The following is a 72,089-nucleotide window of genomic DNA, read 5'->3' as shown; positions in this document are numbered from 1 at the left end:
AGCAACTGGCTATAGTGTGCGGACGGAGGCGTTAAGGTGTCAACTTTAATTGGTACTGTATTTCAAGACAGTTCGTGCTCAGGCTTGTGGACGTGCGTGCCTTGAGTGATAGCGATGTATAAGGAAATCTTATATTAGTTTTCTTAATGGGTAAAATTATAAGAAAAACCGATTACGGTTACCGCTTGCAAGACTGATTAGTCATGATTAATATAATAGACTAACTGCTACAACAGATAAACTGTTAAAACGATATACTCAATTGATTGACAATAAAATTAGCAATTCCATTTTTATGTTATATTGTGTGTTGTATATTGTGTTATACAGTTTAAAAACATTATTATTTTTAATAACACATACAAATACTTATATTCTATCATTTCTTCTAAATATTATGTGTTATTTCCATATCGTAACAATAAATTTGAATAAAATCTAGAACCATTTGAAACTCTAACTTAACTAGTGATAGCGTATTAAATCGCTACAATGAACACCACACCCTTTCATTGAATTTTAAGGTGCTATAATATAGACAACCTTTAACCATTTGTTTTTTGAATTTGTTCCCGAGGAGCGTTTAATTGGACGCGTAAGGACAAAGGAGAGGAAAAACTGTTTTTAATATTTGTAGTTTAATATTGATTTTGTTAGAGATGTTATAACTGCTAAAATATTCATTATCTTGCCAAATCTCTCTTAAATTTTAGGCAAAAATTTATAGAGACTAGAAAGCGTTTCAAAGTTCTAAATACCTACTTAAAAACTGTAATTTGTACATAAGTAATCGATATAGGCCTGCTTATGTGATGTGGTTTAGGTTTTAGAATTTAGTAGAATGCATCCAAAATTGGGAACGAACTTTTCAACATCCCTTTTCCAAAATTGTTTCTAAATATGCTGCATTGACAGCATTATTTACTTTATCATGTTATCTGAGCATTAAACATAATGCTTTATCCTTCGTTCCATTATTAATCGTTGTATACATCATACAAGTAATAAATTGCACTTTCAATGATTCCATGGACGGATTAACCTTGGCATGTTTAGCCCGAGGACGCCATATAGTTCAAAGTCAAAATTTATGTTCACCCACTAGCACGATTCGCGGTTTATTTCAATTTATTATCTGTATCGTGACGCTACGGAGTATAGACAATAAATATTATCTGTCATTTTCGATAGATGTTCGAATTACGTAAATGTTTGAGAAGAAATATGTAAACTAGAGTTATAAAATAGGTATATGGATGAAAAAATTAAAAATGAGTATAATTTATAAAGAACCATACACTATATAATATCAATTATTTCATGAGTATTTCGCTTGCAAACTCAAACTAATACTAGACACTGACACAACTAAAAACTATAAAAATATCTAAATAAAATAACTGTAATAAACCTATAGTCACCAATATTTTTGGACGATAGTTTCTCAAAGCATAGAGTAAGCACAGAATAAGCTGTGTATAGCACTAATTAAACATGAAGTAATAATGTAAGAGCACCACAAATAGAAAGTTCATCTGAATCTATTTCGGAAATAGAAATAGCATCAACAGTTACAAAACACTATAATCTAAGTTACGTGAATGATTCGAAAGTGTTCTATTGTTTCTGACAAATTATAACGTAGCTTTAGTATTTGATGTGATGCAATTCTTTGCTTTTGTTTTATTGTAGTAGTGTAACATCTTAATCAAAGTGGAATTTTTGTTATACAATTTAATTCTATTGCATGTGACTATTTATTTTTATTACAGTGTTTTTAAAAGAATAGTTCAACGTCTACCCAATTATAATAATTTGTTGCTTTGCCTAAATTTAGGTATCATTTTATGCGTAATTATAAATTTGTTAAATTCTAACGTCGAAATGCGAACGTTGTTTTTGTTTATGAAATGGCGCTGTTAAATGGTTTGAATTCTTCAAGTTCTCCAAGTGTTTTCATTAAAAAAATATTAAAATGATTTAACAAATAGACGTTGTTCATTATCACGATGGCCGAACCTTACCTAGCTGTTGATTTAGCAAAAGCAATTACTTGGCGTCACTAACTCGTAGCGCCTGGGGCGTTCTGACTATTCTTCAACACGACAGACGCCACTTTAGATTAATTAATCTCATTTATTAATGGGAGGGGAATATCCGTGAATTTTAATCGCAAATAACTTATCATTATTGTACTTATGCTATGTTGTTTTAGGACTTAAAATCCCGTAACGGTGACACAAGATATGGAACATGTGATTACAGGATGAATAAGTTACGCGAGATGTAGATAGTGGTTTAATGGTTCATTGTGCAAGATTCTGAGCTGTTTCTATAAAATAATAAGTAAAATATTGTGTTGTGATAAATGTTTGATGGATCGTTTAGTCATGTTTCTCGAATTTGAATATTAACGCCCTGCTTTGCCATTGAAAAGCAGAAAGGCTTCTATTTCAAGAAAGTAGATTGTAACGTACTTATAAATTGACATTTTGATAAAAAGGTAAGTATGTTATACAGAATCATTTCAAGCTTGTTAGAAACAGTTTTCTCGTATTACATGTTTTGGACTACAAGTACATATACGAAGTTTTGTTATTTATCAAAAATCCATTCTTTAATCTATCCTCCATACATTTAGATATCACGACAATAAATTTCCCGTACAAACATTTGTAGTCCTAAACAAACCTGTCCGTATCTCATACAGATTAGAATAAACATTGAACAGTGGTCTTTATTTTAGGGAATGATGATTTAATATAAATATTATATAAAAATTCATTCCTATTGTACCAAAGCTATGTGTTATTATTTCACTGTTGTCCAGTGTCTTTGTTTTTTATAGCAACGCATATATTTAATCATGATTAACAGTAATATTAATTGTCAATTTTTCTAAATACAAATGCTACTACAAACTCAAAGGTGACTGACTGACATAGTGATCTATCAACGCACAGCCAAAACCACTGGACGGATCGGGCTGAAATTTGGCAAGCAGATAGATATAAGAACGTAGGCATCCGCTAAGAAAGGATTTTGATCAATTCTACCACCAAGGGGATAAAATAGGGGACGAAAGTTTGTACCTTGAAAATTTATCTTCTCCAAGCAGGCGAAGCTGCGGGCAAAAGCTAGTTTATCTATAATTTTTAAATGCCTCTAATGTCGAGGTATTTAAATATTTTAACTTACGCATAAGATTAAAATATGATAGTATATAGAGCTTTACATAATATCATTTAATGTTAGATATAAGATTCACTTTGAGGCCTTCGTACGAACATAATCAGTGAGAAAACAGAATATTTAACGACATACTGATGTTGTGAGTAGTATATAGAGCCTATTTTAAACATAATTTACCTAATATAACATTTATTTTGACTTAGTTTATATCATACATAAACCTTTTTTGTTAAAAATAGGCTCTTCATACTTCTATTAAAAGCAACAGGTCGCTTCTTAAAGGTCTTATCTTCGCAAATATTTTTAATTCATTTTATTACAACTAATCAACCAACATTATTCATTGCTATATAGTATATACCGCTACGATCACGTAGTTTAATCTATGCTATTAATATTATAAATCTAAAGAGTTTGTTTGTTAGTTTCAACCCGCTAATCTCAGGAACTACTGGTCCGATTTCAAAAATTTATCAAGGAAGGTTATAGGCTATATTTCATCACTCTATAAATATCAACAGGAACGAAGCAATGCGGGTAAAACCGTGGAGCTAAGCTAGTAAATTATATACGAGAAAGTGCATGAAAATAATTCAACTTTATAGTCAAATTGTCGTTTATTATGAAGTTAGAGACGTGTATAGCGTATAGATGCGACTCATATTACATTATGCGTGAAATATGCTAATGGGAGAGATGATTATCATAAGTATTTACGTGAATACAAAATGTGGTTTGTAAAGTATTGAATAAAGCTACGGGTGTTTAAGAATATTATACTAAGCTAGAGTACTGTTATGAAGTGATTTATTTAATCAATAATAATGTTTGTTTTAATTGCTTTTTAAATGAGCTTTTTTGCAATGTATGAATTAATCTGCAGTGCCGAAACATACTGAAAACAACATAAGTACTGAAAACTAAAAGTCATAAATTATCTTATTTTTACTAAACTTGTAACTTTCTTCAAAGTGATACATTGATTTTCTATCCTACTGAAAACATACAACTTCGTGATACAACTACTGAAAATATACCTAATTAAACATTAAAACCTAATACCACAAAAAATAAACAAATGAAATAAGACAGCTTCCAACCGTGTCTACTAGAAACTATTTAAGCATTGCTATACTAAAATTACAATAGTGATATAAGTACGGCCTCAATAATTCAAACGTTTTGAAAAATGGTAACGATACTTTAATGGTAAGCATATTTCAGTGGCAGCGCTCGATTCGCGAATGTCACGCCCCCTTACAAACGTGACATGTATGAATTAAGGAACGACTACTGTGTAACATGGATGTGCAAGTAAATGGAAGAGGCAGATTAAAAATTTCAATCGTTTGTGACAATTTCCAACGCGAGAAATTGTAAATAGAAAGGCTTATTATTTACGCCAAAAGTTAAGCAAACATTTTCATAAATTAAGTATGTGACGTTTACTAAGATATAACTTAAAGCAACTGAAGGAAGTAAAATTGTTTAAATTATCAAATATTGATGGATTAAAATAATGCAAATACATAGAAAATATTCTGTAAGGCAAATAGGATAATATTCTGTACATACCTCTATCCAAAATCTATTTATTAAAAAGAATATCACAACATGACGTGGTTGAACATAATAATAACCTCTCTTAATCGAAGTCGATTAGAACTTTACATAAGACTATGTTCAGGGACACTAACATCTTAATCATCATCATTAAGCTATCCTTTACCTTTGGATTGCTACGCGGTAAAACACTAAAGAGGCTTTGTGGCCCAATAATCCAACGCTTTAACTATCTTATCTAGAACTTTCTCTCTACGTATAAAATAGCAGAAGGTATATTTATCCTCATTTTGGAGTCATTACACGGAATAGTATCACCGTACGAAATCCCTAGGGGGAAGGGAGTGACTTTGAGCTTGTTTATATATAACCACGTAATATATTTTGCTTAATTAAGTTTTTGTGGTGGATTAGTATCTGCAACGTAGGGGTGTGAAATTGGCGATGTTAATGGGATCATTATATCACGGGCTTAATATTTTTCTGGAAAATATTGTTATTAGAATGTTTGTAATTTGTTTAACTGGTTTATTTTATCGTTTAATTTTAATGTTGAAAGGATTTTGTGAAAGAGGTGATAAATCGTGCCTTAGGAAAGACGGCAGCTGAACAACATAGTATGAAAGCTTTTTCCTAAAAATTGAAGACTGAAGCATTTTATAAAAAAAAAAAATCTGTACGGTGTTTATTCTTATTAAGTAGTACAATTTATTCACTTAATTATTAAGTTCACTTATGTACGTATTAAGTTTTAAAAATATATTTCAATTTACGAAATAAAAATCTCCATATTACAATAATATGTTATAACAAATACGATACAAGACACACATCATCTCATAGACTGCACCAATTTAAATCCTTATAACATAAACAAGAGCATAAAACTTGGTGATTTATTCTGAAGCTAAATTAACGGAAACATCTTACCACTCACACAATTACCAGGTTTCGGCTAACAGATTGAACATCAAAGGCTTCTTAATTAAGCCTTGGGAGGGTCATAAATAGCTTACGGAGCAAAACTGAAATATTTACTCGGTCCGCGAATGATTTAATTGAGTAATTTGGCGAAATTTCTTATGGTGGCTTTGAACATAGGATATCGGAGTAAAGCCTCGCTCTTGCTGTAAATTAGGTAATTATGCGGATCGCCTTGTGATATCGTTTTTGTATTTCATAAATGGCACTTTGTTTAGAATGGAATTTGAATTGTTCGTGCTATTATAGAGTCTTATTGAAGCATATTTTATGTGAAAATTTTATTGGAAGGTACCTACTACCTAGTTAATATTTAAAAAAAATATTTGATAAATTTTGGTATTTGCTATTGATGTTTTATGTTCATGAATGGTGACAAATGTTTAAAATGTTTGAAACATAAATTCATAAAAAAAAGTCTTCGGCAGTAGCACAACAGGCAGTATTAATTTTTAAGGTGTCTAATGTATGACTATAATATTCTTAGCCATTTTTAAATAGTAAATTAAATGCGCTTTGGATTTGTTTCAATCAGGTTGAGGAATAAGATTTTTTTCAAAAATATGACGACCTTTTAAATAATCTTAATCAAGGATTTGAACTTTTTTTATAAAAATCGCGTAAATTTTTTAATTAAAATCCAGCAAAGAGCACTTTTGACTTACAAGTATTAAAATATATAACAATGAGTAGACGAGTTTTGAAAATGAGAAATTTTAAGATGACATTTCAAGATCAGGCATTGTACCGCACATCTGTACAAAAGATCTTCAAAGCTCAATATTGGAGACGCTCAAAGAGTTCAATGAAGCGAAATATTCTCGGAACTTAGTTCATTCTCGTACTTAGACTATGTTTAATGTTACGGATAGTTTGCAGTTGGACTGGTTGTTATGTGAATACCTTGTTATGTTAGTTTCATTACATACGTTAAGCTGTAAGAGCATCAAGAGTCAAGACAGATTCGCCGAAACAATATTATATTTTTCTTCTGTACTACGATGGTTAAAGTTTAAAAATATGCATCTCTTTAAATTTTACCAGACCTTAACATTCTGCAGAATGATAAAATATGATAATGTCTCTCTTTAAATCGAATCCTTTTTATAAAATAAATGCAAGCAGTAGTTATCTCATATTAATAATTCTCATACAAATAAAACAAAGCAAAATAATATCTAGACAAGATATACTTTGCCTATCACCGAAACTCGTTCGTAACACGTCATGTAAAATAAAACTTAGCAATCCTGCCCCGGGCGTTTGCGATTTTATTAAAACTTCGACCCTCCTTAATAAGTTTAATTTCGAGGGAAACGATAGCAACCTCACAATTAATATAATTTATAAAATTCCATTCCGTTCGCGAATGCAAACTCCCGTTATTCGATTATTAATAAAATGACTTTAAATCTGTTGATCATTTGCATAATTGTTTTATGTTTCGCTTGGGGCTTGAATTTATATATTGAAGATATTTATTCCGTTTTAAATTCGTTTCATAAAAAGTAGTCATTGTGTTAGTTAATTGGTTTCAGTAGAAAAAGTGTTTGATTGATGTTTGAAGTTATTTAAATGAGCATCATTTAATATTCATTTGTTTTTTTTATAGAAATGAACTCTTAAATAGAATTAACCTGTCTATAAAAAATAAATTAGCTTAGAGGATTATAATTCAAACAGTTTTGGCTAGGATCCTAATATATCAGTTTTTTTTCAGAAAGGTTAGATTTGGTTTACAATAAAAATTTCAGCTGTTTAGTTCTTGGACTAATTTAACTATTCGGATTAGAGATACAAAAGAAAACCTTAAACATTCAAATACACAGATTACCGGACTTTCCACTTAAAAAATAATTTCGTAAAAACAAAGTCACAAAGATGCTCTATAAAAGATAGGTCAGCATTATCAAGAAACGAACTTTGTAAGTTTCCACAACGTTACATAATTTCAAGATAGATGGCGCTTTTCCTAGCGTAATTGTCACGCCTGGAATATAATATATTCGAATTTTGTGTCAGTTATTGATTTGAATTACATATTTCTGTATAGAATTCTTAATTGGCAGTCCTGCAATTTGTAATTGTGTCCATGAATACAAGAATGGGTTTCTAACTTCATACTAAGCAATCCAGGCTTCAATATTTTATGAATACATTTTAGAACAGCACACGTTATACAATTAAACATTAGCAGCAACTCTTCGTCTATCTCATCAAAGGGCATGACATAATGACGATAATTTAACACAACTAACTATAGGAATAACATGAAAATGTTCGTAGGACACGATTTATCCCACTAGTTCACAATAAGTAGTGGCTCCCAGTTTATGGATATTGACATGTTGCTAATAAATTCACGAGTAAGACCGGTTCCGTGACAGCTGCACCGGCTGTTAGGCTAAGAGCTAGCGAAGTGTTCCGGGTTTGTATTTATAAAAATATTTAATGGAATCATAATTTTGTGTATGATACTAAATGTATAAAATGTCCGCAATTATGGGTAATTCTATGTGTCGTTTGTCACTCCACGATGTCACATATCCTTATTTTCCTACGACAATGAAGTTTTGACATTTTCGGTAAAAATGATTTTAATTTTATTTGTCGTTGATCAGTATAGGATTTTCTATTTTCCTTTTGTCTATTAGTTGATTTAGCCGTACTTCTAAATCAACTAATCTAAAAACTAATCTTATTATTATCTGTCCTACTACAGATACATATTATGTGACAAACAAACAAAACTGCATTAAATATATAGGTATCTAAACTTCTTTGAAAAAACTATTCATAACATAAAATCTCATTACCCAACGATGAATAAAATCATGTTGCAAGCTCCTACGCTAGATGCAAAATAGAAAGGACAGGCCTATTTTGCAAGTGGACCACCTGAGGTTACCGAACAAGCAACTAACTGGAAAAGCGTCAGCTATCTAGAGCAAGATTGTCGCCGTAATTCCTTAGTCTAGGTTACACAATAAGAACTGTACTTTAAGGCCGGTTGACTTTGAAGGGGCTTTTTGTGATATGAATGTTGTAGTTGCAGTCTATGTTCTAACTTCGAAGGATGTATAAAGATAGTAGTAAGAGTGATTAAACCACAATATCGTTTGATTTATCTTGGTGTTTTGGTTTTTGTATTAGTAGCGGTGAGACCTTGGACTTCGAATCGATAAGTCCGGGGTTCGAGACCAGGCGAGCGCGCAGGAAATTAATTGATTTTTCAATTTATCTGCGCATGTTGTTACATCACCACTGCTCGAACGGTGAAGGAAAACATCGTGAGGAAACTGCATGTCGAAGAATTAAAAGTTCGACGACATCATCCGCCAACACGCACTTGGCCAGCGTAGTGGATTATGGCCTGTACCCTCATAGGAGACCCGTGTTCCAGCAGTGGGAACGTATATGGGCTGATGATGATGATGGTGATGAAATAAGTAAGGGATTCTGGATGTGATGAAGCGTTAAAAAATATATGGTTTCGTTTTTGTAGGATTTAGAAGTAGGTACTAAACTTACTTACGGAGAAAATATCATGCATTTCGCTTGTGTATGTTGCACACATACAAATTTTAATCTCTTTTTTACATCTAAACGAGTACTTAAACGCCTCAAAATCGGTAGCGGTTTGTCATGACAATCGATCTTGCAAATTGTTATACGCTGTCGAGCTTTTAATATCAACAGATATATTGTACACTAAACGGATATAAAAAATTAAAATGAACTTTGTTCGTAAACAAGCTTACAACAACAGTTATTCTAACAGATTCCCTAATCTATCACATTTATCACGTAACGTAAGTAATTTCAATGATTTGTTAATGCGCATTCAATTCCCAACGGTTTATCAGTGTAATTAAACAAAGAGATAGCTATTCAAAATAGTGTGAGTTTGAAATTCAATTCCATTCTTCCTAACCATTAACATACGATCTCAAAATGAAGTAACTTTTCAATAGAATTACATCACAATAGTGAGCGGTTTACACACTGCGCGTTTGGCCCAAAATTATTTTATTATTTTCGTCGATATAATAAATAAATAAAATTATAGATAAGTATGATTTTTTTTTTTTTTTTTGAGTGAGTTATAATATTATTTTCAATGTTTGTATTTTTGGGCAGAATAACCAAAATACATTGATCATTTCAAAATATGCCATTTTTTTATAGCGTTATATTTAAATTATTGTTTGTATTTTCGACCAAATTAATATACATCGATTAAAGAAATAATATAATTAAAATAAATAAGAGCAGAAGAAAACTTGTATGTTGTTTTTATAACTCTATCATAAAATTATGCACACAGACAACGAGAATAAACTTAAAGCTTATATCGAGTCTAGCAGCTACCATTAGCTGGCCATTTAGCCAGCGATACGAACACTTCAAGTAACGTCTACCGAATTATCAGCACGTAGTCAGTAAGACATTACTATCAGCAAGTCACCGCTAGTTCATTATCACTCGCACACACTTCGTTACTCGAACGCGCTAGAATTGAATCGCATTCACCTCTAATAGCCAGTAAACACCGATCCACTTCTATATTATCTGTGGGACCTTTTGGTGGTATTTATATGGAGCTGGTAATACCGGTGTGTTTTATTTTATTTATTTGTGTTAATGGGAGCAAGAGTTGCTTATTCTTTCGAAATTGTTATACATTATAGACTTGGCTAAAATGATTGTATCGATGAAAAATTATTTATGAATGTTGTTTTAAAATTATCCATTTTTTTATGTTGCCGTTTGCCTGCTTTCACTCAAAGATAATAGTATCAAAAATAAAGATGAATGAATCACGTGGAAAGCATTTGCAAGCAAACTTTTTGGTCGATCAATTTTATATTCTCATTTTGTAAAGCTTTTAATTATAGGTATTGTTCTATATTTTATTACCGAAACAAAACATACAATAAAAATGCCAAAAAATACAAGAGTAGTGTTGATTGATTGTTGAAGAATATTGTAAGGGTAAAATATAATACTTCCAAATAAAATAAGAAATATTAAGAATTATGTTAAAGGCGTATTATCAGCTCTATATAAATCTCCATCATTAAAACCGACCGGAATGTGCTGTAGGTTGTTAACCTGTCCCGCTCGCATCTGATACAAGATACGCTTGTATGAGCTACCTAACGCCGATATTATAATGAGAATATATAGATAATTAGTGTTGTGTACAGACATGATACGGTGTGATTGTGCTAACAATGGGTCACGCAATAGATCTAGCGGGGAGAGATATTTTTAACAATTCATAATTTGAATTGTGTGCTAGGAAGTAATGTGTTCATAATGCATTCTTCTCTCATATTGAATATCTTATCTTACTTCTGGATTTCTCGACTAGTTCTTTGGTATCGAAGTTGATCAAACTCCTGAAAACTTTTTGGCTTGGTGTAAGATGCAAATTGCGAAATACTTTTTACATACCAACTGAAAAAAAAAGATTGAAATACAACTAAGTGGTTCAATTAAAAGACCATAGATTTATATGAACCATAGATAATGTAACAACCATAAGTATAATCGTAGCGAATGGGTTCTAAGTCTAGTAATAACTGTAATACAACTAGGCTATGTTATAATGCATAAGTATTAGGTACTAGGATTAGTACCTTGTTGAAATTAATACTAATTTCAAGAAATTGATGACCCCATAAACTTTATTACTTTAGTGAGCTTATTATTGGCAGAATTGAACGATACAAAACATAATAAGGTTATTCATAATGTCGGTATGTCAGGGTACTTAATAAGAACTTGAACAGCTTTTCTAGAGATTTATAAACATTGAGTTAACTTTTTGGTCATAGAATGAGAGCGTAGACCTAAAAGATTCCTTTATAGGTATTTTTGATAATTTTCTTATCTGTGTTCAATGGGATTAATAAAATGTCAATACGTTTATTACGCAGAGTTCAAGTAGGTGAAATAAATAGTAAGCGTCATATTAAGACGAACATCATCACGGTTAAAATTTTTTGTTAATATCCTTTTTTTACAGTTTAAGCTATAATGAAACGAGAATAATATGTCTCACTATATCGTTGCTTTCTTTCTGACTCAGCTAAGGATGACAAATTTCTTCGTCATCTCGTCTCATTGCGAGATTAAATGATGCCTATATATTAAGCCTTTTTATTGAGGATAATTTTACGGAACTAGTCCACAATAATGTCACGGGGTTTAGTAACTAGTGACTCAATAGTTTCTCTTTGGAGCCTTGCGTGTATTTTGCATAATTTTTATATTATATTGTTAGTAATACGGCATTTCCGGTCACGATTTACGAACGTTATAGTTTATTAAAATAATATGTAACATATTGTCAAACATTAAGTCGATATATTTTACAGGATAGGTACCTACACATACAGTCCTATAATATTTTATTTCCAAAAAAATCAATAAAGTACTTACTTCACTCGCTACAATAATTAATTATTAACAATCTAAGCTTTGTTTTATATTTATAAACAGCGGATTAATACTTGCATTTTATTTTCATTTTTCATACATTTTTGATAGCAATGGTGATGCGAATTCGAAACTAGAACTAGAACTAGAATATTCTATCGTATGCTTGAAACTTATTAATAAATAAGTACTTGGTGCGATACAAGTATAGGTACAGGTATTAGGTTAATTTCCCTTGATCCACTTCAATAGGTTACCCTTTTAATCGTCGGAAGCAAATAAAGCGAGAGACGTTGAAAGTTTTAATTAAAAGGGATGGTAATTAGACACGCTCGGAGAGTATGTTAATTAATCCATGGTTTAATTCTTCAAAATACTGCGTACACCCATTGTTTGTAGCGTCATAAAAACCACGTGTATTGCGTTCTTTTGTTGCGGATAAGCGAAATAATTTGTGAATTTTTTCTGTACGTTTATGTTTGGCATTCATGAGAGAATCATTAAGTGCTTTTCACAAGGTAGTATTCGCCGAAACGGTGCTAGAATTGTCTTCTATCTGTAGGATGTTTATTCCAAAACAGTATATTATTTATTAATCAAATTTCTCTTATATATCTTTTCTATTTCTTAGTGTATATAGAGTATGCTAATTTTATTCTGATGTTATAGACATTGAATACGTACAATGAATACACAATGTATTTATTTATTTGTGGCCTACATTTCGATCACAGTTTAAACTTTAAAAATATAGAGCTATATCCACATTATCCTCTCGTAATGACCATAATGCTGAGCAAGACGCGCTCGAGAGCAATGTTATTGAATTTCGTTGTTATTTTGTTCATAAAGTGAAATATTAGCGAGCTTTATTAACCTGATTGGCTTTCTCAGACTCCATAATTAAGGCTGACATTCTATCCGAGACGTTCGAGGTAATTTTATTTGCGCACTGCCTTTTGAGTAGTGAGTCGTGTTATTTTAATGTTCCTTTAATTATGCATAATGTGTATTACGAAAGCCGTTAAGGTTTTGTCTAATATAGTTAGGGGTAATAGGAGACAACGTTGATTATAGTTTGTACGTGAAACGTGATGTTAATGAGACTAAAATGTGATATAAACCTACTCATTTACTAATAACTTAAAATTAATAACTAATACTTGCTTAAATGAATGTTGTGACTCAACCACGTCATAACTACTGAACGGATTATGATGAAACTCAGCAGTCCTGAAATGTTCTAATGTAACAAAATAACACAAAAGCTAATACAAGCTTTAGCAGGGGCCGACCTTAGTGAAATGAATAATTATTACTTTGCCTTTTATTAGAAACATTATAATAGGAATTCTAAATTTATACGTGACCTAGACTGTATTTAAATTCTTAATATACCTAGATATTAAAACGTATTAGGCAGCTATTATACCAATAGTACCTACTAATTACACGTGTGTTATTTCGCTATTCGCTATTGAGTTTGTTCAATAGGTACATTATATTGATCCTGCCTAAATTAATATTAGCATTAGAATAATGACTACAATACTGATGAATGATATTTATTTGTTCCTTTATTTGCTTGTTATTCTTTCTTTCACGTCGCATCGGAATGATTTAATTAGGTACCTACATAATTTTGTATATTTAGGACAGCTAGTAGTAGAGATAGTTAGGACAGCTGTAGAGAGAGGCATAGAGCTTCTTACCGCGTTAAAAAAACACCTTATTCCATGGGAACTTCCTCAGACAATACGGGCGAAGTCGCAGGCCTAAAACTAGTATCATATAAAATTTCCTATTGCCTAACAGTTTTTACAATTTTACAAGTATACAGTTATACAGCTAGATTAGTGGGCGTATCAGATCTAATTAATTCGACATTGATTGATACTAATGTAGTTTGGTTACACGACGTCCCAGAGTAATTGATTGTCATAACATCACGGTGTCCAGGTGTAAGAAGTACAAAGGACCGATACCAGTTCGTAATAATGTGTTTTATCAAGATTGACTATGTCCCTGTATCATGGAGTAATGAGTTTCACGTCTAGCCACTTTTTTGTACTGGAAATCATCAATTTCGCAATCAGGGTCTCGTGTCAGTTGTCAGTAAGAAGAGCATTAACAAACTTCATTATTGTGTTAGCATGCTAGGTTATCTGTGTTTACTTTAACTATATAATATTATAATCCTGCCACGAGCGTATTATATTATAATATGAACTATGCCACGCGGCTTTACCCGCATTACTCTGCTCCTATTAGTTTAAGCGTGATGATATATAGCATAACTAGGTTTCCGCCCGTGGCTTCGCCCGCGCAGTCAAAGAAAAACCCGCATAGTTCCCGTTCCCGTGGGATTTCCGGGATTGCGTCATTTTCCCGGGATAAAAATAGCCTATGTCCTCTCGGGTATCAAAATATCTTCATACCAAATTTCATGAAATTTGGTATGTTCGGTATTTAGGTTCAGTAGTTTAGGCGTGATTGAGTAACAGACAGAGTTACTTTCGCATTTTTAATTAATACTAATATATACTTATAGCATATTATAGCCTTCCTCTATACCTGAATGTACAATCAAACAGTGAAATAATTATACAATCGGAACAGTGGCTCTTGAGATCAGCGCATTCAAACAAGCAAACAAACATTCTCTTCAGCTTTTTAATATTCTTAGTATAGATTCGTATCGTATTATAAAGATAGGTAGGTGCAATTCGATTTTCTGAGGGATGTTTTGCTAGTAGCATAAAGATATTGATCTCAGAAGTTGCGGTTATTGTTTCCAAATTCAACACTTAATAGTTAAGTTCATTGAAAACCATTGTGCATTACAAGAATTTGCTACCAAACATAAATACAGTTGCTATAAACAAAAAATTGTAAATAGCATACAGCAATAAATTAATGTACCAAGAAACTATACTTTTTATCATTTATATTCAATAAAATTATAAAGCTAGTAGGTACAGCTACCTTGCAGTGTAGGGATGCGTTCTTACAATATTGTAAGCATATTGTAGTTGTAGTTAACCAAAGAAATAAGTAGTGTGTGATATTAGTTTAACTGTGATATAGGATTAAGTTGAGTGTTTTTGTGCCGTGTTTTTATTGAATTTTTACTTAATAATTTTGTCTTTATTTTATATTGTAATTTAATTTAAGCTGTTATTATTTTAATTGTACCTTATTTATATTATGTAAGTAACCAGTATGTTAATATTTCTAAAAATTGAAAAAAAAAGCAAGAAAAGTCTCTGGACTATAAATCCAGAGGTGGCGCGAACACCCTGAGATGACGGGTGCCTTTTTAAAAAAAAAAAAAAAAAAGCTACCTTGTTACAATGTAATATACGTTATTTAAATTTTTATAATTTTGTATCTAGTTTTAAATGTAATTAATTTGACATAAAAAATGTGATCTAAATCTTAAGAATATCAGCTGGTTTTTACCTAAATGTAAAATAATTTATTATAATAGACGCTAAGGTAAACAAACTCATTGAGATGTAAATTCGGAAATTGTAAGAAACATCGGCAAATTACGCACTTAATTAGTATATAATTTAGTTAATAAACTCAACTTGAGAACATAATTTCGAAGCAATTAAAATATGAAAATATTATTAGGAAGATTAGGGAGGCTCCTTGTGATTGAGGCTGATTAAATATAAGAAAAATAAATAAATTATTTTGTAACGATATTTTCAAATGTCTTGAAGTAAGACTGTTTATGAATTAGATTACTGTATTAATTTAATATTATTTAAAGCGATTTAATTATCTCTTTTTTTCATAAATTAACCCATCACGAAAATTGAAGTTAATTGTCAAGTTTTAACAACAAAAATTGCTTATAAACTTTGTATGTAGGTATAATGAGTTAAGCGCTTGTAAACGTTATTTGCATTATCATCAAGAGCAAATATCATAAAAGGTGTTAAATGCATACCGTGTTTGCTGGACAAATATAATCGATACCTGATTGTTTACACAATCTGTTTACATACTGCAGCGTGCATCAAGTGTGAAATCACCGTTATCTTATTTAACTTTAGCATGTTTCTGTGTGCAAGTACCCGATAATTTTGAGACTAATGTTTGGATATCAGTGTAAAAGGTAATTTATATCTATAGTGAATACAATGTACAAGACATTGTATTCACTATAGATATAAATTGAAGTTTAGAGCAAGTAAATCTATTGTTTTATTCCCACTGTAGCTTGAACCATACTTAATCGTACTGTTTTATGCAATTTTAACGTTATATGTTTAGTGTATTTTTTTATAATGAGAGAGGAGGCAACAGAGCAGACGCAACGCCTGATGGTAAGCGGTCAGCGTCACCCATGAGCACCCGGGGAAATTGTGTGTTGCCGGCTTTAAGATAGGAATACGCTCTCTTCTTAAAGGTCCCCAGATTGTAACCATTCGGGAACACCGCACAAGGAAGCTGGTTCCATATGGCTGTTATGCGCGGAAAGAAGCTCCGTTTAAAATATATCCTGAGGGTATATTATGTCCGTAGGTAATAAATTAATAAAATATCAAATAAAATTGAAATCAATTGCACAATATAATGATTTTCTCTAATCAGTCCACTCTACACTCACCAAGAACACATCACATAGGTAACATAAGTTTTCAATTTGCCTGAGACGCTTCAATTGTACTTCACAAACGTACACCGTTCACTTCTAATAAAAGAATTAAATGACACGATTGCGTAAACTGGAGCTCACCCTACGGGGGCCTCATTAGCTCGCCAATTACGCAGCACAAAATGCTGTCTGATTACAGTCTCTGGTGCTCGCCGGAGGCTCAACAGATGCCGCGTTCTTTGTCCAAGAGAGCGCTTTGGAAGTTTGACGGCTCACGATTTTGAATGTTGGTGACGGTAACGTTCAATTACGTTTGTTTAAAAGTATGGCGATTCATGAAATTTTAGGTGATATAGTTTAATAATTAACACAAAAGCTTAACCAATATGTTGAGATCTTGTTGAGATGGAACGCAGAACTTAAGGAAACTTAGTCAAGCCTTCAACTTCAAAGCAGACTTCATTATTGGAAGCGTATAGATAGGTACCTACTACATACTTACATAAGAGCACCTTTTGGAAAAAAAATAAAGTTACACACACAATATTTCAAAACCTTAGAAATGTTATTCGTTCTGTAATAATATTGTAAATGTAGCTAACCTTTACAGCTTTAATTTGGTTTTAGGTTAATTTGGTAACGTTTTATCCACATCAAATCAGTAGGAGTATTATTTTATTAAAATAAAGCGGTAACGAAGCAATTAATATTGTATTCTGTTTACTAAAACAACTAAGAGAAATCAACAAGCTTGTGGAAATCGTTGACCTAAAAATAAGTTCTCATCAATATAACAAACGCGGTATTGTAATTAAATTGAAATATTAATTTGATTCCGACGGATTTAATTGGTACAATCGTCTAGTGAACTATGTCAAGTGTGAACATCTGGGCTGTCCGCTGTAGTACCGAAATGCAACGAAATTCAGGAACGCTTCACAAACATGGAATTCGTACATTCTGCAATCTGTATTAGGATTATAACGAGAATAATATATTTGCTAATCTTTTTGTTGCAATTTATAGTGAACTATGTCAAGTGTGAACATCTGGGCTGTAGTACCGAAATGCAACGAAATTCGGGAACGCTTCACAAACATGGAATTCGTACATTCTGCAATCTGTATTAGGATTATAACGAGAATAATATATTTGCTAATCTTTTTGTTGCATCCTCATAGTGATCGCGTGAAAACAGGCGTGACATGTGACTTTTACCATATAAATTATTTTAACAATATAACATCGTAATATTGTCTGTACTGATTGATCACTTCCACTTTTGTGAATAACCCATTTTTAACTGACCAATGTCGTTATAATTAATTTTGCAATTCTTCGCCTATCTATTAATAATTATTGCTGTGTAATATTATGTTATATACCACATACACTTTTAAAATCTCTATCTATTGTGCGTATATCATTACTATGTAATTATAGTAAGATCGATTTCAAAGGTCATTCGTTTGGACTACTGAGTTTGAATAGAGTTATGCAAGATCTGTTCTATAATAATTGTATACTGTACGAAATAATATGCTACTTGCGAAACGTCGTGAAACTTTTTATAAGATTTAAATATTACATCACTGAGTTTCAATCATACAGCATATTTAGAGATGCGTTTATCTTAACAACATCTTGTGTATGAGCGGTTTATTTTATGTTAAATGTATTGTATAATAATATGTTGTCAACATCATAATATTACTAAGATAGAATCGTGCAATTACATTGTTTTAAATAGGTATTACGCGTTTTACTATGTTTTGTTTCAAGTACGACTAAAAGTTGAAACGAAATGAAATTCGTACTCGACGTTCAAAAATTAATTTTTAGTGTTGATTTATGAATGCGGTTATACAGGGAACTTACAAATCAACATTGATTTGGAACAATATTCTATAATTACTCCATATTATATCACCAATAAGTTCCTGTGGTTAATATTTTGCATAATAATATTATGTAGTATCCCAATTGAATATCTCCTACAATTTAAAGAGCGAAAAACTCATAACAAATACATACAATACATAAATAAAACGTTAAACTATAAAAGTTAACAAAGATATGATAATTAAAACTGAATTGCGTCGTTTACTTCTTTGAGTCGTTTATAGGTTAATTAAAACAGATATTTAAAACAAGAAGGAATTAGTCATATCCTTCGAGTTACAACTCAAGGCTATCAAGACTGTTTGCATCCTGTAATTTCCTTTGAAGTTAGCAAAAAGAATATAGAGTTGGATAAAACTGCACCGTTTATTGCGAACATTATTCAAATAAGTATACGCTTATAAAAGTAGGTATTATTATATTTTCATTTTATTGTACTATAAATTATTTACACATTCCATAAACAAATACTCATTACTATAAAAACCTCGTATCTGTTGCTTGAAGTATAAATTTAATATTATTGGAAAGCATCCGGCGATATGAAAAGCATTAGCATTCACAATAACATAATATCAAATAGCTTTATTGTTAGCAAAGACTCTCACCACAAATTAAATATATCAACGGTTATTCATAACGTTTCCTGGTAAAACGATACAGCATATTTTGTGTACCTACGCAATTTCGGTTGGAAATATTTAATGAGCTTTATGATTTTTGGGAAGTTTGGTGGCTTTTATTATGTAGAATTCCCACAATTGGTAGGAAAGTTTGATGTTGCCCGGTTAGTCTCACGGAGCGGGAACATTATGACGCTATGTCAAGGCTCGGCATTTTGGATGTAGGCTCTACCAAACGGCCGCAGCTAGTTAGGCGTGTGGTGGGAGGCATAAGCGTTGTGCGTTTATGTATGAATATGTTTTTCATAATTATTGATAAAGATGTGTTTTCTCTTGAATATAGAAAATAGGCATACAAATGTGACAAAAATTATGCTGATGTAGAGTTACGGAAATATAAATATTCTTTTTTTTTCCTGTAACGTGATACATGAAATCATCTGATATTTAATTTATTGAATATGACTGCTAAAATATGAATATGACTTCATATTATCTTTTGCTGTTTCAAATAAATTTACTTTTCATCCACCATTTACTTAACATTGTAAAATCGTTTGTACTATTATCATCAGCATGAAGCCTGAACTGAGTTCAATTCAGCAAAATGCTAATGCATAATCTTCTATCAATTTACCAATGTTTCCCTATCAAAAAACGCTCCATCCGTTCCCCTACACCGCATCCTAACAGCTAGTAATAAAGAAGTGAATTGCCCGTAGCCATTGTTGATCTCCAGAACAGGTTCGGACAGTGAGACATAAAGACCGCAGATAAGAAGCATGTGAATGTCTCTCATGTAAATACTTTGAAGAATTGTTCAAAACAAAACTAGGACCCGGATCTTAATGGGTTATCTGATTATGGCATGGTGCTTAGCTTGAATTATTGTTTATTTTCGCTTTTATGTAAGGCTATTTAACTGTGTACACGATCACGTTTATTGCTCAATTCCACATTCTTTAATTCTATTGCGTTTTTTAACTAGACTATGTTATTTGTAAACCAAGGACAGTGATATCATTTATATATTACGTCTAAATACTAAATATGCAGCTCTCAAAAGATGTCTTTTTGATAGAGTAAGTAATACATGATTATTACAAGCGGACACGTTTGGTCCACAGTAAAGACAATAAAAAAATCCTAGATTGATAAAGCACAGAATAATGATCAGATACTTGTTCCAGAAGAATATTAATAAGTAATACGTTTGTCCCATAACCTGTAGGCTATTCATAATGTGGGTTTCATAAAGAAGCAAGCATACTGAATATCATTTCATATATACATTATAATATTACAGATGTTTCTATTGATTGGCCTAAATTAGTACAAGCCGAATGATGCTAATCTTAGCAATAGTTAATTAAACCAGTTGATTAATTAGAATTATGTATAACGTTTTAAGTTTTCCGTGCTTAGGCTAATCAATCCTACTGATATTATAAATGCGAAAGTTTGTATGGATGTTTGTTACTCTTTCACGTAAAAACTACTGAACCGATTACAATGAAATTTAGCATATATATAGAGGGTAACTTGGATTAACACATAGGATAGTTTTTATCCCGGAAATCCCAAGGGAACGGGAACTATGCGGGTTTTCCTTTGCAAACGCGGGCGAAGCCGCGGGCGGAAATCTAGTGTAATATAAGGATGAAATGAATAATACGTATTAATGAAATCCTTATTTATATTATGTGTTATGAAGAAGGAGCGAGAACATAGGTACCTTTTCAAGGTAATAAACAAAAAAAAAATATTAAAAAATATACGCTGAAATAAGAAAACATTTGATTACAAATAAATCTAGATAACACAGGAATCTCTAGAATACAAAGTCTATTTAGTATCGAAAGTAGATCTAGTGACATGATAAAGTACAGGTGCAGCATAATGAAAGGAAATATCTCTCTATCAACAGACAGACCGACATACCTACCTACTATTTCTTAATAACAACTATTACTTTCATTTAGTTCTATTGCTTACGAAATTAACGCCTTAAGGAAATAATCGTTAAAGGATTTCCTTTTAATATCAAGTTACTAATTTCACACGCGAATCAACTCAACATCTATCAAAATAATCGTGTGTTTTCGGGCGATAATTTTGCAGCTATTGTACTAAAATTTTACTTCCCACTAGTCCTATCCTACTAATATTATAAATGCGAAAGTTTGTGAGGATGGATGTATGTATGTGTATATATGTTTCTTACTTTTTCACGCAAATACTACCGAACCGATTACAATGAAATTTAGCACACATATAGAGAGTAATTTGGATTAACACATAGAATAGGTTTTATCCCGGAAATCCCACGGGAACGGGAACTATGCGGGTTTTTCTATGAAAACGCGGGCGAAGCCGCGCCCGGAAAGCTCACCTTTAAATATCATAATCAATATATTTTATTCTAATTAGTACTGAATTAGGTACTTTTATAATCCCGGTTCATTTAACCATTACTAAAGTAATCACATTTTACTTTCAATAATAAATTATTTCTACTGACTCCATTTGCATAATTATAAGACGGTCTTATCTAAACACGGTTTACTTTTAGCATTTAACTTGTAGTCAGCTACGGAAAACTGAAAGTCATTAAAACTGCGCTTTAACTTCGCAATTCATAACTAAAATGGTTGACAAATTCACATAATCCCATTTAAAGTTAACCGAGTGTAAGTTGTTTGAGGAATCGATAATTTTAACGAACCTAATGTGGTCGCGCTTTGAATTGCTAATGGTCTTTGAAATAAATCTTTATGTAGTTTCAAGTTTCAACTATGCTTCTTATAATATAACACACGATCATACATACGGGAAAAGAGTCGCTTGACATATTTTTTTGTATAATTATGTTTATTCGATTTTTTCTATTCATTAGACATTTTCGAATTTTGAAGGATCAATTATTATTATTTAAACAACAGAATATATTTATATAAACATAAGAAAATATGCGATACCAATACCTACTATTAAACCACAGACTAATAATAATATACTACGTATACAAATTAAACTAAATAAAAGTTTAATGATATGTACCAATTAAGTACCTAAATTGTTATATTCTATAAAAGTGCCTAATCCATTGGTCCTTATAGAAACACTCAAAATGACACACAAAATGATATTCAAGGGTTACCAAAATATGTCACAGTGACCTACAAATGGCGACTTATCCACGCCTCCAACTATTTATGCTAATGTAAGTGGAGTAACGAAATGTCGAACACGTAACATAATACCCTACCTGTAATGTGTCTTGCATGAATGCATGAAGTGAATTGTGATTGATGTCGCAATAATGCTCTATTAAATTTGTCTCAGCACAGAATCACGTTTCGCGTAGAGATCCGTTCAAAGATAGATCTACAGTGCACCACGAGTGCTCAAACTATCCGTCACCGACACACAATATTGGTCTCTAAATCGAATAGCGATGAACCAAATTAGCATGTTCGATTAAAGCTCACCGATTGAACAGTTTTCCTCATTGTTTGACGAATACAGAATTCGATCAAAAACGATAAAACTACCAAGTCTAATTGATAAAATTCCTACTCCAACTGACAAGGATATCGACTTTAAGTCAATTTGTGCAGTACTGGTTTTATCTTCTGCATCTTTACGCAATTTGAAAGTGGTTTATATCATTTACAATAGTTTGTTCAACATGATAACCCTACTGAAATATCATACAATATTTTGGTCTCAAAAGTCATATCAAGAAGTTAATAAAATCGATTAATTACAAGTTATTTTCCAACTTTATGCATATTCGTACCCAAGGGCCAACATCATACCTCTATTTATTATAAGCACACTTCTGCAGTAGCATCATCCATTAATAATATTTTTTAATTAATCAAATTAAATAATTCTCCGCTGAGAGTACGGTAATAAATTGGCTTTTTATTTGTTCATTGCTTCAAATTTCGTAATGTATCTGTTATCAGTATTTATCCCATTTATGTACTTATTCATTGAACTGTGAATCGAGATCAATTTTGGTGCTATTGGTTTTAATTGTATGTATTATATTAAACATATTTGTAACATTTTCAATTACACAAATTAGGTTAAACTCTTATTGTCCCTAGTAGTACTTTCAATCACAGTAGACGAAATTTTGCGATTCTGTTAGGATACATGTTGCATCGTTCGTGCATTCGTCTCATTACAGACAGGTTTGACCTATTTCTTTCTTTGAGTTTCAAGATTGGAATACATCTGCAGCGTATTATTACGTGTGCGATGGTGTGTCAATCATCACCAATGAAATGTATCTATCTTTCGTAAGATATTTAATTATATTTAATTGCGTTTTTCAATAACTGAGAGTTAGTGCTATAAGTACGCATGTTTCTTGTAGATAAACAATAAATGCCCGATAAAATTTATCTCCCTAGGAAAATTATGCGTAGGATAATAAGCCAAACCAGTTTGTTTCCTTTCTGTCGATAAAATGAGCATTAGAATTAATTTAATTCCTACGTTTTAATCTCAGCAAGACAGGCCATAGTTCAAGTTTGTACAAACGCAGTACTTTCAAAATGTTTAACTGAAAATATCATAACAGAACATGAATATGCAAGTCCGCCGAAGAATTACAACGCATCAGATATTTTGAACTCGAGAATGTCTGGTACAAGTCGCAATTTATGGGATTACTAACTCCAATGAGTTTGTACGACAGTTATCGCATAGAACCTTGTTGGGTATTGTTGGGTCCTAGGATTTATGCGCCCGCTGCACGTTTGTACATTAGCGGGGACAATTATTTATGTCATGTCAAACTTGTTGAGAAAAATCTTCGGTCGTATCTTGTCTTGTTGAAGTCTTGTACGTCGCATTTATGGTTGAAAGGACAAGGGTATTGTGGTTGTACCGCAATTTCAAAGAAAATGGTAAAGACTTGTAAAGTGGAGTTTGATGAATGCTTCTTGAATATAAATTATGGCATGTTGAGCATGATGCGTAATTTCTGAATATGACTGAATGTGATACGAAATATGATCCATCTCGAAACAAAAATGTATTGCAAATAATTCTAGTTATATAGTATGTTTAATTTTATTAGTTATTACTTATAAATCAAGCTTTCTTCACATATCAAGCGACCAAGCTTTGATTAAAACTGAATCATCGCTGAAGGAGGTGGTGATACCACGACTAAAATTGGGGAAAAATAATTTATTTTGTTATTTATTTACCGTACAGTATGTTATTCCCTAATGTGCATCCAAAGTTATGGAAGGCTATTGTAGGTTGGAAACATAATATTTGCTAATGCTGAGGATACCTTCAGATGGCAAATGTCGATTAAAGTCTGGGATTAAACCAAGTATTGTTAATGTATTTTATAGTTAATAAATCCTCTGTTTATCACTTGTTTTGCATGTACATTGAATATTCATACCGTAATTGTTGTAAGTCAAGAACTAATTAAACTCATATCTCTAAATACAATTCTATTTCTGACTACTTAACTATAAGAAATAGGACATGTTTTACAAAAACAGCGCTAATTGCTTCTTTCATTGTTTTGTATTTTTTTGACATAATTGTTGTCAGTATCTCTAAACAGTTGGTTAAAAAACATAATTATACTAGGTGTGTTTGACGCGTTATTATTTCATCAGTTCAAAATTGTAGGTGTGAGGCTAATTATGTCAGGAATTCTTCATCTTATTAAGTCAAAGGTTGGAATTTAATTTGACTAGTTTGAGTGTTTGTGAGTGACATGACGTAATGAGAAGATAGCCGTATGAATAGATTTTAATAACGGTGTGCATTTGATCGTTTGTGTTTTATTATAGCGTAAGTTAAAGATAATATAATTAAAAATAAGAAATATACAGAATCAGCGTAGAGACACTTTTCACTTCTATGTGAATTGTATAATGAAATATCAAATAATTCCTTTTCAAAACTGGACTTGTAAAAGCCTTATACAGAATTATTACAATAGACAACGAAATCTCAATATCTCGTATTGCTAAGTAGCATTTAAAGCTAATTAAAATATAAATAATATTTATATCTAGAGACGTATCTTCGATTAAAATCGAATTGTTCTCGTTATTGAGTTCACTGTTACCTAATATAGCACAATGTCGTTACGAAATGCAATCTTGATAAGAAGAAACAAATAGACTGAAAGAGATACGATAAATAAAAGATTATATCTGTCACCCGTTGGATTGTAATTAGAGGGCCAAGTTTTCTTTATCAAAGATCAAAGCCGACCCTGGCTTTATTGGCTCATTAAAATTATATAGAGCGTGTTTCAAATACTGTTAGAAAGCAAGGTCGCTAAATAATAGTGCATTGCTTAGATGAAGTGGAGCTGGGGTGTGTGCCAAGTGAAAGTTTTAGAGCGGTTAACATTCCTTTTTGCTTAGATAACGTTTTTAGGAAGATATATATTTTGTACGTATTTTTACCTATTTTGTACCCTGAATCGAATCGTACATTCCGTAAATTATTATTGCAAACAAGATTTAACATCGAATTTCTTTGCTTGGATTATGCTAAGGAAAATTAATTGCACTTTAATATAATATGGCCAAACGCAAATTTAACGGTCAAATACATTTAACATTCAGTCAATGCATCTAATATGGGCCTGAAGAATGAAGATAGTCCTTATACAAATCTGATAGCAGAATCCATCATGATATTATAATAACACCGATCAACCAATTCGACTCATTCAACTGTCAATATAAATATTAAATATATTGGCAAGGAAGTTTTCTATAATAGAACCGATATCTACGTGTTTGTAAATATTTCTACAATAGAATAAAGTAAACGCTCCCTGCTACACCTCAGGCCGAATTCCCGTGGCTATGTGTGAGGCAGATAGAGTCACAAAGACGCTCAACGACAAAGCTTGAGAACTGGAGCGGTGAGCGGTACATGCACTTGTGTATAAGATGAAAATGTTTGCATTTCCTACGAGCTATCTTAATCTCTGAATAGGCAAGCAATTTTAGACTTTTGAATGCTTTCCAATGGTATTATGAGCACGGATGTTGTGGAGTGTGGATTTAAAAGGAACTTTAAAATTGGAATATGCTCGTAAATAAAAATGTGGTTTATATTTTATTTTGTACAATTTGATAGAAATTTCTTCATCAAGATTCAAATCGAAGATCTTCTTGTTCTATAGGGTTTGAGCATTTTCAGTCGTTGAGCACAGTACTATTAGATATTGTAACACAACTAGCGTAACCCTATCCCAAATAATAAGTTTTAAAGTACGAAATAATTATATAGAAATTATTTCTAAAATCTTAATTAAAGCATAATAGAATTGCCAATTTACAGACTCTTCAAAGTATAACGAGGACAAAATTTCAGGCTACACTTACGTATTTTAATTCAAAGCAAACATTCAAATGCTTTAAAAACTTCACAGACGTAAACCATGCAATATACTGCAATTAAAACTTCCCTCGCTTGTTTACGCGCACCTTTCGGCTAAAATCTCTGAAGTTGGACAGACTTGGGTTGTATTTGTCCAACTTTGGCCAACTATAACTTTATCTGGCTCTTAGCAGAACGCCTAGGGATATGCTATTGAGCATAGCATGCTCAATATGTTGCAAAGTTTGACAAATATCTGGTAATATGTCTTTAGAAAGTTTCGCGATGTGGTATCTATTCATACACTTACTGCAACTGTAGTTGCAAATGCAGTATGCGTATTATATTTCTGTTATTCGTCTAATAATTGACAGTAATAATGTATCGCCATTATAGAGAAAAAACACTTTTTAAATAGGAAATTATCGCTAGAATAGATGATATGTTTCAGATTAATCAGAACGTGACCCATTAGCTAGACATAAAGGTCATTCTGCCTTGTACAAAATGACAAATAACAATCTCTCCTTTATGTTTGGCATTTGATTTTATCGACAAAATACATATATAAATTTAAATTTATAAAATACATATAGTTAAACTTATTTTCAATACGATATTCATTCAAAAGACATGTATTTAGTCTAAAAAAAGAAAGTTAATTATAAGTAACTAGCAAACAAATGGATCAATTTAATGTCTCAATAATTGATGGCTCGACATATGGTTTATTCTGACCAAGGATGTATGAGGCCTTATAATAAATTCACCCCACAATTTATGTTCGCGTTTCTGCTACAATTACTGAAAGGTACTTATTATGAGTAAAGGGAACTGTAGTAGGAAATCCTTATTGAAGGTAATAGACTGGACTTGTTAAGACATTTGGTATAACGACACTAGTCTATTTTAATAGGATACATTATTAGCTAAAACTAATATAAATTGACAAGAAATCTAAAATGAAGAACATAGTATAAAAAAATACACACATAAATATAAATATTTATAAATAATTATTTAGAGACAATTGAAACAGGAACTTTTATGCCCTGAATAAAGACTTTGTTTTGCTTACACTTGAGATAAAAGTTTTATGAAAATTGAAACTCTCCATGGAGTTTGTTTTCAGAATAATAAGACTTAAATCTTAAGATCATGTTGAAGTTCCAATCTATTAATTAATTGGCACAGTTATAACTTTGTAGACTCGTTAAGTACAGAAGTTCATGACTTGACATTTATATTATCTTTTGATCAATAAGGAATTTGTGTTATAAAACATTTATTTTTATCTTGTTAGTAAAGTTTATAATGACTTGCTTTTCCCCCGCGCCTTTGCCCGCGTTTTCAAAGAAAAACCCGCATAAGTCCCGTTCCCGTGAAATTTCCGGCATAAAACCTATCCTATATGTTAATCCAAGTTTCCCTCTATATGTGTACTAAATATAATTGTAATCGGTTCAGTAGTGTTTGCGTGAAAGAGTAACAAACATACATACACGTATGTGTGAGGATGGATGTATATCCAATATCCATTCTCACAAACTTTCGGTTTTATAATATTAGGAAGGATAGTAGGATATGATAAGATAGGATTAATAGGGAGGATAACCTTAAAAGTAGGTACCTATATAATTGATTAGTAAAACTAATCAAAAAATGTGTTTCGATATCAGTTGATTTTAAAGATGTTATTGTTTTAATTATTATAGTTACAGTTTTCAAGTTTTATTTAGGGCGACCTTTTAAAGCGGGCTTTCGTGTCTATCTGTTATTATTTATTTAAAGTGCACCTGCTTTCTTGTTCCTTTATGTAATTCAAAAGCAAAAGTCCATTAGTTATCAAATATCTGATCACAGTCGGAGTTTCTATTTATAGACATTGTACAATATAATGTTCAGTTTTATTCAATTTTGAACTTGATTTTGACTTAGATGTTCATGCTCATTTTAATTATGATGCAGTTATATCCTATCCCTTTAATTTTTTTTTTTGTTTTTCATTACAAGTAAAAAGTTTAATGGTTAATAAAAGTGTTAACAATATTGTTTAAATCAAATGACAAAATCAATTGCATTTTCTTTAAAACATGCACTTTATAAACATAAAATAGTAAATAATAAAGCGGGAGTTAGTACATTATTTTAAAACCAGTAAAAAATTCACTTCGCTACACCATTACCTCAATAGATTTACGAATTATAATAATCAGATTTTTGCCGTTACGACGTATGATTGCAAATTATTCAAGTTGAATACAATAGATTATTCAAGCATTTTGTATAATAATAGCATTGGTGTCAAACAAGACGTGACAAATAAAATGGCGACTGCAGATTGAAATGCCTCTCACTTTTTGTGCGTAAAGATAGGCGCACACTGGAATCTGTCAAATAAAATTAAATTACAATTTAAGGTAAGCACTGTAGTTAAGAACGATTGGAATTATAAGTATGACACTGAAAATATTTTTGTAAAAGGCTAATAATTGAAACTATTTTAACATAAAACGAATTAAATTTACAATATAATCCAATAAATAGATTTGTAAAAAAATGTGCGTGGAATTCCTTTTTTTCACTCCTATCTGACAAAGTATGATCAAGACTTATATTTAAGTTAACCAAATCAACGTATGGCAAGAAGCGGCACTTTAAGGAGCCAAAGGTACTAATTTTCAGGGTAAACTTCTATATTGATTTTCGTATACTTCGTAGAGTCGTCAGCCACTGTGGTCCACGTCCAGCTGTGAAAAAATAAATACCTTATCTGTTCCTCTTCATAATAATTGAGTTGGCGTGATATTTCTAACGTTCACAATTTATTATAGATATATAAAATTTCATATTATATCACAGTATTGAGTACAAATTATTATAAAATAACGTAAACCAATAGTCATAATATTGAACACTAATAATTGAAGTTTTATTGTACGCCGCCCTGATAATTTAGATCTTACCATATAAAATCGTGTTAGGGCACGTTCCAAGAAATTGTGTAATGATAGTAAACGATTTTGATAGTAATTGAATTGTAATTGATGTTATAATTTAGGCTTATCAAGAGAAACTTTGTTACTGCGTTTTAGAAATAGCAATAGCAGATAATTTTTGCGTAACTTTTGATAATGATACTCATTGAATTTGCTGCAACGATATTTGTGCTAATTAAAATACCTGAGAAAATATAGTTTGATTTAGAATAATGAATACATGAAGCTAATGGTGACTGCATTATTGTAATGTAATTTAAATAATAGGTAGAGTTTATTTTTATTTTTTTATTTACGAATGATGCGTTTATTTTTTTAACGTAACCTTTTATTTCGTTCACAATTATTAAGCTGTTAAAACTTCATTTAAAATAGTGTTAAAGTGATATGTTTTCGATTCACTATTTCCAATAAGACAAAACATAGCAATTGTTTATTATGCCACTGTGTGTTATACCAAATTTATACGACAAGTTTAATATTATTCCACCAATTATGAAATAAATATTTTAGGTGGCAGGTGCAGGAACTCATAGGGTGTACCAACATTTCACTAGTCACCACATTCAGAGCATAATTCACGAAATGCATAAATGCATTTACGAGCGTGTCTGGTCGACCGCTGGCTCTAGCTATGGTCCCTACTATTTGAACTCACTTATTACTCATTTTTTTATTGATAATTCACATTTTCAACGAAAAATAAAGTCAGCATCTATTTACAAATAGTTCGTATATAATATTTATAACATGGTTAATACAGGTTTGAATTTGGAATGCATCATGCTTTGCATTATTGTTACTAAAGGTAAAATAATTTCTAATATAATATAGTATTTGAGACGATTTACAATAAAGATCAATTATTATCTTACTTATTTTTATGTAATGAAAGCTGTGGTTTTTGGTGGTGTTTTCTTCGAGTTTGTACTATTGAAAATGTGTCATCGAATTTGTAAAATTGCAAACACATATAAGTAACACGATTGCGATCCAAATAAAAAAAAACTAGATTTACTATACAAGGATACGATTTGGATTGCTTGAATAAACTATATGGCATTGCTGACATAATAATTGTATGCAAACTTTAAATATCTAATTATTTCAATAACCATAAAGTGTGACAAAGATAAAATCATTGCACTCTGCAGTCTGCATGCCTGAGACGTACAAAATAAATTATCTATCAAAACCATTATTGCAACCTTATTAAATCTAAAGTAGTAGCAGACAAATTGTGACACTATAAATACCTACTCTATCGTAATACTTAGTCTCAATCATGAGTTATGCTTCGAGCGCGATACGTTATATCAAGCGAAAATGCGTAAGAATTTAGTGGCGTGAAATCAAAGTGACTTAATGGAGCGATAAGCGAACGAGTTACGGTGATATAAATAGTAGGGTCTGCACAAAATTTATCGGAAAAGATTTGTGGGCTACGCCGATGCTGCAATTTGACTATCGGAATATATATTTTATGACGTCCATGGCACTTTGTTGGGCTTAATGGAGGTTTACGTTTTTCAGTTTTGCGTTGACTGTAGTGCTAATTTATTGCTACTATACATTCGCGATATATGGCTTAAGTGTTTTGTTAAGGTTTATTGTTTTATTATTATACGAAAACGTTTAATATAAAATATTACTTTTGAGATCATGTAGCAATCATTTGTTTATTCTTATATTGGTATGTGGGTATATCGTATTTTATAAAGTTCCCATTTTAGATTAGAAAATATTAATGGCCATAATATTATCAGACTATAAAAAATAAAGGACAAAAATACACAAGAACAACAGCGAAAATATAAATATTTTTTTTTTCATAAAAGTATACAAACATGTATGCATTATTATCTCATTATCAGCTGTTCTTCAAATTCACGACTCAAATAGAAAAGCCGATATTCTTTCCACCAGGCATCATTTATATTACTTAGTATGTGGCCTTGGTTGGTTGACTTCACATACTAAATGGAAGGTTGGAAGGTGACACTGTTTACTTGACATAAATCGCGACGCTTTTCTTTAGACTTCATTATTCAATTTTGTATTTGAATAAATAGTCAAATGTACTGACTCTACATGGATATTTTTTTAATTTAGCATAATAAATGTATCTGAATCTTGTAGAAGTTGTAGGTACTAAAGAACATTTAAAAAAAATGCTCCAAGTGCGCTTAATAATCGTAGACAAGCTAACACCAAAGATCAAAAACCTATAATATGATATCATTTAATATCGATTTTACAGCTCGTAACAAAATAATGTATTGTTTTGCACTTACGAATTGGTTCACGTATTAGATAAAGTTTAATTTAATGTTTTGCTAAAACATCTCACATTCCAAACTAATGAGCAGAAATCTTGCTTCGATCAGCACCTGCCGATGATTAAAGAGACAACAGACAATGAAAACTATTAAAACACTTACTTAGTTTTTCTTAATGGTCAATTTGATGCATTTATACGATACGATCAGTGATACGTGACCGATATTGTTTGGCATGCCAGCGGCGCTTTTGTTTGCTTCGAAACAATCGATTGAATGCTACATATCAATGTTATATTGACAAGTAGCAAATTAAGAAATAAGCATGCGCCTCGAATTTTACTTGGAATACAATGTAATTATAATAGTTGCAAAAAGCGGACTAGGTATTTAAATGAATGTATAGATGACAAACTGCTTTGTTTTTATCGTCAAATAATCAAAAGTGAAAGTGTCAGAAGATTGATTGAATTGATCGATATTATCGATTAATAATAAGAAGAGGCTTATCTGTAGGTGGGATTAAAAACATTCATACAATTGTAATATTTTACGGGTAAACATTCGAACCCTTTTCATTCTTCTTCAACGATAATCTTTAAATTAAAATATCGTATCGTATCGTATAAGTAATCCTTTTCAATGTCATTTGCGCAAGTAATAAGGCAATCTTCGTAGTAGACAAACAAGTATCACAAGTACAGGTGATAACAAAAATAGATTATAAATATAGAAGGTAATTATTGACGAGCGAGCTTTAGTTTTTTATCGATTCTCAGTGTGTCATTACCTTTTTTAATGTGCGTTTTAATACGTCGGTAGCATAAAGGGTTTGTTATTTGCTAATTAAGCTTCCGTTGGAAAGGAAATTGAAGTCTCTTTGGATTATTGCTTTATTTTATTCATTTCAAGTATTAATGATGTTGGTTGCCAACTTTGTAAGAAGAAATTACATATTACTAACTTCAACAATATGCTATTACTGCGAATATTATAAAGTCACACATCCCAAAATGCTACTTGAAAATAAATTGAGAATATTATATTATAAATGTTTATCACGCGCAAAGTTGCTGCAGAATCTGCTGTGCTGATTACTTACAGATTTTGAACAGTTTTTACTAAAAAATACCTGATAATAAAGCAACTTTTCACAATATCTTCTGTTTGTAAGGAATTAAAATATTTAACAAAAATTGCAACATACAACAAATAAACCTTTAACTCCTCAGTATGCTAGAACAAACATAATTTCTTAACCAATCGAGCTATTACACGAGACTACATCAAACCACGGAAGTTAAATATTTTATTCAATCGAATAAACAACGACATTTCCGTAGAGCGCTTGTGGTAGCACAATCCGATATTTAGGTTACAGCCAAACCGAGTCTATTGTGCAAAGTGAAACGCTTTAGCTTGGCTCTCGGCGTAAATGATAAGCTGAAGCGGAAGATGTTAAGGGTGCTATATTAATAGCGGTTACTTTTTTATGTCACCGTCGGCAAAGAGCTAGTGGTAAAGGTTATATACGTTTTTAGAGACGCTAGATCGTTTGCCGAACATACGCTTCTACAAATGGATTGCTGATGCTAAAGGCGAAGGCGATAAAGAAAGGATTGAAGAAATGAATAAAGAAATTAACTACAATGAAACAACAGACAAGACGTAGTTAATATTTATTGTGATGTCAACAGAACACAGATATTAAGATGTAACCTCAATTCGCGATCCTTTTTTTAATGCTGTTAATTTAAAGAATAGAATTTGCTCATAAATATTTAAGTACACATTTTTTTATCCATGATATTTTACTATTTTCTAAACTATTTAAGAAACGCTAAAACATGTAGCGGGTACCGCAAAATTGACGATGTTTTATTCAAACGCTCAACTCGTTAGTGCGGCGCATTGTGGTCGCTAAACAAACCGTCACAACGGTCACATTCGTATGTAAGTCGGATTTTTCACAAATCATCTATTTTTATAATGTTCCAATTTTATGTCCTCGAAAGAAATAAGTTGCCGCTATTTTGGACCGGTCAATGCTGTATGTTAAGTCTAGATTGACTTATTCATGTTTGGACATTATATTGTTAGAACACAAATTTGTGAATATAATTATATTGTAGAGCTTTATTTCAATTAGGTACTCTACATAAAATTAAAAATGAATGGAAGTATAAATAACATGAAAGTTGTGACCTACATTTAAATAAAAGTACCGAAATTAAAAAAAAAAATACTACACATATCTACATATTGAATTGATTAATTTAATTGTGACAGCGTTGTAATTGTTAAGTGTTCATAATTTATAAGTAAATAAATAAATAATGAATAAATCAATATTAAACCGAATCAGACGCAGTCTGTTACCATAATGTGAAAAGTAAAAGACTCTATATTCGATACAAGAAATAATTATTCGAAATTGCATACATTTATTTATTTAACATTCGACAAATTACTTCTAATTTCCCTTATTTTCTAGTTCGTAATTACGATTCCTTAAAGAAACAAGCAATTTGCGATGACATTACGAACATAGTTGTCATGTGAGGAAAAAAGTTCACAGACTATAAAATCATTATGTGTCTAACTTTTGCACACACTTGGCTGCTTCGAGAAATGCCCAGATAATTCTAGACTTAACTCTACATAATTCATATTTTCCGGTTCTCAATGAGGGTCAAATTGACATGGCAATAGTTGTTATTATATGCATTTTGTATGATTGCTCTGTTGTCAATACATTTACGCAGTAAGAAGGTTTAATAACTTGTGAAAAAACAAACGATTTTGTTGTAAATCTAGTTAAAGTTGTTTTACAAATACAAAAACATCAGTTGTTTTACAAACTTCAATCTGGGTATTTTAGATGTAATTAAGAATTTTAATCTTTTATTAGTAATAGATTATTCTTTTACTATAATACGGATATAATTATGTATTATTTCAGTGAAGTGAAGTAAGTTATATCAACCCGTACTTGGCCAGCGTGGTGGATTATGGCCTGAACCCTTATAGGAGCCCTGTAACCCAGCAGTGGGAACTTATTATATGGGCTGATGAAGATATAGACGTATATTCCACTATTTAAAACAGCCAACGAGGGATATCTAGAAATATTACCAGCAGACCAACAGTAAACATATAAAGCTTTATAACAGGCTTAGAACAAACGTATCGTTTCAATAAAAATAAATTCAAAATGTAAGTAATTCATTCATGAATTTTTAAATTAGATCAGACTCGTAACAAAGGACTCTTCGCATTTCCTGTCCTATGCTAATGTTTTGCATAATAAAGATATAAAACATCCTCACAGAACAGAACTATCTGGTAAAGCTTTGAATACATTGTATACTCGAAACTGCTTAAATTTGCCCTATAACGTTGTAATAATTGTACATGCAAAGCTGTTTTCCTTTATATATAATTTCTAACCTAATTTTTAAGGAATTGTTTGTGATATTTTTGTAATTATGTGAAAAGAAAGTAAACATATAACGCTATTAATTATTGACGTTATAAGTAAAGTTTGTATGGGAGACTTAACAAATAACTATTGAAATTTTGATAGGAAACAGCTAGTCTGTGCTGATGTTAACAATTACTATAAATCCGTGACTATGTGATGAAATAATGACTAGTATAAGGCTAATGTTTAATTATTACACTAAACATTTTTTAATCACAATATTAGTTCTAATTTTTATATCCTGTGTAATAAACGAAGACATTAATTTAGAGAAACCAGAAACGTTTTAAAATGTTACTCTTTTAACAGCTGTAGTATTTAAATCTAATCAAGGTATTACTAATTCAATTTGACATCAAAATAAGTTCACAGCATCATTAAGTAATAATTGTTCAGAACAGTAGTATTATATCTCTATAGAAGTTATACCATCGGCCTTGTCAAACGGTAGTGGCTTACAATACGCTAATCATGATGCAATAAGCCTGATCGGATATGAGACTCACAGTTTCGGAGGATTAGACTGATATTTAAATAGAAAATTCTTAAAATGTTTTATTTGTTGGTGTTATTAGTCCTAGGACAGGTTATGTTCATGAAACTTGCACTTAAATGCAGGCTGATGAAAAATAACGTGTTGATAAAATATATGATTTGTATGAAATAGGTAGGTACTGAATCAAATTTTATGAAAAATATCTATTAGAAAAATTGAAATGGATGTGTGGTACATTAATTTTCAGAATTAATTAATATCTATTTATTTAAATAAATTAGAAATAGGGTGCAATATTCGACTTTTGCGTGAAATCACATACTGTATAGTATTCTTAAAAAATTCTTCTTATATATTGAAATTTCAAGCATATTGTCAGAAATAGGTTTGAAACAACCGTATGTAGCGTAATAGAAAGATATAATAATTGAATAATATTCATACCATTCACGTGATATTTGCAATAAGGTCAAATAAACAATAGATCTAATTACATATAACGTCAAAATGTTAGCTCCTTTATATTGCGAATTATACGGGCTATTAATGTAGATTCTCTTTTATATGTAGGTACCTAGTTTCTTCATTCAGTGTTATGTATGGAATCTCTATAAATGCGGGTAAGGATGTCGATATGCTTTCTTGGATTTTTTAATCTTATTTGCTATGCAGTTAGTGTTTTTTTAGATGTGTATGTGGTATCTGTCATGTAGTGCTAATGATGTGATTAGTGATAACGATGTAAGATAATTAAGAGTATTTCCTAAGAAAGCTAAGCTAACTGTGTCAAGCTGTGCTTGTACTAAGTATATGTAGAAGCGTAGAACATACACATTATTTTATGAAATTCGGATTAACTAATAAACTCTAACCTTAAAGTATGTCATAAACATTCATTGTCGTTATACGTAAGCGTTTTTGTACGAAATTCGCATAAAAACCTCCATTCGGTCAGTAAAGTTTCATAAATGGGAAATGGCCATAAAAGTAGAACTACTGCAATGAATAAATTGTCTTCAAGTGGGTACGCAACAAAAATTCCCGCTTTAATAAACATGATGCGATATTTTGCGCGGGAAGATTAAATAGATACTGTGTATGAGACCTCTGGGAGGCGTATAAGTAACTTAGCCGTTCAAAGATTATGTAACATGGCAGATGTGACACATCAGTTAGGGACTTTTTTTATAAGTTAATTTTTTATTAAATTATGACGTCACTAATTACCTCTGCGCATGCCTGCTGACCTAGTAACGTGTCTTTCATACAAAAATTGTCCATTTTATTATGAAGTTTGTCGTAGGGGCAGAAAATTGCGATAATATTTTTTTAATTTAGTAATGGAAACGTCAATTAGAACACCTACGAGAAGTCGACGTCATAAAAAAAGTATAAACATATCAAAATAATGTTATAGTTCCAATCCAACAGCAGGAGGTTTTTATTCCTATACAACATCTATTTCCTTTAATCTTTGTTACTTCAAGCGAGTCTCAGGATTAAATCTTGTTGTTGTTTAGCGTAGAAAATATATAGTGTTCACAAAAACAAGAGCCTCGACGCAAGGGCGATGTTATTCAACGAACACCTTGTAAATAAAGAATGTCACCTTTCCTACTTTATTTTAAATGAAAATCGCAAATATTCGTGTTCGAGATATATGTTGTACTTAAAACTTGGTTGTTCTCGATGTGTTTTGCATGTTGTGGAATGTATGTCGCAAAATTTAGTTGAAAACGAGACGGTAAATACATTGGCTTCACAAACCAAAGCAAGATATTCACGATTCACTCAAAGACAGAACTTCAATTTCAATTGAACGTTATTTTCTACAAGGGTTATAAATTTAGTAATTCCATAAATTGTGGCGAAACTAAATCAGAGAAAAGCGTAAAACCGATGTTTCATACATTCACTTTAAAATTACATTGATATATTGTATCCAATTCAGGTTTTAATTTAAATCTAATGAGGTAATTCATGTATTTGGAGAACAAATAAAGCTACGCACAATACACGCGTTAGTAATAATAAAATCCTAAAATTATTTCGCTCCGATTTGGTCCGTAATTTTCAACGTCATTTTACAAGTCAATTTCCAAACGCCACCGAAAGCATATTTCGCTTAGTTTTATTATAGAAAATAGTAGAGTAAACTGTTTGCTCTACTGTTTCAATTTTCTAATATCGTTCAATTTTCTTTTAGATAAAAACAGCAGCATTTTCAACATGTTAGTTCCGTACATAGCATTTTATTGTTGGACGGAGGGCCAGCGTAACTTGGTCTCTGTGTTCCCTCTTTGGCTTATTGATTTGGGTATTTGCGGGGGTTTCGTGTGATTGTGCATGGATCTTGTTAACTGGTCGTGTCGTACGTGAGAGCATGCTTCATTTGGTCCTGGCCTGCGGCGGTAGCCAACCATTGTTTATGAGAACGGCCAATTATGTCTTTACAATACACCTCTTTTTACTTTACGGTATTTTTAATAATACTCAGACGTAATGATGTAATGTAAATGTTATGTCTGTATCCCAACTTAAATTTTTTTGCTGTGTGATTATGTAATTGAGTTTTATTAGACGTAGATGATAATTTCATTTTTTCGATAACATGTCTTAGGTATGTACTGGATGAATAATGACAATAATAAAAATATAAATGTGTTGTTGTTCGTAGATTTTTTACTTTACATGTAACGTAGATTTTTTAATGAAGTGGGGAAAAAATTTAAATTAACTTTCATTAAAATTCCCTTATGTAAGATATACATTTGACCATTTATGTTAACGGCTTACATCATTTTTATTTAAAATACAGGGTTAAAATGAAAGGATGTATGGAGCAAGTAGCACCTGTCGCGATTTATTCCGCAGGGCTTTAATAAAATCCAGTATTCAAAACCTGTACACAATGATACGAATTCAATAATATTTATCATAAAAGTCTTCCCTCCAAATATTGAATCATATGCGGGATTTTGAAGCAGTGACTTTAAAAAGGGCATTCAGGTCTGTAAGCGATCGCTTTAATAATAAATGGTACAAGTATTGAATTGCATATTCAAAACATAAGACAAAAACTAATCTTAGTTATTGGATATCAAATGAATTAGCTTATAGTACCTATATTAATAATCAGAATTTAAGTTTAAAAGATTACAATAATTATTTTAATGATTTCAGTCACAATGCCTTGCGCTTTAAAAAATATACTGCTTTTTCTATACATAGGTCTTTTATGTAAAAAATAGATTGTTAGCAAATGGTATCCTAGAATTCCCACTTTACATATTTTTTCTTTTAAGTATGATAGAGTTTGATTCGTACTATACTAATCATTAAGTATTTATATTTTAAACTAGCTTAACGCCCGCGGCTTCGCCCGCTTTCTCTAAAACGATTTGAAATTTAAACTATCCTATCTCTCAAGTTGGATTGAACTGCACATGGTGTGCGAATTTTATTATAATCGGTTAAGTGGTTTAGGAGTCCATTGAGGACAAACATTGTGACACGAGATTTATTGTATATTAAGATTATATCGAAATATACATTTTACATCTCGTTACTCTTTACAAGATCTGGTTCCTACACCAAAAATGGATTAATTTACATTTACAGTTGGCACTAAATTCTTATGACACAAATTCCATCATGTATTTTGGAAACATAAAACATCGAGAGCATACCGGTCTTTAATTTAGCATTTAACAACAGACGATAATGATCTTTATTACAATGGGAGAGATGATGATTTTACTTTGTATTGTTTGAATTATCTGCTGCAGTAGTTGTGCCGTACCCACCCTTAGGCGACAATTTACGCCGTCCGTTCAAATGATCACTAACTATGGTACGGAGATTATAAGTTATCTGCATAATCGGTGCACGATACTGAACTTTATTGCAGATTGCAGGTGAATGACTTATTTTTATGATAAAAACAAGAATTGGTATTCACATTGATAAAGAGAAAAAGTTTTTACGCGTGGCATATCAAAGTATACGAGATTATTTATTTACGGGGCCATACTTGCGATATTTTCTATTAGATCATAAACATTTTGAAATGTTGAGTTTATCCGTTATAGGATAATTGTCTGTTTTTTTACGTATTATAAATTTATTTTTTACATATTTAAATCTATGACAGTAAAGCCTCTAGAAAAATAAAATTCAGACGTTTCAACACTTGGTTAATTAGTTATATTCGAAACGATCTCCATTCAATATCTTAAAAATGTTTATCTACCTTACCAGTTTTTTTTAAACAACGAGTAACCAAATACTTTAACAGGGGGAATACCGAGAAATCACTAATCCGACCAAACTGTGAACTCTATACGTCATGTGAATAACTGGAGTTAACTGTAGGAATCTTAATACGATCAGTTAAGCTTCTGCTAAGGATCAAATCGTTGTGAGCGTCGCCTCTTTATAAATGTTTCCTTTAGGATATTTAATCTAGATAACATATGCACTGCGGCAGTACAAACTAATATAATATGAATAAGATAATCTATATTTACCAATGGAATCTGCATGTGAGATATCTGAGCATTTCAATTATAGGTACTTTTTCCACTATAAATAAGATATTTTAATTGAGATATAGGTTACCTATAATAAATAAGATTCAAGATAATAAAATAACAATTTACGCACAAATGTTAATAAAGAAGACGTAAAATGTTTAATTTGAACCTCTACCTACCTACCTACCTCTACCACGGAATATTAAAACACACGAAAAGTTTTTATTGGTCTGAACTTTCCAAAAATAAAAATACAGCAATATTTTAAAAGTACATACATTTAAAAATCACGTCACGTAGCCACTATAAAGCAACATAACCTATAAATTACTGCCCGTCATGTGTAGGGAGCTGACAAATGACATGTGCTTGGCCTATTTTATTTTTAGAACCCGCGGAACAGTAATCAGAAACATGGAGTTTTAATAAATTATTGTTGTATATTGTACTTCGAATGGTGAGATTTTTTTTTCGATTATTTTGCGTATTAAATCTACTGATACCTGAATTTAATTTTGGTCATAATGGATATAGAGATAATTTGATGAAAAAACTTACTAATTTGCATTTTTGTATGTATTTCATACATTTAATTTATTTGTTTATCAAAATAAATCAACACACCTGAGTAACGCAATAGACCTACATTATACATTCGGATACATAAAAGTAAAATAGAATTTCCTAGTATTGATTCTAGTCTTTTTTGTGCATACGACTTTCTGCACACAAGTAAAACTAATAAATTATCATTCACCATTTAACAATAATAAAAAAAATATATTATAACTAGACAGTTAATACACAACGGCATTAAAAATATATGTCGACATATTTCAACTTCAAAAATGTGATAATAATTATGCTATAGTCGTATGTTTATATGTATTTACCTAATCGTATATTTAAGCTATAAAAGGATTATAATGGCTTTAATAAAGACATGTTTTATTTACCACGCAATAGTATGTGATGCAAGAACATTACCAACATAACATGACCTCCAATGCTAGTAAAATGCTATACAAATGTGTCTCCTGCATTTTGGTCGTTCAGAACTTAATTGACCCTGTAGGCTATATCCCATAATTGTAAGAGAAAATTACGAATTATATGTACGGACCAAATGGGCACCAATTTTTGAGCATGACATACGTTACTTAAACTAAAGTTTAAACGTAATAATACCTTACATTCTTGTACGAAATTTTTTCTCTACCCACTTTTTTAGGTTAAAGTAGCATGGTAAATTCTTTTGATTCATAGTTGTGTAACGAAGAAAAAATTAAAATGCTCAAGGCACATCCAGACAAAATTTTGTTTATAATTATTGTTAAAAAAAAACATCAGCTATTCTACGCGGATACTTAAAACTGTTTTGAAAGCACACTATCAACTTCAATAATTTATTATTCACCAACATTTTTACATAATTAGTTAAATAATTTCAATATTTATCAACCGATTACGTAAAAAACCTTTATTAATACATACCTAGTATAAAAAATAATTAAACAGCACTTCATTGGTGGTTTATTGTAAAGAGGAGCTGTGATACGGCGCGCATCATCGGTCAATTACAAAAAGGTAATCTCGATGAGGCATTTAATGAATCATTATGGTTGCCATCATCTACTCGACGGGTGATGAGCCGTATGTATAGTGTGGTACACGATTTGTACATTTATTAATTTAAAATCAGATGATAGTGTTTTAAAAATGAACCTATGTATTATTTATCTTTCGCACTTTGTATACTATTTAACAAAATGCAAACTCGAATATATTTCTCATTCATATAATATTACACTTAAGTACTAAAATCTTCCCCGTGAACCACGTTCCATTAGCAAAAACATAATAATAGTCCTCCGTAGTGTTTGAGTTTATTGACTCAAGCCAGTGGAAAAATATTTATTTAAATAAGTGTAGTAATTTTTTAGCACGGCGCACATAAAGTAACGTAACGTAACTATAATAATTATATAATCATGAACCATGATAATTAAAACAATGAGCTTATAACGGTATGGCATGGTTACTTCTTTAAATAAACGAATTGGAAATACTCCCAATAGTTAATCCAAAACCTACACATTCCATCCAAAATAAAACATCAAACTGCAACAAAAATAGATCACCTATAAACAGCAATAAATAAACCAGTCCCAAACTATAAATACGGCTTATATCGGCTAGATGGACGTCTGAACGGCTAGAAGTCAAAGGCGACGCGTGTCAGCATCAGTCATGTAGCCGGTGACCTTGGCTTGACCGCTAGAGGTGTGAGTACACGTGCATCGTAAACTGTTAATTACGGTTTACAGGCTCATTTTTATAAGCTTTTTTAAGTCAAATAGAAAACATTGATTTGAAAATATATTATGTCGTGTAAAAAAACAGGACAATCATATTATATATTTATAAGCATAAGCTTGAAACAAAAGTAATATCGTGATATTTTCTCTGTCAATCTTATTTGAGATAAAAAAATAAGAATTACTGTATATCAATTTTATTTAATATAATCAGACATTACTTTTTTAGATAAATAAAACAATCTATTACTAACGTTACAAAAACTAATAATGTTTCTATTTATTTATCAATATAATATTTCATAATGTTTACATTGTCTCAACATCGAAACTAAAACAGCTATACACAGATCGATCCATCATTTACAGTTTCCGTTCATTGACCACGACGCATGGCCGTGACACTGAGAACTTAATCTTTACTAAATAATAAGCTTAGGAAATATTTTGTTTGTTCGTTTAGATTCGCTAATCTCAAGAACCATTGTCCCGATTTGAAAAATTATTTCACTGACAGATAGGCCATTTACCGAGGAAGGCTAAGCTTTATTTCATCACGCTACCACTAATAACAGCGGAGCAATGTAGGTAAAACCGCGGGTCACAGCTACCACAGATAATATAATACTATACAGCTACTATTATATAACATTCAAACATTGTCCAATAACCAAAGTTTTTATTCGTCCAATTTGTAAAAAGTGCACAAAATCATTTTACCAGCGTTTAATGAATCGAAATATTTTGACAGCAACGCAAAAAGTCTTGTATTAAAACGTTAGTTGGCATCACAGGTTGGCATAATGGTTTTGCCAGTCATCTGTATGATACTGATTAGGGTATTGGAGTATTGACTTCATTGTGTGAAGAGCTAATAATATTATCGATGTGTTGAAAATACCCGGTATTAGAGGATAAAAAATTGATTGTTGTAATATAATTGTTTTGAACCTGTTTACACTGTGCGGGGAAACAATTTTTGACGTGTATGTAATTAAATGTGTAGTAGTGTAATGAATAAAGTATGTTTTATTTAGTAGTTAAGCTTTTGTAATATTTTTATTGTAATTAAATTTAGGTAAAAAAGTGAAGAAGTCCCATGTCCCCTAATGGGGTAAGGGGTAGATGCATTATACCTACATCTGTTTCACTGATCGATTTTCTTTAGGGACAAGTAGGTGATCCGCCTTCTGTGTCCTGCCAGACCGAGACATTATTTTTTTTTCTAGATAGGTTATTATAATATAATATTACCTAACTGTCATATAATATTACCTAACTGTCTGTTTCACTGATCGATTTTCTTTAGGGACAAGTAGGTGATCCGCCTTCTGTGTCCTGCCAGACCGAGACATTATTTTTTTTTTCTTGATAGGTTATTATAATATAATATTACCTAACTGTCATATAATATTACCTAACTGTCTACATTACTTGAGATAAAAGATTCTGAAACAATTTCATAATTATCTCAAGCTTAGTAACAAAGTTTTTGGGTCATAAATTTAATATCATTTACTCTAAACTCAAGCAATATATTTTAGATTTCCGCCCGCGCAGTCAAAGAAAAACCCGAATAATTCCCGTTCCCGTGGGATTTTCGGGATTTTGTCATTTTCCCGGGATAAAAAGTAGCCTATGTCCTTTCTCGAGTATCAAAATATTTCCATACCAAATTTCATGAAAATAGGTTCAGTAGTTAAGGCGTGATTGAGTAACAGACAGACAGACAGAGTTACTTTCGCATTTATAATATTAATAATTATATAGTATGGAATAAACTGTTCCGATATTCATCAAATGTGTTTATTTGTTTCGAACAGTCGCTTTTTTCATATTTGTTGTTTTGTACATATTATTTATATAAAATTATTGAATCCTATAGCCGTTGAACAATTCAATTACCTTCATAATACATAAGAAAAAGAAATCTTAGTTCCTAAAGTAGCATAGTCATTGGGCGGACATAAGCTTATTATAATAAATACTTAACAAGTTAAATTATGTAAAAGTCATAAAGCTTTTTCATCGATTTTCTGTCCAAGTAGCAAATAAAATAACGCCGAATTGCATGTTATCTGTATTTGGGCAAACCACCCGTAATACTTGTTCCTGTAAAAAATATTAACTACTTAAGGCTCGAGTCCCATCAATTCCGTATTTTTGTACTTAATTTCTTAATTAAAATTCTCGAGACGTAGATTTACGGAGAAACGATACCTATTTCAAGGGATACGCAATTTCTATACAATTTATTTTTTTGGCGTTTAATGAAATAAGTATTTTTTTTATATTAGAGTGGGCAAACGGGCGTGTGGAGCGCCTGATCGTAGGCGAGTCCACCGCCCATATTCATCTACAGGGATTTGTGCAGATGCGTTGCCGACTTTTTGAGATTGAGGTACACTCTCTTCTTTAAGACACTACGAAGTAAACAAAATATTAGAATGAAAGTTAAACAAACCGTTTGTTTTAAGTATTGCCAAAGTATTACGAAACACAAAATATACATGAAAAATAAATAAACTTTATAATCTTCATAATCCAACTATACAATTTCACACATATGAAAATCAAACAGTTCCATTAGGTAGCAAAGGTTGCTTTTGTACAATAAATTGAAAGCTCAAATACGTTTAAAAAAACATGATTATGCTTTCAATCGCGTTTGGTGGTAATGTGATAATGTTTTAAAACAAATATTGTTACTAGATAACCATAAATATCATTCATTCAACGCATGCAGCGTTGAGCAATCGAAAGGAATTATAGTTGATTTCACGATATTATATTATTAACTCATGACTCGGAGATGAAATTCTTTACATATTATTATACTAGCTGTGCCCCACGGTTTTACCCGCAGTGCTCTGCTCCTGTGCATAGCGTGATGCTATAATATAGCCTATAGCTTTCCTCAATAAATGGGCTATCTAACACCGAAAGAATTTTTCAAATCCGATCAGTAGTTCCTGAGATTAGCGCGTTCAAACAAACTCATCAGCTTTATAATATTTAAGTATCAGCATAGATTTAAAAATCATTGATTTGAACTATCTTTTATAAATATGCTGACATCTAGAAAAATAATTGCTCTTCTTCTTCTTCTTAAAGTGCCTTCTCCTTTGGGAGGTTGGCGATCATTAGGGCTATTTCAATTTTGGAAACCGCTGTTCTGAACAATGATTTAGTGCTCGTCCCAAACCACTGCTCCACCAAATTGCTCACAATTGTTAATTAGTATAAATTTATCATAATATAATTTTTTTTATTGACGCGATGAAATAAATTGAAAATAACATCTATGTTTTAGTACATGGTTTAACCTTTCCTCTTCAACATTTCATAAATTAATATTGAATATGTAATAATTGTACAATAAAGTTTTTCAACCAAGATAGTGTACTCAAATCCAAGCACGTACAAAACTTTATGTAATTAATGCAGCGTTAAAGTGCTGAAATCTCATAAACCGGCACTTTGTACTAAGTGTTAAAATTCGTATATTAATATTCTTATTTAGCAAAATAATTGGGCAAAATTGCTTTTTTAAATCGTGTGAAATGAGCCTTATCTCTTAATTTGTCCACAAACTGTTTCTGGATAAATGTTAAATAACGAACCAAAAAATTATACCCTAATTAAAACAGTACGAGCGGGAAAATTAAGAAACTTGTTCGCCGATAAGCAATTTATGGGGGTTTTTACTGAAGTAGCCGTTTAAAATATCTGCACGATCGTTGTGATTAAATTTTTGGGGCTGATGCAAATATCTTATGTTAATGTATGGCTTCATTAAATGCAAAGCAGTCTTATGCAGCTTATTAGTGCTTTATTTACAAAACCTACTTAAAGTTTTAATCGGAGCATCATTATAATTTTGGATCCTTTGAAACGCTGGTATGGAATTTAATTAATGTAAAATACAACTACGTTATAGTTGTAAATTATATTATGGTATACTAGCTTTCTGGCCGCGGCTTCGCCCGCGATTTCAAAGAAAAACCCGCATAGTTCCCGTTCCCATCGGATTTCCAAGATAAATCCTATCCTATGCGTTACAAGTTCCAAGTTACCCTCTAAGTATATGTGTACTAAATTTCATTGTAAACGATTCAGTAGTATTTGCGTGAAAGAGTATAACAAACATACATACATACACATACATCCTCACAAACTTTTGCATAATTATCTATACATATAATAAATCTGTATAAAGGTCAATTCTGTACATTCAAAATATTAAAAAAATAAATAGCACTGTTACTGGATCGATACCAAACCCAAATATGTGATTAAAAAAATTTTTGTCTGTCTGTCTGTCTGTCTGTCTGTCTGTCTGTATGTGAAGACATCACGTGAAAACTACCGGTTTGAAACTTGGTATAATTATACCTTATTATCCTGGGCGTAAAATAGGATACTTTTTATCCTGGAAAAATACGTAGAAAAAAAAATAATCTTAATTTTTCAGTTTTATCCATAGACGTTGTTCCGTAGAACCGCGAACACACGTTGCGTATTATTATAGGCCTAGCCGTATTTGGGTCCAATAGATATTTATAAGATATCATTTTCAGAATTACTCAAAATGGAGAAAATATAAACCATCCACGCGAAGACCGACATCCGCGCGGACGGAGTCGCGGGCGGAAGCTAGTTTTTAATAAGGGTAATAATAGTAGGAGTAGGATAGGATGTTTTTGATACAACACACGATGTTAAGGCAGGATAGTTACCTACAATAAAATTGAGTACGAGATTTACTGAATAAAACTTAACTAAAATGATATTTTAAACAGGTATGCAATTTTCTTTTTGAAATTTAATATAATTTTCGTTTACAATGTGTTTAAATTGTCTCCACCTCTGAACATTGTAATATTTATTGTGAGCACCAGATGGCATCTGAGTGGTGTCTAGACAGATGATTTAAGAATTTAATATAATTTTTTGAAATAAAATTATGCGTCATATGCAAAGGATATGAAAATCTGTTGTGTAGAAATAATTAGAAAACTTACGTACTGTCTGTTCATGAAAGCATTTTGAACCCACTTAAATATGTTTATTAAATGAAATAAAGGCGATGTTTTCAGATTTCTCATTTTTATTAGATACTGTGTTATAAATTGACTTTGAGTTATTAAACATATTTTAAAAAACATTTCACAGTTAATAACTAACTACTCATATGCTCCGCCAGAACAGTCATCTTTTTATAAGTTTAAAAATCATTTTATCCATGTTTCAGTTATATTATAGGTAACGTAATAAAAACTTTTTTCTTTTTAATATTGTATAGATTTAGTTTATTAAAAACCTCCATATAAAAAGCAATTTTCATAAAAAAAAAACAATACTAAGAAATTAATATTCTTAAAAAATATCTCATTTAAGTATAAAGATTTTGAATGATATAACACTAAAAATATCAAAAGACAAAAACAACATTAAAATATTTTATTTGAATATCTCCAATTCACACCTAAGGTGCATTTAACCATACAGTTCTCGTATTGAGCTCGACGAATCAAAATGTTGCGCCGACAGAGCCCAGTAATTAGACGCACTAAATTCCTAAAGTCTTTCCGCTGTGGTATTATTCATTTGACACGCGTGCGTTATTTTTTGTTTAGTATCGTGTTTGTTTTGTTTATTTACACTTTCTAATTTTTACCAAATATTACTGGAAAGTTCTCTCTAGTTATAGAGACTAAATTAATGTTAACTTTGGATTAGTTTTGGATTTGTGAAGTTTATTGGAACTCGAAAAATTTTGCTAGTTCCAAATTTTGTTCCAGAATTTAAGGATATAAGAAAATTATTAAGTGTAGAAAAGATTTATTTCCAATTTGGAATTTAACATAGCCATAACAGAGGAAAAAATAACCTTAAAGTAAACTTATCAAATTATATTTTGATATATCAAACCAAAACGCAAGCAATAAAATATATAATTGGAAGCGGAAATATGAATTTTATTTCTATTTTAAGCCACAATAAACATAAGCTACATACAATAGGCAAGGAAATTGTTCATCAATCTTACTTAATGCTATAAAATAAAACTACGTCTTACCCAATAATAAGCCCTTGGACCCAAAACATTGAATAACCGAGCATTTTATGGACGGTTAAATTTAATCACATCTAATAAATAGAATACTGTTAATTCAGCCTTTCTTTGATTTTATCGGTGCCGATATTAAATAAAATGTATCATAAAATTTTATTGGCCGGACGATTTGAAGAGCACGTACAAAACGCTGGGACTCCTGAGGTCCCTGTACAGATGATTTTGAGCCTAAAACGATATACGCGATAAACGTATTAACAGTTCTTGTAATAATGACTGTTTTAGCATAACCTATATGTTATGATAGTAAGCCGCTGATAATGCAATTTGTACGTGCTTCATGGGATTACACAAACGATTAGCTGACCGAATTTTGACAAAGGTTATCAAAACTGTAAAACTGCAATTTTATGAGTAGGTAACTAATGACGTGATCTCTAAATTAAAATTAGTGTTGTATTCATTAAGGTTGAAAATAACACAGCAAATTTTGGGTTTGAATAGTCAAAGGGCTTTATGAAATTATATGATGCTAAAAACATCCTCTGTTATGGTTTGGAACGGACGCCATGTCGAGCTGCAGTCGTATAATTTTAATATCCTTATTAGTTCAGCTTTCAAAACACGTAAACACGCTTTAAGTTGTTTATTGCAGTAATAAAACAGATTTTTACCAGCAGTTAGCAAACATTTTACGGACGCGAATGACATTAATGTTCAATTACTTTTATCGATTTCTATTATTATAAAAACATTCTCGCTACTTATAACATATTTTGCATGCATTTTTACATTTTAACAGGAAAGCTTTAAATGGTTTTATTTATATTACTTCCAGGCTTGGCTTTTTAAAATTAATTCACACAAAAAGGGCTAAGCCAAAATATTAGGTGCCAGTTAGCCGTGCTAGTAAAAATAGATACCTACATACCTACAAAAATAATTATCTATTATTAAGAACCATTATTATTCACAGCCTTCCGATATCTTAAGCAAATTTCTGTTTTTACAAGAATATAACAAAACTTCTACTGACATTGCTGAATCCAATTTAGAACCAATCAAGATAGAACAAAAAGTAAACAGAATCATATCTCGGGCTGAAAGATTGGAGTGATTTTAATTGGAAAGTTTATTCGGAGCAAAAGAAATCCAATAATACCAAAGAAGCAGTCTTGTTCTGGAAGTTTCTTTGGGATCAGCTGTTTAATCCCTTCATTTCTCGGACAATTAAACTTGTGATTTAATACAAATCGAAAGAAATAAGCTGATGGTTCTTGTACGGGATAAGATTGTCTGATTCATATTTGCTGTTTTAGTACTGTTGGCTTTGGGTAAAATATATTGAGGTTATAAGTGATATGATTCAGAAACAAATTAAATAATAGGACTCATTTCTGGTTCGTTTCTGATATATTAGCGATATTATTTCCAATATTCGGTAAAGCAATAAAGGGATGAGTTCTTGCGTGATTTTATTTGTATGTGGAATTATTTATTTTCTTATAATTTATTATATTCTAAACAGAAATTCGTGAATTTGTACAAAACGATGTACCTATTGATTCATTTAAGTTTCTAAATCCCTTTAACTATTTTTAATACTTAAGCACAGTTCTTATTGAAACCTAAAACATGTACCCATAAAAAATTCTAACTCCCAGAGGTATCAATAATAGACCAAGACGAGCAAAACGAAAACTTTAATTAAATTTTAAATAACTTCAATGACAACGTTCAACGTATCCACTCGTAATAAAAAAGAAAATCATTTGAAAAAACAAATTCCCACTTTAATATTGATAGACTATTACTATATAAGCTCACAAGATAGTCCCTTTGTAACGAAACACCGCCCCGTCAACCGCTAATTGATGTTGTCAGTCAAATAAAATGGATTTTTACGCGTGTGTTGCCGTCCTTACATTACTCAGTTACTCACTATGGAATAAGGCAAATATGCTTCTTCGTTGCATACTTTATTATTTATAGATGGACTATTCTTTTGATGAACAATATTTTAACGGGGCGAGACTTTTAGACGTATTATGGGTAAGGCCGAAGGCGAGACTTTTGGCGTGTTATTAACCGGTAAGGTATTTCGGTTTTACACAAAGTTCATTAAATATTTTCAGTTATACTGTGGCATTTATTATATATTTTATTTCATTTGAGAAATAGACATAAATTACTAAAAATTAGCCTATGTAGCTTCTTCTACTTTTTTAACTAAAATAGCTTTTTATGTTACCAGAAAAAGCAATAGTTGCGTAGTGAGTAAAGGAAAAAAAAAATAACGCGTGCGTAGTTACATTTAATCAGCCCCTGGGAGCACTATTCGATTACTTTCAATGTTTTGTTCCAGTCCCTCGTGTATAGAGAATATAAATATTTCAAGTGGCAGTAACAATAAATAACTTTTATTCATTCGATAATATCTGATAGTTTAGCAATGAAGATAAAGAATACAAATTTGTTTGTTGGGAACGGAATATATTCTGATACATGTTATATAATATCTTCGTGATAATTTTGCAAAACATGTGGATATTTTTATAAAAAACAGTTTACATGTTCTTTAAAATATCACGTGAATCTAAGCCAGACCTGAACCAGTTTACATTCGAAGGGTAATAAAATATAATACCTACATACTTCTATGTTTTATTATTTATTATACTGTAAAACAAATTTTAACATAATAATAACCGTTAAACCTATAATCTACATAAAATAGGAAGCTCATAATCATATTATTACATAGGATTTGACGTTCTACGACAAACATCTTGGCTCATTACCCGACTACGGCAAAGCAAAAGGAGGGTTATGATTTTGACAGGCTATGTATGTATGTATGTATGTATGTATGTATGTATGTATGTTCATCTGTTCCCTCGTAACGTCTAAACTACTTATCAGAATTTGACAAATGACATATCATTAGAAGCGTCTTAATTGTCCGCTGGTTATAGGCTATATGGGGTTTCACAAAATCTAATCTGGCGTCCTCTATCGGACAAAACATACAAAGTAAAAAAATAAAGTTAAGATAAATATCCCGTGTTTGGTATCATTTGAAAGCGCTTTCCTTTTACATTTTGAATATATATATATTACTAGCATTTGCTCGTGACTTTACCTGTATTCATGGGCTGATTGCATATAATTCACATCTTTTCGTCCATAGCTTCTTTATTAGTTCATCAGTTTAACTTTTGTTAATATTATGCCCCAAATACACTTTAACACCAAAATAGTACAAATAATATAAAGTGAAAAAACTAAAACCCAACTACGACAATAACCGGCGCTGAAAAAGTATAAAACAAGATTTCAGAATACTAAACTGAACAAAGTTGCTAATGTAGTTACAAGTAAATGGACACAGTAGACTCTACCAAGATGCCTTCGTTGTAAATTGACAATAATGTCATACAATACTATTCTGAAGTATGCAATATTCCACTATGTAAAGATAAATTTTCATGTTTGGAAAGGCGTAGTTACACGTTGTTGAAGTGCTACGGTAAATAGGTATATTATGTAACGTGTGACTACGCCTTTCCAAACATGAAAATTTATCTTTACATAGTGGAATATTGCATACTTCAGGATAGTATTGTATGACATTATTGTCAATTTACAACGAAGGCATCTTGGTAGAGTCTACTGTGTCCATTTACTTGTAACTACATTAGCAACTTTGTTCAGTTCAGTATTCTGAAATCTTGTTTTATACTTTTTCAGCGCCGGTTATTGTCGTAGTTGGGTTTTAGTTTTTTCACTTTATATTATTTTCAAAATATTGTTTAGCAAGCTTGATATTTTAGTCGCGTATAAAATCTGAACACGACTATTATGTGGTCGCGGACATCCAGTGAGCAGTCGCATAATGGATTGCCAGTAATAAAATCTCACTGATTTAACACTAACAGCTGAAATCACGTAAACAATGAAGTATGCTAAGCAGTTTATGCAATATTTATTTGGGTCAGTTCACAAATAGCACGATTTGCTGAGTATATCGAGCCAATTATGAAGAGTCATCAATTCCAGTTAATATCGCTTACTGAAATTGCGTAACTATCGCATTGTTTGTATTACATTGTTCCGTAAAAGGAACTTTATTGTTATTGGGTGAGGCGTAGTCTGGTATTGTTTCAGTTTATTATACAATTCCGGCAATGGATGCGGAATTCAAGCATAAAATTATTTACTTTTGATATTAAAATGATATTAAAAAAATTAAAATCTTCCATAAATTGTGTAGATACCATTGCTTCTCCGATTGAATATCTACGCCTAAAATTAATTATCAAGAGCATATTGTAGTACATGAAAGCAGTTCTAAAGAACATAATTTAACATCACAAAAGCCAAATGAAAAATATGAATCATTCCTCGTCTAAAAGGCGTTTTAATTGTGTAAAAATAAATCAAAAGTTAGGATCGCGTGCTCGTCATCACGCAATGAATGTGAAATATTTTTATACCTTTCGGCGGTTTTAGGTGAAATATGCGAGTCCTTTGGATCGTGGTCGAAATTGCACGATATCGCAACACTGCAAACGAGCGTTTTTTAAAATACCTATTAAGCCGATTACTTACTCTCTGGTAAATCTTTCTGGTAATCGGTTACGGTTGTAGAATAAATTACTTTCTAATAATTGTCTATTGATGGTGTTAATTCGTGGATTGGACTTAATCATAGTTCTTTGAATGTCAGTCTTTACCGCCTATAAATTTCACGATTCTTTTTCTTACGTGCTAATTGGTATAAATATTACGCAATTCCAAAATGTAACGATGCATCGAAAGCTATAACTTTATCGACTAACATAGTTATGTAATATTCTTTATTTTAATCAGTTAGTTTTGACCGAACTGTGCACATCAGTATAAGGAAAAACGCGACGCTTAAACGCCCGTTTACTTATAAATGGGTTAACTTTAACAGATTAAAACTTGTGATGAATCGCTATTTTCGTTTCTCAAACTTTTAGATAAGAGGAATTTGCTTGAATGTAAACGAAGTTACCAAATCGTATGCCGTGTTGACAGAGACATGTCGGCTTTCACTGGATTATTTGACGGATTTGCTTAATATTGTGTGCTTGCTCGAGTGAAGCATTAATCTGTGTTTACGTAGCGGCTTAATTTCTACGCAATTTCGCAAACGTACTTAGTTGCGCAATGTGCTGATGGAATTCAATAAGGCGATTTATTTTTTTAAACACACACCAATTTATGCAACTGTTTGTAAATGGCACGGTACGTACGGCTTTTTCAATAGGCGCTTTAGGAGATAATTTTAAACATATTAAACAAATTATTGCTCTTACAGCATGGTTTATTGAATAATCATTGCGAGAGAGTTAGTTACATAGGAATTGAATTTACATAATATGTATATGTAAATCAACCAAATTATTAATTTTCGTACAATATCTAAGTAAATACAAACATTCCGCAACGACAATACACACAATTACGCATCAATTGTTTCTTACGACAATTCCCTTTTCAATACAAATAGCGCAATTAGGTATCCAGGTAAAACTGACCTCAAGAGAAGCGTTTTAAATTGTGCGTATCGTGAATCGACAAGGCATTCTGCGTACAATGCAAGTAAATAGTACAAGCACAATGAGCTGTAATTGCGTATGATTCAATGTCTCATATGTTTAAGTCCATTTAAGTACCCACGCTCGAATTGTCTGAAATACGTTCTTTTGTTCGAATAGGTTTTGCGGTGTGGTTTGCGATTTTTGTATCAGTTAGCCCTAAAGGTAATATTTGCGGATGTTGTGGAATATGCTTTGTGAAAGATACGTTTTGGATGTGAAATAAACAATTTTCGTAATACTGTAGTATACTAATTTTTTAGGCTCAATTTAGGTAGGTACATATCTGAACGGTCGATGAAAGTGATTTCTGTGAGCAGTTAAGAATTATGTCATTAAAAAACTCTTCGTAAAATAGTACCTTCGCATATTATAATACTCATTAAAATTACTGTCTACACTTTCTGTCTACACATTTTTAACCGACTTCAAAAAAAAGGAGGAGGTTATCAATTCGGCCGGTATATTTTTTTTTTTTTTTTTTTATGTATGTACACCGATTACTCCGAGGTTTCTGAACCGATTTACGTGATTCTTTTTTTGTTCGATGCGGGATGGTGTCGAATTGGTCCCATAAAAATTTTATTCGGCTAGGCCCAGTAGTTTTTATTTTATGAGCATTTTTGTCTGTACTCGATGACTTAATTGGAATGTAGCAAGTAACTTTGATTCACTTCCCGGTAACCGATTGAGCTAAAATTTTGTATACGTATGTAAATTGGATAGCGATGAAACATTATCATGACATAGAGCTGATTTGATGATGGAATCGGAAGGTGGCCATAGGAACTCAGTAATATATTGACTCAACTTTATCGAGTTTGGGCTCGTTTGATTCGTGTTGAAAATTACACTAAAAAGTATTAAATAAAATTAACTGCGTTAAAAACAACCGACTTCAAAAACGGAAAAGTAAAAAATAAAAAAGATTTGATATTATTAATTACTACATATTATTTAGATGTGCTATTTATTAAATAGGTTTGAAGTCGGTGCCAAACACTAAGCACTTAGTATTAAGCCCGTGCACCGACATCAAACCTATTTAATAAATAGCACATCTAAATAATATGTAGTAATTAATAATATCAAATCTTTTTTATTTTTTACTTTTCCGTTTTTGAAGTCGGTTGTTTTTAACGCAGTTAATTTTATATAATTCGCATAGCATCGACACACAAAAGTATTGTATAGATTATAGAATATGAAATCGAATTCACTACAAATACATCATTTACCATAGTATGTACTTACAGAGCGTAATCTAAAATGCATTTACCAGTCTCGCTACGTATGACAAATGAATGGCGTATCCAAGATAGATATCGAGAAAGTATAAACATTTACACAGCACGCGTACACGCAGCTCAATTTTAGACTTATCTAGCTTTCTTTGTTTTCTTGACAGGTGCATTAGCGGTATCACACAACAATTAAATGCATCAGGCGCTGCATCATCGTGAGTGGGAGTGCAGGAGCTGGTTGTGGAAATGTTTATCACAATGTATTTGCTTAGATATGCTTATACTGTAGAAATGTAATAATAATATTTATAGTATGTTGGTAGTGCTGTTAGCTTACCTAATTGTCTTCAGATTTTTGGTTGTAGGTAATATATTTATAGTGTTCAGTATATTATAATTTTATTATGTATTAAATAAATTAAATTCAAATACGATGTGTATAATTCAATTTCAGTCTTAAGTTAACGCTTAGCGCTTAACGTTAATCCCTATTAGCCTAATAGCCTCACTCACCTTCTCACCTTCTAAAATTAATGTTAATTAATATAACTTACGCTTTTATCCAGCAAGCTCTCAGACTATAATCGATAAGCGTACTCTATCGCACGTCTCGCATCAAGGGGTCGGCGATTTGATTAAGGAATTCCTTTGTTTCGAAATATTGTTTACTGTCGTGGGTGACTGATACCTTTGATCACGGGACGATATTCGATTGACCAACACTTGCAAGCGTTTGGAAACTCGTATTTAGTTCAATTTCTAGAGGATTTAGCGTGGCTTTGAGCTAGTTTTTATTTACGTTTGTATGGAAAAGTTTTCTCTGTATTTGACTTCTATAAAATATTACGTTCTAACGTAAAAGCCTAATTTTTTTATTTAACAAGTTGAAGTTGTTTAATTAAACGATAAGGTTATATACCTGCAGGTACATTAGGTACGTTATAATAGTGAAAAAGTATGTTGTGAAGTAATGAAATTGATTACCAACTTGAATAACGTAACAACGTATTATTTAGATCCTTGATGTCTTTGGGATCACATTTGGGATCTATTATCATTTTCATCTATCTATGTCTATACCTATCATTTAATTATATATCACACTCGTATAAATATAGCTATAGCGTAGATATAATATTATAATGATATTTCTCTCATAACGAGATTAAACTGTTGCCAATATTGACGATGTGATTACAACCTAATCGTGATTAATACCTTCTAATTATGAAGTAATTCTATTATATTATATTCTATGTTTATTCTAATTTCAACAATGAATAAAGAGTTTTATACTATTGGTAGTCCAGAGACGTATGTTATGACTGTGCCTGTCGGTATGTCTATTTAATACATTCATTAATGATATTGATATTGCGAAAGAAGTTTCATACACGTTAGATTGTTCTAGAGTTGAACTAATTATTTCTATCCGAAGGATTATGTAACAAGCTTTTAACTCTTACTCTTTGCGTCTATTGAAACGATATATATGAAGATAAAATATAAAACTCTAACACATCTTTTCTCGGCTAACAAATGTTAATACATATTCAAATTGTATTTTTTAACATAATTAATAATGTTCATTAATACGAATATTTAATAATAATAAACGTCAATACAAAAAAGCTATTAACCCAAATCCACATCGCGTCTAAAACCTTCAAGGTGCTAAATCACTTCTAAGCCGGGCAAAAACAAAATAACAAAAGAAACGTCCGTTTAATAATTGTTAAAGTATATTTAATGCGTGTACGTTGGTTATAAAGTAATTTAGATAATAAATCTTGTACGGAAAGACTGTTACGTCGCCCGCGGTCATTATGGCGGGTCGCTCTAAGAAATTCGACCATTAAAATAACATATTTTCACGCATCCGATGCTTAGAGGCAACGTGTATTAAAATACTATTTTATTGCTTATAAATGACAGGTAATAGATGTCGAATTTTGAGGATCAAATTGATTGGTTTAGAGCCCTGTGTTTTTGAGGCTTTCTTCCAATTATTGTACATATTTTGTTTGAATACTTTCAAACTTTATGACAGTATTTACAACTTGTTGGTACTGTTCCGGGATATTTGGAGTATTTAGTATGACCATAATTAAGTGCAATTGCTAGTATAAACAATGAATGCAGTTTTCCTAAATTATCTATGCATGAGTTTATTAATTTTTGAAGAGTAAACTAAACTACTATTACATGATCATTTTTTAAACACTGTTTTATTTATGTTATGGTAGATACATACCTGTTGTTTATTACATACTAGCTTTCCTCCCGCGGCATCGCCCGCGCAGTCAAAGAAAAACCTGCATAGTTCCCGTTCCCGTGGGATTTCCGGGATAAAATCTATCCTATGTCCTTTCTCGGGTATCAAAATATCTCTATACCAAATTTCATGCAAATTGGTTCAGTAGTTAAAGCGTGATTTAGTAACAGACAGACAGACAGAGTTACTTTCGCATTTATAATATTAGTATGGATTGTTTAAATGCGGATTCGTTCTTTTGCATAGTCCGTCCCTGTCGTCTATTAGAAATAAATTATTTTACAATTCAAATCAATCAAAATCGTCTCGTAAAGGTGACGAAACTAAATAATTTATTTCTAAATTAATACCTTACTAATATTTTATAACGAAATCGCCTTAGACTCATTATTTCGTACTAAAAATGTTTTATGAATTAAGAGTTATTTGACCTCACTTTGCTAATATAAAAATCTCAGTTTTTTATAGATCTGTGATAAATCAAGGGAAATTCATACTTTTTATAAAACTTGCTCAATCATCTTTAAATATAATATTATAATAGATGTTACGTTATTAATATTTCCGTCTATAACGGTCTACGAATAATATTTTTATTGTACCTATGTAACGAAAATACTGAACAACGTGATTTATTGATTTAGAGCATAATATAAACAACAACAACAACTTAACAACAAATTGTGAGACTGACTTTTGAAAATGGGAAAAAATATAATAATAGAAATAATTTAATACGTTTTTCGATATCTATCATTGGTTCAAATAAGTATTGCCTATATTAATATATTGAATATGTCTCTGCCAGGGAAAATATTTTTTATTTCTAAAAATGTGCCATGTGAAGATTTTGTGGTCCACAAAATATTGGTTCGACCGATAATAAACTAAGATGTCAAGGAGGAATTACCGAATATAATTCCACTATTTCTAGCAATGAATATTCCCAATGAAAAAATTGACCATAAATACACCGTAAGCTCCATCTATCTAGCTTTAAATCTCACTACTTAGAAGCTATTAAAAATATTAACAATATAATATATGGCCGTGGACATTACATAACTGCTTAAACGATAATGCTATCTATGTCATAATAACATTTATTTCAATATGAATCATATCTCGTTCGATGCACAATGAAAGGCATTTTTAACAATTCTCAAGAGCCGTTTGTATGCCACCGTTGTGGTTAAGGTCGAGTCTAACCGGACGTGTGTGGTCGAAACAATATAGACTAGTAGCTAGTGTTCATTTTATAACGTTGATTTATATGTTCAAATCCATACTTTCTTACGATTCCTTTCATTTATTTATTGAAATGAATACTTTCGTACGGTGAAGGTATATTTCTAGATGCAGTTCCTAGGTCATCGTCTAATGCTCTTACTCCAAAACGTAGGCGTAAAAATGACATCATCTAATCTGTTGGTTGACCCAGGATTTCTGAAGTTCCAATTTCCGTGACGTGATGTCACTCTTTTAAGTGTATTTAATAAACTTAATAAACTAATCTTAGTCGTCAGCAAAATGCCTTGATGTCCCTATAATAGTGTCGTTGTAACTTGCAATAGTAACATAACGTCATCACCGTCTATTACGTTTCTTTGACTACAGATATTATATTATCAAGCAATGTAGTAATAGTGCAATGTGGCATAACTCTTAAAAAGTACATACAAAACGTTCAAAATAAAATTTGAATTCTCTTTAATATATACATTGTATTAATAAAGGTAACGTGAACTACAAAGTAAACATTCGTAAGTAAGTAACACAGCTCTAACACCATCTATAAAGCGTAATATTAAATTTATTTTAATAGTTGTATTTATTTGATCTCTCCTCGTAAATATTTGGAGATAAGCATGTTTAGACGTTACCGACGTTATTTACGCTAAGCTGACAATCTATTCACCTTTTATATTCGAATCTGCTCCGACACTAAAGTAACGGACTTATTTTGACGTGTAAATCCTTTGGGGTTAAGGTGACTGAAGTTCACTGCGGTCGTGAGTTGAACTTGGATATGGATACTGTTGTTGGTTTTATACTTCTTTTATAACCAATCTAAAGTTAGTGCATTTGGTATCCAGCGAATACAAATTTCATAGTTTAAACTAAATAAAGTAAAATTGTGTTTCTATTAAATCACTTAAGAACGCAAAATTATCTTAATAATTATATGGACGCCCCAAAGGAGTTACGTCCCTGATGATTAAAGCAATTTTGGTATCATCAGCATTAGCCCATATACGATCTCACTACTGATGCTGTTCTCGTTTTTGTACATTATAATTAATGTAAGATATAGTGTTTAGGTTCTCATAGTCTTCTAGTTCTTTACCATCTAAAGTAGATCGTGTTTGTAGCTTATTACAGAAAGTATGCATGAGCTAGAATGTTTAAATTGTCTTTTAAAATTTTTAGAGGACGCTATTTCCGTAACAAACATTTTCTGATATAAATCCTACTCCTACATAGATAACGTTCTTGTAGTAATTCACGTTGATATAAAATGATTGTACACTCGGTTTTCTGGCGATGTGAACTTTAAATGTAAAAAAATTGCTTAATTTGCCTTTTAGAACTAAACTTCCGCAAACTGACTCATGATTTTAGTTCTTTTTTATGTAAATCTACGAAAACAAGTGTTATTTTTAATTACTGCAGTGGTTTTAAAAACGCTCGTTTATGAGTATGGTCCTTGACTTGTATGGTATTTTTGCCTAGATCATGATGAAATAAATCAATACGATGCTATATACGTAAATAAAGGTACAGGTTGTTTTCTGCTTGCGCTTAGAAAATATATATTTTAAATTAAATTTACTTAACATTTTAGTCTTCGATTCCTTCGCATGCAAGCATTAAAATTTATTTGAGCGATTTAACAAAAGAAGTTCAGTGGCGCGAATAAAGTATTCAGACAAGGTATCTTGATAGGGTTCTGTATTAATAGCTTCACGGCTGATAGCATATTCGCTTAACGATAACAACTAGCTACCAGGAGCACATAACTTAGTAGAACCAGCTTCTTACAATGCTATCTCAAAGAACCAGTTATGATGCCGTATCTGATCAAATGGCAAGGGTGGCATTAAAACGTCAGCCTGTACCTGCTTTGTTTATTAAATTATGTCCACAATGGCTATAAATATCGGACGTTCATTTAGTAAAATACCGATCCATGTTACGATACTGTATGAATTATGTCGTGTCCTTAGGAATATCTTAGTACCAACAGGGCTAAATAAATGAAAAATGGCGGGCTATCTAGATCGGTTTGCTGCGTTTGAGCGTAGTGTAATTGCGAAGGTACTAGCTTGTGACAGCGGTTTTATGAGTTTTATTTTAGTATTCATTTAATCTTTGATTGGACGTTAATTAAGGATTACATTTGCATAAAGTTAAACCAAGATAATCATAATTGTATCCGATAATTAGTACCACTTATTTTTATCTGTGTTTATTATTTTCATACAAACATGCTGTGGCAATGCAGCATCTTATAGAGATTCCATAATATAACGTAAAAATAAATTGAGAATGCGCTACGAAAACCACATAAGCGCTATAAAAAAGTTTTATCCAAATAATAGAATGTCCAAATAAATCATACAATTCGTAAAATAACCAAAAGTTATCACCAAGAATCTCTTACGCAGCGCAAGACTGATTAATTGAAAAAACAAGCGAAAATGGGAGCCGAAAAAAGAAATTAAAGCGCTGAAAGAGGGAAGGATCGAGATGTAATGATGTAGATAACTTGAAGCAATTACGGGAGCAGAAGCGCTGCATCGGCTGGATGGAATGGACCGGAGTCGCGAATATGCACGATGGAATTACGCTAAATATAACGGTCTTTGTGAATACAGGGCGTTTGAATTGTGTCTATTGAAACTGTTTTTACATAGTGAATGTACATGAAAGCATTATAGAATTAGGTAAATAATAGTAGGTAATCTCCGGTCGTATACAATAAACAGTTTTTTTTTCTAATTCAATTATAGGTACATAATACATATTATTATGTTCAAAACATGTTGTTCAACCTTTCTAAGTATTTAATAGTAACTAAATTAAAACATAAGACACACTGTATAAAATGTACCTACTCTCGACCTCGTAATCTTCAACGTTGAAATTGGTATTCGTAAGTATTTTTAAATTAGTTGTGAATTATTTTGTTACATTATCTAAACGAATAAAATATAAGCATCCTGTATGTTAAAAGTAGACTACTCCGCCGCGGGCTTGATGCGACACAGCGATGTTATCTTCTAAGAAGCTAAAGCATTATTACCATTGCTTCTCCGCGACTCTCCACAATTATATAGAAACCAACGGTTGTTATGAGCTTGGGAATTATAAAGATTACGTTTTTAAAGTTACAATTTCCTTACAGTGGGTTTCACTGAAAAACTACTAAGTTATCTTACATCTTGATATTACTTTCTTAACACAGCTTCCTTTACGTGTACTAGCTACATGTTACCATGCGGATCGACATAATTATATTATTTTCGTATAAGTAGATTGAGCTTCGTTATAAGGACGTGATAAGTCTTCTCATCATCACATCATCATCATCACATCAGCCTATACCCGTCCACTGCTGAACGTAGGCCTCTCCCAGATCTCGCCACTTTTGCCTTTCTTCTGCATATCGCATCCACCCAAAGTCTTCTCATATTTTCTATTATTTGTTAGAAATAGGCGCATTCGCACTCGGCGCTGTCTTGTATTGGGGCTGAAACGTAAGCAGTGTGTAAGCAAAATGTGGTAAGGCGGAATTTTTTATTTAAAATAATAAAATATGTTTCGCATGCACATGAAAATATATTATTTTAAATAAACCGTGTATCATCCAGCGCAGTGCTCTAATTACTTTGTAAAAAATAATATTCTACAAACGAAATAACATTGTTCATTCGCAGCTCTTACAATATTTTGTACAACAATAGTCATAATTTATAACAAATTTTAATTATGTGTAAAAACTACGGAGCTCTCGTAACCTAATTAAAAAGTCGCGCTACTAAAATTACTTACAAAAAGTTTACGATAAGAGCGAGGATTTTGTATGTTTATTTATTTTTTTACTGGCAACCTACGTAATCACCCACGTAGGCTAATCTCGGTATAGGATATGCAACATCTTGTTAAACATCGTACAAAGTTTTAAAGTTTCTGTTTTATGCATGCAGCCACGCAATCCAACAGTTCATTAAAAACAAATCGTAGTACATACGTACGATTAATTGGCACTAGTGTGGGCAATGGAGGGTGACCAGCCGTTTTGAGAAATCTGGATATGTTTTTAGCAGTCAGCTTGACAGTAATTTAAAAGGTGTATACACTTGTGTCAATACAAATAATATAGCTCTACGATTATAACAAATAAAATATGATGAATATTTTTTTTTCATTATAGATAACTTTAACATACATAAAAAAACTAAATATTGAATGTGTAAAAAATATCAAAGATAAATTATGTTACCTAACGATAAAATTTGCCTTAATACTTTCATCTGATATCTGACAATTCCATTTCTCTGTAATTAATTTGGACTTAGTATAATAATAATAAATAGTGCTACTAGTTTAAATAACAATTTTTTTCTAGCGACAAAAGTATTTAAATAACAATCTGTGCCTAAAAATGGTTACCCTAGTAACAGTCCAATAATTAAGACGGGCGTGGGACGTGCTTCGTTGTAATGTTCCGATGTCCAATCGCGTATCAATCGAATGAATCGTTAATCTCGCTACGAATAAAATCGAGTAATTACTCGACAATCTGTATTTTTAATCGATTTTAAATTGCTTGTGTTAAAATAGTTAAATCAAGAGACTATTTACGTAAGAGTTAGAATTTATCAGGATGGATTAATTACCTACTGCTCATAAAATTAATTTTTGAAACTTATAAATAAATAAGTGTTGTTTGCCAGGTAAGAATCAAAACCATATAATATGAACATTATATACATAAACAATATAATAAAAATTATAAACATTTTTCAATATTTTGATCGTCTCCAAAACTCTACACAGTTTTTTTGGAAGAGAGAGATAAAATATTTGTGTAATCCATTATGGATCTGAAATAAACAGATACATACATAAGAACAAGGTTATACCTCTGCATTATGCTCATTATGCACAATGCTTTATTAATGCAAATTCTCTTACACCATCCTAGAATGTCTGATTTCGTGTTTTCACAGGATCGAATATTCAATCCGTGTAGGCAGCCTGAGTTATGGGGACAATGATAACCCACTCAGGCCTGCATTAATTAAATAATTATGACATATTGTACGACCATTACAATGGGGGTAGATAAGGATTATTTATAAGGGTCTGCAAGACAGTTATCGAACGTGACGTTTTATTATTGGCATCCTAATTGAATGTTATTGTAGATGTACCTTTGGGATTTCAATGATAAGATAGGCTGTACGCTCATGTCAGAGAAGTTAGTAATAGAATGATATTGTTTTCATATTGGGATGGGCAAATCTTTCCCTTCTGTGTTTATGATGTAGGCAACTATCTAAATTGATAAAGGAATTTTCAAAATCACTCGAGTAGTTCCGGGGATAACTTGGTACAAACGTTCGAACAGAAAACTAAGTGTTAGTATTAGGTACTATTGATATATAGATTTTCACAAGATTCCCACCCATATATTAATAAACAAAATTCTAATGTGTGAATGACTAAATTACGACTGATACTTTTGAATAATTATGTATAAGTAACATTTATATGAAAGATAGAGTCAGTAGAGTTTAACTTAATTTAAGATGAACAAATTAAAATTCGACGTAGATACTAATAAATACAAAAATAAACGTTTTTTTAAGTCATTTTTAAAGTTTAATAAAGAACTTATCATGAAATATACTATATATTCAGTTACCGAACCCAAGAATTACCGAACCAAATAATTAAGCCTACACAATTTCATAGCAATATTACTTGATATTTGTGATTTCAATGGCCGTTCGTAGAATCGTATCCATATTTAATGAGATCAATACCAGGTCTTTTTATCATCCACATTTTCCTTACAATGGACTCATTTACATATTAATTATACAGGATCAAAGTATCGTTCGATTTTATTTCACTTTTTAACCATGCGTCGTTAAAAGGCTTGCAAATGTCTTGTTTGTGGAATCCCATTCAATTTGTTTGAATGTTTTAATTCGTTTTGTTTATGACTCATAATATTTGGATAGCTTTATTAAAATAAAAGGCGGACTTTAGAGAACTTCGTTTAAAAAGTGTACATTACGTATTCAATTCGATTTGGTCTGATTTTATGGGTTTTTTTAGCGGCTCGGATACGGACAAATTGGTTATGCTCAAATTGAATTTATTATTTTTATTTGTTATTAATTTTGCTGAAATTAAAATTTATGAATTCCTAAATTGATTATAATATGATTGATTATACTATTATGTACAATGATTTACATGTTTATATTTTTAAAATAATACCAATTTGAGTAACATTTAGGGAAGCTTTTATATCTCTTCTAAGAAATGCGATTTTCATTTGACTTATATGGATGTACTCCATTATAGACATGATCAAATTATATTTTTTCGTACATAACGAAAAACTAACATAACATAAACAACAATAATACTAAGATCACTTATGACAAAAATATTTACTTTATTTTTTCAGTACCTCAGCATTCCCAATGGGACAGAATCTTTGACCATCCTTGTAAAGGCTGCACCTCTATCATCTAATATAATACACACACTTGAAAACCGATTAAACCGCATTAACATTCTTACTCACATGATCGATCAGCACTATTCAATTCCAAGTTATCCGAGCTAAGTGATCATTCTGATGTATTGCACGAGTTTTATTGCCTCCGCTTGACGGATGGCTTCCCTTAACAATTTGAATACAAATAAAATGTCACGAGGAGAGAAAACGGCCTAACACATATTATATTGTTTAGAGTATATTAGATAAGCGGTTGAACTTCTTGTTATTATAAACGTATTTGTGATGTGCCTTCTAAGACTTATCATTTTCGTACCTTCAGTATTGTAAATGATATATTTTTAGAAATAAAAGACTTTAATAGTTTTTTAACGCGATTTATGCAATAACTTATTATCCCAATGCCCTCCTAAAACATGTATAATGCACTATAATAGGTACTCGCGTAAAATCAAACACATTGAGAAAATACAAAGGTTATTTAGAAAAGTTTTATGTGTCGATGGAAATTTATCTCAAACATAATATTTTCCTAAGTTAATTTTAAAACGTAACTGTCCTTTTTGCAAATTCCTGAAGCAATGGATTTAATAAAACTGCTAATTATATTGAGAAACAATTCAAGAATTCAAAACAGATTCAAGAAAAATTCGTATTTAATGAAGCCTTTTTAAGAAGAGTAGGACAATAAATCATTATTTATGTTTGTTCTATAGAATACTAACACAAGTGCGGCGCGTGTCATATATTATCTTAAAAAATAAGAAGTGTGATTTAAAATTCAATTTAAGGAAAATAATATACGTGTGTACAATATTTAAATATTCTTTGTCCTTTACGACAAAATTTAAAATCTTTACTCCGAAATCATACATCGTGAATTCAACACAGAGTGCAGGCGCATGCCGTATTAGATATTAAAAAACGAGTCGCGACGCCTTCCTGTGTGAATAATAGAATCATTCTAAATTTATTTTAACTTTCTAACAAAATACAAGAATTATGGATTACTTTTACCTAGTAGAGAGATGCTATTTATCTCTCAACTAGGTAAAACATTTTACATGTTTTCATATATTATATTTCATAAATTTTTTATTAGTATGTTCTTGAGATTGTTCAAAATCTCCTTAAAACACACACAGGCAAGGCAAACATCAAGAAATACTTTCGCAAGTGACTCTACCAATAAATAAAGGTTGTGTCACACCGAACCTAACCATAAATTAGGGCCGTACCACACTGATCACAGGATTTCGGTATTAAAAACAATATAATAAAAGGAAGATAAAGGGTGCGGCGACATCGTCAGATTGCATCGACGGTATGTGCCTTTGTTCCACGCTATATGCAAATATCTGACCCTCATGATTTACCGAGTGCATTATTGATACACAACATTGGCCTATTGTGAGAGATGATTAAATGTATGGTATGTTAATTAGGTATTCATTTTGTATTGTTCTGGTTGCATGCGATTTAATCGCGAATATTTTGTAGTAATTTAATTTGTGTTGGGTTTTAATTGTTTTATTTATTTTAATGTGAGTTAATAATTACATAAAAGTGTAAAAATAATGCAAAGCTTATTTTATTCGTAGTAAATATTTTTTGCGATTTCTATAAAGCAAATTCTAGCAACTAGTTTGAATAGTTGTTTGAGTTCTTATCATTTCTCCAGGAATAATCTATGAAAAATACCATCCAAGTTTTATATTTTATTTAAAGTAATATATAAATTATAATTCCAATATAGAAAATGTTTGTATGACAGCTACCTACATTAAATTATAGCTACTTTACAAAGTATAGGTAGGTACCTATTACTTTAATCTAATTTCTGAAGAAAAGCTTATCTTTTTTTCATATTTCATTGTGTGCATAATCTTCCTGAATATTTTTAATTTTGTCTAAGTGTGCTAAATTTCATTATATTCGGTTCAGTAGTTTATACGTGAAAACCATACATGCATACATACAAAGTACAAACCTTTCCTCTTTATAATATTATACGTACCTATTAGTAGATATAGATAAAGATTAGAAATAAAATAATTTAACACAGCAAAATAATTTGTTTATAAGCCAATTCTTATATTTTACATATAATTTCATACATTCACTATCACAAAAATATACCAAAAAGCATTTTTCTTATTTGTTTGACAGTCTGTATCAAAAATGAGCCAGGCTTAACACTAACCACGATTTATGGCCAAGATATCTGCCGACAAATCGTCCGGCCGACCTATCAAACGCGGACAGTCGTATTGTTTCGTCGTATCATTGTACAGAGTATACAATTATAGAGAGTACTGATTTTATTATTTGGAAGTGTCTGTTAATGCAATTGTGGTTAAAATTTATTTTGAGATTTTGTTATGTAAAATGAAATGTTATGTCAATTTTTAAATTTGTTATTTAATATATTATTTTTAATATTTATTTCAGTCAGAGTAGCGAGATATTGAAAATATAGAAGTATTAAATAAGTTGCTAAAATAGATACTTAATAGTTAAACATATGTACCCATATTATTTTACTAATTAAATAATAAATAAACTGTCTAGTAAACATTACTCTCTGTTTACTTAGCCAGTGATATCAAATCGAACTTGTGATTTACTGCCCGATATCTTTTAAAACTGATTGTGGGTGAACTCTCAATTTCTTATAAAATGTGTTCTTTTATCATTTCTATGTTACCATAGAGACTTGTTTTATCTTTAAGGACACAGATAAATAAACATAATAACATATATTTCAGGACATTTTCATACACGGCACGATCCGATCCTTACTAAGCTTTTCGCTTGTGGAATGGAAACCAAATGGCTTAAATACTAATATAATAATATTTTCCCAGGGTGGGAATCGAACCCACGACGCTTCGAAGGTAGGGTTATTACCAACTAAGCCAAACGGTCAGTCAAACATATACCTACACGCCAGTGACGCCACTATATGGTAAGGTAGGTTATATAGAACATTTTATATTTAAGGCACTCTAAGTGGCTTTAGTCTGGAAATAATAGCGACGTGGGCTTCTTGTTTTAGTGCCAAAGTCAAATCTTTTGTCGTATTTATAAATTTTAATCGCAACTTTTGTATTTAAATAACTTTTAGAAGAGAATTTTTTCAATAAAATTTACTTGAATATTAATGTTTTAATGAATTTCGTTTCCTTAGCATGATAATGCAATTTAATCATTTAGAGCCGTTTTCACCATTTGCTAATAATAGTCCTGATAGCCAGATTATAGAAGTAAATTTTCATATATAATTTGATTAAAAATTCGTATACTAAAATAATATAAGCTAAATGGAACATATCACGAAGCTGTGTAACTGATTTCTAAATATCGTTGTATTTATTGTTCTTTCTACATACCAATGAACACCCTATGATTAAAAACAAGTATACTATATCTCTGCTTGAAGCAATGTTCATGTTAATAACTGTACGACAAACAAAAATACGAGAATCATACTTTTCCATTAGGTGTCCAAACTTCCTTAATAGAATATGATTGATGATACCTCCGGCCCAGCTTTGATTATTTTGGTACCAGTGGAACTAGGAAATTCAGAAATTTTTATTAAAAATATTTTGTTTAGATTAAAGGGAGCAGTAGTGCTGAACCTGTTTTACCATTTTTCGTTAAATTGTTTTGTGCACTTTGTACAGGCAATTTTAGTTCTAAACTAGAAATCTATCTCTAGCATCAGTGTAGGTACCGACATTGTTGACATCAATTCAAATGTTTTTCAATTTTATATGATTCATGTTTAAAATATAAGTACTAACAAATCGTAAACTAATAAAGAATGCACAAAGAAAGCACGTCTACAAACAATACAAAATCAGCTACCAAACGCAAAAAAGCAACCGTTCTTAATAACGAGTTTGCGTTTGATTTATTGAACATCACCGACTTACATGTGAGCTAAAGCGATAAAAGATGGATCGTTGGGAGATTAATATTGTTTTCCCAACAGCGCTTATCAACAACATAATGTTGGCAAATGGTCCGAGTCTGAAACGAATGAACTCGAAACGCGTATTTTGACTTACTCCCAAGCGCTTGAGTAATGGTATAACGCTTTGTACAAGTTTATAAATCGAAACTAAACTCGTTTACATATTTTGCAGCGAGAGAACTATATGATATTGTTGGATATTTATTTCTCAATAATATTAATTGAATATATTTAGAACACCTCGTGTTTGAACTAAAAAGAGAAAGAGCATCGAGATCGTGATAGGAAACCCAAGGGAAACCTTTTTAAATTATTTAGGTTAGACAGCTGCCATGCAATAAATAGTAATACACTTTTGAATTAACCATTGTCACTGATCCTTAACTATCAACGGTTAATATTATTTTCTTGTTAAATTTATTTCCCAAGAAGTATTTTTTCTGCATTTAGTACAATACAAACACATCTAACACTCAGTGGAGTGTGTGGTCATTCATTAGTCGGCCTCTTTGTTAAATCTGAATCCGCAAAACACATAAGTACTCGTTTATTAGCATAAGACAACCGCAAGCCGCCTAGAAACTGTCAGTAATAACAAATTAGGGTAGAGCGCCCGAATGTGGACCGTACTCGACCGCCATTGTGCACACCCCTGTGCTAATTGTGTTTTTGTTTGGCCCTTTATTGGCGACAGTCCTTTGGTAATCCAAAATTTCAATTGCCCTCCATATTCAGCTGGGCTGTGGAAGTGACAAATTTGATGTGTTATAAAACCATTGGAAATTGCTCGTGAATTAATATTTTTAGCGATGGAAATAAAAATCATATTCAGAATATTTTTCAAATGAAATATGACTGTATTTTATTATTCAACTACATTAGCAGTATCAGAGCGATTTTGTTACTATTGATGTATTTATTTCTAGTTTAGCTTAATTAATAAAATCTATTTGAAGCAATAATATAAAGCAATCCACATTGATTAGGAATTCCTAATGCCATGCATCTAATTTGCCTAATTGAAAGAATTTGGGAAGTTGAATTCTACTAATGCAACAAGATTTTGGTTTGGGGCCAAAATTGAAATTGCATCGACATATCTGTTAAATATGAAATATGATTGATACATGGATAAAACAAGATAATAATATCCATAAAAGGACAAACAATAAAATCTCTTAAATACAAGCAATCCGCCGCGGCCGCCCCCGTCGTGTCACCCATATGCCAAGCGGTGACAATGGAATTAGTCGTCATTCAAAGCGTTGTGAAATCGCAGCATATCTGGATAACGTGTAGCAAGTGCACTTGTCTGACAGGGGCGATGCTTTGAGCCCTCGATACTGACATTATGTGACAACAGAGGCATGGGGGCGCGACAGACAATGCACGGTCATTGGCGCTTTTACCCTATATTCATGATCACTATGAAATATTGAAATGTGAAATTGGATGCGGATTACTATGAAAGTATAATCGCTCACGTCATTCTTTTAATGTTTTTATTCATCACTTTGTATTGAATTTTATAGCAGATAAAAACTATGTACTTGAAATACGTAGTAATAAAGTTTTATGAATGTTTTATACGTATTTCCGTTAAAATATTAGGTTTCAAAATCTAATACTCGTTTTAGCATTCGAGGGAGAATGAAGCTCTGCCACAAGACCCGCTCAAAATATTCAATGAAGAGATTTTATGGAGAAAAAAATATCATTAGCATCTCAAAAGAGAAGCGAGTTAATGGCAGAGTTTTATATGCGAGGCACGTCAATTGCTATTCGGCTACCCTTTACGTCGCACTCAAAAATTACTCGTAAAAATCCTTATTAACGTTAAAATTATTAACGTTACTTTATATTCTGTGTCCATTGAAAACTTTTATAAACATTACTGCAACATAAACTGTTTACATTTAATTAAGGTGTGGTGTGAAACTCTCGACGCGGAATTTTACGTTTTCTTTATCAAGGATTATAAATTCTTATGAAAATTGTTGTGTGAGGAATTAAAAAGTGTTATATTATTAGTGTGATGTCAGTTTTGTTCTTTTTTATGCAATTTTTAAATGGTTATATTTTCAGTATGTACATATTATGTATATTTAACTTATATTTGGAGTTACTACCTGTGGAGTTAATTATGTAATCAGATAAACGTTGTCTACTAGTGCTTTATTTTTATAATTCTTTTTTCCATGAATCCATTCAGATCCCAAACTATAGAAGAAAATCTTTAGCGAGAGCTTTTTCCTACACATAGGTAGCACAATTATAAATTAAGTCACACATGT

General features: G+C 31.3%; 1 long non-coding RNA gene across 1 annotated transcript; it reads right to left on the bottom strand.

Annotated features, from left to right (window-relative positions):
• Positions 1–28,792: 28,792 nt before the first annotated feature.
• Positions 28,793–65,900, bottom strand: LOC123696886. Its single transcript, XR_006752139.1, has 3 exons — positions 65,763–65,900; positions 29,341–29,462; positions 28,793–29,102 (listed from the first exon to the last, which is right to left on the bottom strand). It is a non-coding gene; the product is annotated as an uncharacterized LOC123696886 (long non-coding RNA).
• Between the last annotated feature and the right edge of the window lie 6,189 nt (positions 65,901–72,089).

Source organism: Colias croceus, chromosome 13 (assembly GCF_905220415.1).
Source record: "Colias croceus chromosome 13, ilColCroc2.1".
NCBI classification, from domain to species: domain Eukaryota; kingdom Metazoa; phylum Arthropoda; class Insecta; order Lepidoptera; family Pieridae; genus Colias; species Colias croceus.
The sequence above is the reverse complement of the archived record's forward strand: the minus strand, read 5'-3'. Positions and strand labels throughout refer to the sequence as shown.